This window comes from Parasteatoda tepidariorum, chromosome 2 (assembly GCF_982258835.1).
Source record: "Parasteatoda tepidariorum strain Cologne lab strain chromosome 2, Ptep-v5.0, whole genome shotgun sequence".
NCBI lineage: Eukaryota > Metazoa > Arthropoda > Arachnida > Araneae > Theridiidae > Parasteatoda > Parasteatoda tepidariorum.
Genome location: NC_141756.1, coordinates 92,609,334 through 92,681,422, shown reverse-complemented (window position 1 = coordinate 92,681,422; position 72,089 = coordinate 92,609,334). Strand labels below are relative to the sequence as shown.

General features: G+C 29.7%; 4 protein-coding genes across 5 annotated transcripts in view; all 4 read left to right on the top strand.

The window, feature by feature from the left end:
* The window catches only part of LOC107440198 (uncharacterized), a 5,146-nt gene extending 4,727 nt beyond the window's left edge, over window positions 1-419 (top strand). The window contains exon 4 of one of the 2 annotated variants that reach the window (XM_016053055.4): window positions 263-419. In XM_016053055.4, coding sequence (XP_015908541.2) covers window positions 263-319 — 57 coding nt within the window. In that variant the 3' untranslated portion in view covers window positions 320-419. The remainder of the gene's footprint in view (window positions 1-262) is intronic. The other variant, XM_016053057.4, reaches the window with a different exon arrangement.
* An 8,685-nt stretch (window positions 420-9,104) lies between these two features.
* LOC107440419 (uncharacterized) lies at window positions 9,105-16,201 on the top strand. Its single transcript, XM_043053667.3, has 4 exons — window positions 9,105-9,256; window positions 11,396-11,509; window positions 14,590-14,706; window positions 16,070-16,201. Exons 1-4 carry the CDS (start codon window positions 9,212-9,214, stop codon window positions 16,118-16,120), a joined length of 327 nt encoding a protein of 108 aa, XP_042909601.2. The 5' UTR covers window positions 9,105-9,211; the 3' UTR covers window positions 16,121-16,201.
* A 13,589-nt stretch (window positions 16,202-29,790) lies between these two features.
* Window positions 29,791-37,104, top strand: LOC107440197 (uncharacterized). The gene is made up of 4 exons (XM_016053054.4): window positions 29,791-29,922; window positions 31,799-31,912; window positions 34,916-35,032; window positions 36,946-37,104. Exons 1-4 carry the CDS (start codon window positions 29,878-29,880, stop codon window positions 36,994-36,996), a joined length of 327 nt encoding a protein of 108 aa, XP_015908540.3. The 5' UTR covers window positions 29,791-29,877; the 3' UTR covers window positions 36,997-37,104.
* A 5,195-nt stretch (window positions 37,105-42,299) lies between these two features.
* LOC107440199 (uncharacterized) lies at window positions 42,300-49,886 on the top strand. The gene is made up of 4 exons (XM_016053058.4): window positions 42,300-42,454; window positions 43,825-43,938; window positions 46,046-46,162; window positions 49,654-49,886. The coding sequence occupies exons 1-4, from the start codon at window positions 42,407-42,409 to the stop codon at window positions 49,693-49,695; spliced, it is 321 nt and encodes a 106-aa protein (XP_015908544.1). The 5' UTR covers window positions 42,300-42,406; the 3' UTR covers window positions 49,696-49,886.
* The last annotated feature ends 22,203 nt before the right edge of the window (window positions 49,887-72,089 follow it).

Sequence of the window (72,089 nt, the reverse complement as noted above, 5' to 3'; positions counted from 1 at the left end):
GGTATGTTGTATGATATGTTCCTTCAAAGGTAAAGTTGCATGATGTGTATTATGATTGGTAACTGGAAAAACAGTAATATAACAAGTTTCATAATTTATTTACGTTGACTTGAATTAATTTAAATGAGTAATTTCACGATGTTCATTTAAAAATTAGAAGAACGATATTTGGTTCATACAAAAGTTCTCACATTTAAATTAAGTATATGCAATGTGTAAGTAAGCTCTGAAAGCTAATTTTCTCTTATTCTTTCTCTTTCAGAATTGCTACAATGGCAAATGTATGCCTTTTTGGAGACAATTGGCTGAGATCCTTTGAAATAATTTTCAATGAATATACAACATACAGATTGATTTGTTTTTGAGAAATATTTTGCGTTTTTTCGTTTTATATACAATTTTATTAAACAAATATATTTTTAACCACGTATTCAAGAAAGTCCAATAAAAATATTAAATAATGATGTTGAAAAAAATTTAATATCAATAAATAACATAAAAAATTCAAAATAAAAAATTATATTTTTAAAAACCACGTTCTTGTAGTGGAGAATAATAATTTAAAAAAAATTTGAAAAACGAAATGCGTGGGGTGCATGAAATACATAACAGTAATGTTATATTAGTGTGTGTATGTGTGCTCTTGAGAATATGTGCATGTATATCTGTAATTGTATCTGAATGTGGATGTGGAATATGTTTGAGTATATGCATATGTATGTGGATGTATATGTGGCTGTGCATGCGTATGAGTAAGAAAATGTGTAGATATATGTGTATATGTACTGTTATGTATTTCATGCACCCCACGTTTTTCTTTTTCAATTTTTTTTTATTATTATTCTCCACTACAAGAACGTGGTTTTTAAAAATATTATTTTTTATTTTGAATTTTTTTATTTTGAATTATAATTTTTTTTAATTTTTAATTTTTATTTAATATTTTTTAAAAATTATTACTTTTCCATTATTATTCTTCACTACAAAAAACGTGGTTTTTAAAAATATATATTTTTATTTAGATTATTGTTCTTAGTCAAGAGTAGTCAAGACTACTACAAGACCACTACTAAAATAATAGAACTTTCATTTTAAATTAGGGATACAAAAATCTTTATAGAAAAACAATACCTTTATGACTTACATTAGTTTTATGCTGATGACAACCAAAACAATCTGGAAATGAATGAGGAAAAACTGGATCCTACCACGTGATTTTCAGCCAATAAAAATACTCCGACAATAAAAATCTTTTCACCTGACATGTAATACTAATTCGAAATAATGGAATCGACAACAAAAGACAATCTCGAAAATATTTTTTTTTTTAAATTTCAATTTTATTTTACTTTGTATGTATTTTTTCTCTTCATTTTCATGCATTGTCATCCAATTCTGAACTATGTGCCAAATTTGAACTTTGTAGCTAGTCGGGAAGTTAGTTTAAAATCGATTACAAAATTCCACCCGGACAGACATACACGAAGGCAAGTTTATATAAACGTGGTAATAATAATAATAAAATAGATGAAGTCGCATTGTAATTGAAAAACAGCTTTTTGAGATATTTAAACCAGAAATTCACATTACTAACAAAAAATAAATAGTGGCAAAATATAAAATAGCATTAAGACTATATACTGAGAAAAAAATATTCTGGGTAAATTACTATACTGCATAGCAATAACTTTTCTAATGAGAAAAGGATCACGATTCTGGTAATAAGACAAAAATATAGGGTATTTATAAGCCATTCATTGGGTAATTTATTCGTTCATATGGTAAATATGTATCGCAAATCTGGGTTTCAAAATAATAGTTCTTAATACCACACATTCATTAAAAATAAAAAAATAATAAGTAAATGACCTTATAAATGGTTTTTACGTCTTGCGGTTTTAATCTTGATGCCTTATATCCCCTAAAAGTTTGTCACAACATTTACGCTACCCCCCGTTAAAAATAATTTTAAACTTTTACATTTCAGCAAAAAATAGACTTAAAACGACATTTAAAAAATTTGCAACTTTAGGAGCAAAACTAATTCAAGATTCAAAATTCCCGTACCCAAATTAGGCAAGATTAAGCATTTGTATGAGTACAACAGGAAATTTGTTCCCTAGTGTAACTCATCATATGGATAATTTCACATAAATAAATATGCAGATCAATTATTTTAATGAATTGCGCGATTGCACAGTGGGTTTATAATGCAGGCAATATAACACCAGTATTCAACAATGCGTAACAACAGCATTCCAGACAAGAAAGAAAATCATTTTATCGTATAGATATTACATAACCAAAACATTATTTTAATGAGTATCTATCATTTACAAAATCAATCATTTGTGTTATTTGAATAAGCCCATCATTCTAACATTAAGCAGAGAATTAATTCAGAAGGAAAGATTAAGAGTTTGAATAGTTATTCATATTCATATTTTCAAAATAATTGTAAAAGAAAGTGTTTATCACACAAGAAAATTATAGAAATCTTTTTTTAAAAAAAGATAATTTCACTATTGTGAGCAATTATTAATGATGCAGTGATTTTTTTGTTGAGTAAAATATATGAACATTAATGAATGTTACTCTAAAAACCATTATGTCATAGCTAATGATAGGATATAATTACACACGGAGAACATATTTTCTGATTGTCTGGTTTTTCTCTTAGATGAATATCTAAGTATTGAAAAATGAGAACGTTTTCGTAATATTATAATGAATATGTATCGAAAATTGTGTAAGGCAACAGGCTGAAACCAATTAAATGTAACGGGAGGCTTTCGAAATTGTTTCATGTTTTTCATAATCCAGTAATTTTGCAATAATTAAAAAATGTGCTTTTAAGTTAAACATTTTATCCATAGTAAAAATTTCAAAACTTAAAGATACTGTATTTTTTTGCAAATTAATAATTATATTCTTCGGATTTGAACAGAAAATTAAGAAATCTAAGTATGAATGTGGTTTACACATACACTTACCGGATGTCTGAAAGAGATTAATGATTCGAAAAATTCATGGAAAAAAAACCGAAAGGAAATATAAAATACCGGTTTTCTACGTTCTGCTTAGGAAGCAAATTTCTCATGCAATTACAAAATTATTTACGACGTTAAACAGATAAATTTGATGACTAAACTGTAAACATTATATTCTGCTGAACGAATTCCATCCCAGATGAAATATTAGTATAGGTTTTTGTTAAACTTGTCTTCAAATTATTGTTGCATTAAATACTTATTTTGGCTTCATGTTTATATCAATGGTTTCAAAATTTGTTTTTATTTGTTAGCAGAGCCATCTGTTGACAAAATTTGTCATTAATTTAGAACCTTATAGAAAAAATATCTGGTTTTCAGTAAACTTGTCATTTCTAGCTACTTTCGCTGTTTTGCAATTTAATTTTAACTCACTTTAATTTTTGTTAGCCATTTTTAGAAGAACTGATAAGTACCATAGAAAAATGTTATGGAACATTAAGATATAGAGTAATAGTTGGGTGATTAGGGTCTCCAAGGGCAAAAATAGGCAAATTTTAAAATCAGTATTGAAATAACTTCGTCGGCACGGTTTATATTTATGGCACTGCTTCAAAATGTGTTTCACAATTGTTAGATCATTGCATGTGGCACATAATGGCCCTTTTTCATTAAATAAAAGGCGTATTTAACGAAACTGGTATAAACAATATAAAAATGTCAAAATGTGTTTTACAATTCTTGGATCATTGCATGTGGAACATAATGACACTTGTTCTTAAACAAAAAGCGCATTTAGTGAGACGAGTATTAGTAATTTGAGCCCATTAATTATAACTTCATATAAATAAATTACAACGGTAATTATATTAAAACCATAAAAAAACATTTAATGCGTTTAGGAACTTTTTAATTTTCAGAACTGAATCAGTCATATTATGTATGTTTCAAATCCCAGAATAAACTTTATTGTTGTGAACCAAAAAATACTAAGTTTTATATAGTTATTCATAAAACCATGATAATGTTTTACATTTGGAGACTGAAAGTAGGGAAGTTTTTCTGAAAAAAAACATATGACCGAACACGGCGATATGGTATGTTGAGGTATAATATCACTGGTAACATGCTTTATTTTTAACTTTAAATTCTTTTTAGCTTATAAGATATTTCATGTCAGATGGAATACTATTTTATCAGGACTTTTTTTTCCCAAGAAGAGGGTATTTCTAAGAGCAGCGTAGTAAGTGTCACTTTGACTTTAATCAAAAATAACCAGCTACTATTAGTTTTACCTAATTTCGTTCACGTGACATAATTCGCTTACGATTTTCGCTTACCATGTGGGGCTACACACATGAGAATTAAGAACGACAACTTCAACAGACTATTAATAAAGTTTTGAAATATGCAAATATTAATGGGTTTACATTTTCAGAAGCAAAAACACCATGTGAACACTTTTGTAGAATGCGAAATCTTCACCCTGAACCTGGCATGTATCTTAATAATTTTCATATTCCCGTTAAAACAGAAATGAAGTTTCTTGGAAATATTCCAAGTTAAACTTTTTACCACACATTAAATATTGAAGAAAAAGTTGCAGCAAAAAATTAAACTTACTGAAAGTTCTACCCCACACATCCTGGGGAGAAGATGCCGATTCAATGTTTAAAATTTACCGTCCTATAATTCGCTCGAAACTAGATTACGGATCAATAATTTATATGCATGCTCGCAAATCTGTACTGCGTTATCCAGATTTTATTCATAATGAGGATCTGGAGATTCCAACAGCAGTCTTCCGAAAATCCCCATTAAAAGTCTAAACACCCTACCCCATGTGCCATCCCTACGAGTGAAACGAAATAAATTAGCACTTAATTATTATTTTCGTAGTTATTATTTTAATGTAAAAAGTCTTCCTTAACACGCATTATGCAAAGATTTTATCATCGGTCTATGAAACGCTTTTTATCCATGGACCAGCCTCAACTCCAACTTTTGGATTGAGTGTGAAGCAGATTTTATAGAATTTAAAAATTCTAATAGTTTATCATCATCGACTTCACTCCGCCATAGCTGACTATACCCTTTCATATGATTGATATTTTCGGAGATTTAACAAAGGAATTCCCTTCGCTTGTTATATATCAGAAGAAGTATTATATGAGGATTTTAAATTGTTATTTACCGATGGCTCTAAGGTGGCTAATCACGTGGCTTCTGAAGGCATCTCACATAATGTAGTTTTCACTAGGACGCTGCATTATGCAAGTACCATTTTCACCTCTGAATGCCATCCTATTTACTTAGCTTCAAACTACATCCTACTCAAAATCATCGCAATTGGATGATTTATTCCGATTCTAAAAGTTGTTTGGAAGCCTTTGGCAACCATATTCTCGACCTGCATTCAATCGCAATTCATATTTTGAAACTTTCAATTGATCATAATGACAAGGGTTTCAAACTTTTATTCTCCTTGATTCTTGAGCATGTTGGAATACCTGGTAACAAACAGCTGATCTTGCAGCAAAATCTACTCAAAATCTTTCCAATCGACTTGTTCCTCCCTCTGATGTTATTGTAGACAATAAAGAAAACATCTCACCAATTGGCAGACTGAATGGGGTAGAGAAATTGTTGCATGGAATTAAATCACCCCTTTTAAAAGAATTAATAATTGCAGGAAAATTGTATAACTAATAAACAGATTACAAATTGACCACACACGATTAACTCATAAACACTTTCTACTAAATGAGCCAGCGCCTGTTTGCTCAGCTCGCAAAGAACCCTAACCATTAAACATATCTTAATCCAGTGTACTAAATTAAAAATAGAGCGACATACGTATTCTAATTGAGCCTTTCCTAATTTATTTACCTTACTTGGTGAAATTCCACATCGAAATCTTACTTTTTAAAAGACACTGAATTGTTCTCTGTAGCATAAATCATGGTTTTATATTAACCAAGTGCTCAGCGCACTCAGAAATCTTACTTACTCTTCAAAAGTCACTGAATTGTTATCTGTAACATAAATCATGGTTTTATATTAACCAAATGCTCAGCGCGGCATAGCCGTTTTTGGTTTTTTTCCTAGGAAACAATAACCACTTATGGTGAAAGTTGAATTAGGGTTTTTTAAGTAACTGTATTTCTCATTTATACCAGCAAATATTGACACTCACTAATGGTGTATTTTAAATATATAGGATATTTTTAAAATTTAATTTTTTAGCAACTATTCGACCGATTTCGTTCAAATTTTGTATTTTGTTTTATAAAATGGTGTAAAAATTTGCATCACTTACAATTTAATTTTTTTTTAAAATTTGTATTATCAAATCTGTATAAATAAAGCCAAACATTTGTGTATGTGTGCTTACATTATACAAGTCCGTAATTCTAAAGCAATCTGGACCAAATTTTGTGTAAATACGTTAGAAGAAACGGTGAATAAAATGTCTACTTTAATATTCCTTCTTACCACTGGTTTAAAAGCTACATTTCATAGAAAGAGTTTTCCTTTGAATTCGATAAATATTTTATGATATGAGTAATTTCCTAGCTGTCAACTCTAATCAATTGAAAAATAGTTTTATTGCTCGTTTTTTTATGAATTATTTATCTTATCTCTCTTACGTCTGGTTATTACATGTAAAATCAACGTTAATAATTTCGTAACGTATGGTGACTACGTCTCAGAATTCGTATTTTAAAAGGTGTACGGAATCACGTGTTTCTTATACTTATGCTTTTAAAAAGTGTCTCTAAAAATTTTAATAATGGAAACTCAACAAGAACTAATAAAATAAAATGGAAGTTATTCAATAGGCAATGGCAAAATGGTTGAAAATTCTGAATATTACCGATTTAAATGTACCATATGTATAGTTAGTTTTTCTTTTGGCGAATTAAACGATACCATATGCATAGTTAGTTTTTCTTTTATTGAGTTAAACTTGAACTCATATTATGGAAATTCTAATAGTATGAAATCACACCGAAATTTACACCCACATCCGGCTCACACCGACCACAGTGCTGACATAAAATATCCCTTGTGGTATATGCATCATGGGTTAGAATTCCCTTGCGGTCTGTCTAACCGTAGTAGGTCTTAGTGATTTTCCTCTCCATGTAACGCAAATGCTGGTTAGTTCCGTCAAAAAGTCCTCCACAAAGGCAAATTTCTTTCAATACTTAATCCAGCAGTTGCCTTGTCTTCTGTAGTATTTCGCTTCAAACTTCTACAGAGTCGTGCATTGGTAGTCGTATACTCAAAAGATGTGGTTGGCAGTTCAACCACTTTTACAAAATAAAATTACAAATTTTTGGGAGAAATTTGCTTTACTGGAGGACTGCTGATCCAAGAGTTAACTTGTCTTCTGGATCAGGTTCAAAATTACAAGGTTGCAGAGATGAACTCAAAATTGGGTTGGCTGTTCAACGACGGTTGTAAAAAAAAATAGAAGTATTTTATAAAGATATATATGCAGTATGTAGCGTTCTCTACTTTTTTCAACCTGTGCCATTAAACATTTTAATCAATCAGTATGCTACCTTATTTAAATTATAGGCCAGTTTCATTTATGTTAAGGTTAAGGATATGGAGACTGAGTGTATGGAGTCTTCCATGACACGGAGGGAGCTTCTGATATCCGTTCCAATTTTTTTTTTACATTTTGAGAATATTTTTTGACAGTTAAAGGTTGTAAATCGTTCAACGATTGATTCTATTCATAATTTTACGCGAATCCATAGTTTAAAGATTTCTTTCAGAAAATTAAACTACCATAAAAAAGTTAAAATCTTAAAAAACAATAAAATACAATTCTCGAATTTCACAAACTTGGGAACATTCTTACTGATTTTGATATGATCGTCTTACTTTAAATGCACCAATCAAATTTGCAAAATCTAAATGTATACCTAATATACATTTTTATTTTCATGAAAAAGTGACAAAAATACTATTGGCGTTGCGTTGGAAAATATTTTCTATTAAAAAGAAAAGTTAGTTTTCAAAACACAAGAGTTCCACCCAAAATCTTAACGATTTATTTTAAACAAAGAGAGACGGAAAAAATGTCTCCTCTCTTCTCTTAAAGTGAAAATAAAATTAAAGTTTTCAGTTAGTTTTCGAACGGCATCGTCAAAACGGTTTGGAACGGGCACCAAAAGCTCCGTGTTGGGGAACCCATTTTTATACCTGTCTTCTGTGATTTGTGGTTCACTCTGATTCATGGGCAGCAATAATGAGCTGTACGCGCCCTATTCTTTTGATAATTTTGGACCATGTTGAACCATACTGTTACGGTTTGTTGCAGCCTTAATATTTGGCCAAGCTGAACCATAATATCACGCAGTTTGAACTAATTTTAAACTTGGTCGATGCAATAGTTCTACCTGAACGAAAATTAAGTTTCTTGCAATAATGATGACTTATTGAAATAACAGCAAGTTTGGAATGCAATGTTAAGCTGATTTTTCTGAATGTGTAGTTTAAAAACAAGACGAAAATGGGCTGTTGGGGATGATTGAGGCTGTTTTTCTAGTATTCAAATAAGATTTTCATTTATAGCTGTGGGTTGGTGCGTGATTGGTTTCACATATTCGTCTGCTCTTCTGATTAAACTATTTAGACCATATTATTTAAAATGTTACAACACCTTCCTCTGATTTTGAGTTTCCTAAATCCTAGTTTGTCTAAAAAAATAATATGTGTTAATTCAGAGAAGTGACGTTTTTGTTTTCGATTTCTTAATTTGTATTTTTCTTCAAAAGTACTTACTGATGAAGACCTGCTGCCAAGTACGCCAGCTGACGTCTTTAATCATAGAACAATAGTTGTCATTTTCGGAAAACATTTAATGGTATTGTTTTTGTAAAGCACATTGTCCTTTTAAATTATAAAATGTCTTCTTTTTACAACTGTTGCTAAAAGTATTATATAAGAATTTGGTCTAGAATCATTTGATAAAAAAACATGAAAAAAAGTGGTTTTTTAATGAAAGAAAGCGTCCTTACAAACATCAACTTCTGTAATTTTTATAAAACGGATGATAAAAACAGATGTTCTTATATTATGTATGTTAGTTTCTTTTAATTAGAGAACAATGGGTGTTTTTCTCTTGCCGATTTTCATGGTATATAAATAAGAGACCTCACTCTAAGCTAAACAAAAAATACTACAGTAAGAAAAATACAGCTATGCATTCAGCACTTCAAATTGCTTTTCTTCTTTCTGTGTTGTGTGTAAGTAAAATATTTACTATAGATTATTGGTTTATTTTTAAATAAATCCATTATGTTCATATTTAGAAAAAAATTGCAAAAATTAGTTAACATTTCTAATTACTTAAGTTTGTAAAATATAACTTTTAGAATATTCAGCTTAGTTGAATGACTATGGATGTATGTATGTTATAGTAAATTTTCAAAATAAAAAAGTACTTAAAAATAAAAATTTTATCTTTGTATTGAAAATGGTCCGGCCTGTGTAGGGGGCAGGGAACTGTCCTTGCATCAGAAAGGTTCTGGGTTCGAATCATGGGCAAGGCATGGATGTTCTTTCCTTCTCTGTACTATGTGTCCTCACTGTGGGAGCGACGTTGGCCCACCTAATATGGCGCCCTTGAAAGAGAGGCCAACAAAATCACCCAGTATATGCCTGAATTGACGTATGATAACACAGGTGGGCATTAGAAGAAGAAAAATTTGCATTGAAATGTATATCCTTAGTTCGAGAACTAGTATTATTAAATTTTAATTTTAGCGTTAAAATAAAATATTCATTTCAATATTGCAACATTAAAAAGTTGTTTAGTTAAAAAATTGAATCCCTAGTTTTTTTAAACGCGCATGTTTGATAATACTTATTACAATTACTTTTATGCAACGCCCTTACTAATTACTTTAGTATTTCGCTTACTGTGGTACCCTGCTAGTTGCCCATCTAAAGTGAAATCTCTTTCTATATTAAAAAATTGCAAGCGCCATTACTGTTGTTTTAGGTGTTCAACTTTACGTTACATATTATTTTGATGAGGAAAACCTAAAATACTTAGGAACTTGAAATTACGAAGTTTTGCAGAAAAATGTACAAGGAGTGCGAAGGCGTTTTGATAATTGAGATTCGATAATTATCTCGAGATTTACTAACTGTTAAACTTACTGCAAGAAGTTGCTGGATCACTCCGCACTCCATGGAAATGATCACAGAGTTGACATTGACCAACTTAAAAGTTCATTTTCCTGTATGAACTTATCGTGAGGTTTCTTCTTTTTCTTTTTAAAATTCTAATTTTTTTAAAGAAATTGCAATTTTAAAAGCAATTTTAGACTTTTTACGTTGTTTTTTCTTGAAATACTGACAATTTGTTGTTGTAAGAAAACTTATCTCTCACGAGATCTTCATTTTATAAGCTCGTAATTTGATAACAAAAGTAACAAAAAAGTAATATAAATTAAGAATAAGAAAATGTGAGATCCCGTGTTGCCAGATATAAAACTCAACATATGAATCGAAATTTTTAAAACATAAAAGGATCAAAGAAATTGTTTCCAATTTAAACTGTTATCTGATACTAGGCTATCATTATATATTGTTGACAAGTAAATTTAATTCTCACTTATTATCTCTCTTGTGACGAAAATTCTGGTTTGCAAGTTTAAATATTTTTCCTTCAATTATAGTTGATTATATTTCAAATCTAGGTAACCGTTCATTTTATTCCGATTAACATGCACATAAAATGGCAATAATTATAAGTTTAATAAGCAAAAGGATTTTTTTGTCATCAAGCTTAAGGAAAAAAACCAATGATGAATGAGAAGCAATTACGGATTTCTATGAGTAGAGCCTCCTAGTTATATAAATTATATATAAATATGTATGTAAATTTATACATTATATAAATAGGTCACTTATATTTCGTGATCTCAACGCACGAATACGCCATCTGGGGAAAAGAACGGTTCCATGGCGTCGCCCTCTTTCCTTCGCTTCTCAATTGTATGGGAATGTTCTACGATATTGTCCTCCTTCTTAATATTTTCGTATTTATTTCTCACAAATATTTTTCAAAATTTATATGACGCTTTCTTTTGCAATTATGTTCAATGTAGTTTTCAGTTCCATGTAGTTTCCTAACTTTAAAGTATTTAATCCATGTTAAAATTAAGACAGAAACTTTCCTACTTCCTTCTCCTATGACTCTCCATACGCTAATGGTGAAAGCAGGTGAAGTTTTGTCATAGGTAGAGAGTTCTTCTCTACGCCACCTCCAGCCCATTTCGATCACCTATAAGTAGTAGCAAAATTAATCTTCATATTTTAGATTATTACATTTATAGTATGCCATACAGAATGTTATTTAATTGCTTTTCTTTTAGGCAGTTTCATCTGCTCAAGATATCGGTCAGTATCAGCCTTTAACCCCTTCTGCTGCAGAGATTGAAATATGCAAAAACAATGCAAACGGAAAGGACATCAGATTGATTTTTAAGGTAAACTACACAAGTTAATTGCAAATAATATAAAACTGCTAACACAAACTTCTGAGGATAGTTTTATTTTAAAATGAAGTGTTCACAGGGTAACTAAAATTATCGAATTAAAGGCTAATATTTCTCGCATCACTCTAATGTAAAACGTACTGATATTCAAATTAGAGTTTACTGTCTTTGATATGTGGCGTATAACCACCACTACAAATATTAAATACCAATTCCCTAGCATATAAAACATGTAACAAACTTAATTCCTTCTAGAGTTACCTATTGATAGCTGAAGGTTGACATAGTCGATAATTAAATAACCTAATTGGTGACCTACGTTCGTTATACGAACACGCCAATGGTGGATGGTCCACATTGAATAGTTGATCTGCTTACAAAATATCGCTCAAAAATCCAGTGAAGCAAATAAATTCTCCAGACCAATAAATAAATAAAAGAATAAAAAATAATGAACGAAAAAAATAAAATAATAAATAAAAAAAGCCAGCATTAATCAACTACTGGTATTCGTTCACATGGAATTCTGTCACAGATAAAATTCTGGTATTGTGGTAAAGTGACGTAACTACCACTATAAATATTAAACACCGAGTCCTTAATAATTAAGATATATTAACTTGATTCCAACTTGAGGTAAGTTTTGATAGATGCAGGTTGACATAATCTATAATTATATTCCCTTACATTTACAGAAGTAGTAGGCTTTGTCCTTGCTGCCTTTGCTTTCTAATCCATGTTGTTTATTCACGGTTATCTTTGTTTCTCCATATGAAAAAGAAATTTTCAGTGAAGTTATGTTTAAATGTACGAATTTTAGTTAATTGTCACTCATAATACTATAGCGTTCATCTTTTCATTATCTTGCAACTGAAAATCTTACTCGCTTTAAGTCGGCAATAAGGCAGCTTCTTCTATAGATATAGAAGTCATGGATGAAAACATCTGCGGACAACATTCTGCAATTTCACTAAATTCGGAATCTGTAAATTTGCTATTTGCAAACAAATTGATAAATTTGTAATTTCGTTTGCGAAAAATCTTTACATTCACGTAATTTGCAAGAAAACGTCAGTAAACTCTAATGACCGTTGCTTCCTGTAAACCAGTGTTTCCCAAACTTATGACTTTTGCGTACCCTTTCTAAAATTTTTGGAACGCTGTGTACCACTAATAAAAAAATAAATGTATTTCTTACTATGAAAAAATTGCACAAAAGTTAAAAATCACAACTGGCTGTTGACACCACTAATTATTAACTGTTAACTCTGCAAAAAGTAGCCAATAGAAAAATACGTAATCGTAAATTTTCATGGCTAGCTTTGTTTTGAAATGAAATTTTCTGAAATTTTCGCTCGTTGCAAGATATTTCGCATAAGAACGCGTACCCCCGCTAAACTGTTCCCGTACCCCTGGGGGTACGCGTACCACACTTTGGGAAACACTGCTGTAAACTGTTAAGAAGGCGCCCAAAAACTATATTTCTTTTTAGATCCCTGTTTTATCGCAGTTAATATTAGGATTATTTTATTTAAACGTTGTCTCCAGTGAATGCAATTAAATAAATGTAATTTAATATTAACTTCTTGCGTGCTACCGAAATGCATGTTACGTGACACCTAGTGGCACGCATGTTGTATGTTTGCTATCTCTGATCTAATTCTTCAATTGTAAATTCAACTCGGGGAATAATCTTTTCTGGGGCGATGAGCTAAAACAATTACCCACTTATTTGCAAAAATATTGTTCAACATTAGAATCTATATTATATAAAACGCTAATACGTACGTATGTATGTATCAATAAAACCGATGATATTTCTTTTCTCGCGCTGGCAACAGTTTTCATTTTTAATTTATTGGATTCGGCGCGCAAGAGCACGTAGTGAGCATCCAGATAACAATAACCAGAGTGAGAGTTCAATTCAGATTCATGCACTAAAAACATGACAATATTTAATTTAAACTCAATTAGGAAATAATTAATTAATTGAAGTGAGAAAGCTTTAAAAGGCTGCTGTTGAATGGATATTTTTCTACTGGGAGCTACCTAAACGTCTAAAAAACGTTTAAGTGTTTGTATTGAATGCATTGAATTTTTTTTATATTTCGTGTTTATTTATGCATTGAATTTTCACTCTCTAAAATGCAGAATATTAGTGAAGCAATATTTGATAATTTATTTTGCTAATATGTTTCTTATTTAGCTAATGTTTTGATTTTTTCACCATGTACAATCTAAATAGCTAATATACTTTTTAAAAGCCAATATGAACATTGGTAGAATTCTTCTACATAAGTACAATACTATGTCTTTGATGATAAAATACTATGTCTTTGATGATAAAATACTATGTCTTTGATGATAATATATTATGACTTTGTGCTAGAACATTGCGTTCATTGGCGAGCGAGCGCAGCGAGCCATGGTTCACAGCGTGAACCACATAGGATTGCGTAGCAATTCTCGGGGGTTGGCGAGCGTTAGCGAGCAGGGTCGGAGCCTCCTAGTTAAATTAAATTTTATCTTTAAAAACTGGTTGACTTTCGCCCATTTACTTTAAATTTTGATAAATTAAATTCATCTTCATTTTGGACGGGCAAGAATTACCAAACGAGCTTATTGCTCTTCTTGACTGAAAGTTTGATTCTAATTTTTCTTTCCTGAAATAGATTAAGACCTACTAGTCTCCAAAAGTGAATGTTTGAATGAAAATATCTAGGATGATCATTACATTGAGAGCAACACTACAAAAATTACCCAGTAGTTATATGACTACCAGGCACGTAAAACACTTATTCGTAGTGTTATGTATGAAGACTACTTTAGGCTTTTTTTTTCTTAAAGTAAATGTATGTTTCACAACACCTAGGTAATTCACTGATCATTTCTAGATCGTCGTTTACGTCTAGCTCTGTAAATTTGATTCCGGCTCTAGCACAATTTTTACTAAGTTTCCAATTTAAGTTTAACTGTTTTCAAGAAATTTAATTCGAAATCACAAAGTCATGTATTTTTTTTACATTAAAGTGCAAAATATTCAGCTTTATAAAAGGTTTCTGAAATTGCAGAAAATATGGAATACTTGTTACATCCAGTGCTGGTATGAAGGGGAGAGTAAGGCTCAAACCTTTCTGACACCCAAAGGAACTCCTTGCTGTGACATTGGTGGTGGCCTTCCAACAGGGGTAAGCTTTTACAGTTATAGCCTAGTTATTCTGATTTTAAAAATTTTTTAAATTTAATATATCTAAAATATAGTTAAACCAAAACTCACACCTTTCAACAAAGGTAAATGAGTTTTTATGAAAAGTTTTTAATTCAACAATAATTATATAATATTTATCTAGGTATAAGTGCGATATAGCCAACAAATCCAACCTAACTAGCTATTTTTTTAATTCAAAAATTTATGAACCTCTTTTTGGAAACTTTTACTACGATAAACCCATTCAAATTCTAATAGTGTCAAACGTTTCGAAAGTTGAATATACTTTTAATTATTAGGAGATCATTGTACAGCAGTTTTAATTCAAAATTTCCTCTTCAATCAATAAATTTTATAGAAATAAATATAGAGGTGAATTTTTTGCTCTGAATTTAATATTAAAATTAAACTCCGTAATTTACCGTTTTCCTACATTTACCTTAGACATTAACAACTCCACATTCCACATTATATTACCATATAAACAATGGTTGAAAATCAAAATGAAAATATTGATTTATGTTAACAATCAATTAATTGCTTTCTAAAAATCGAGTACACAATCATGTATTTGCCAAAATTTATAAATAATAAATGTCGGGATTATAATTCATGCATGAATCATCAAAAGTTAATTTGTCTTAAATTCTGGGTAGTAGAATTTAGACAGAGTCTCAGATTTTTATTATCAACGTAGTGTTAGGCTAAGTATGTCTTTTTTTTCTTGCCTTAGAGTCAAAAATATGCAAATTGATTTTTGCCGATTTACTTCTCACATAAAAAAAAATGTCCTTCAAAAAGTTTTGACTCAGTATATAGCACTTTCTTGGCATAGTAGAAACTACAAATCAGATTACATATTACCACCATAATTTGCATTTAAAAATTATGTAAAATTGACCATCGTGCACCATATTTATTTCGTGTATTTTCTTAAAATAATTAATATCGGGTTTACAATCTGAATATACCGGTAAAGAGTTAATGTTTAGTCTCAGGCTGTAAAATCTTACCAAACTCACAATTTCACTCTTGCATGACTACATTAATGCATACCTTGCATTGGCAATAAATAAATAAATATTCCAAGGTTTCTAGTTTTAAAAAAATTAAAATTTTTTAAAGACGATTTAGTCCCAAACAAGAATTTAGTTCCTGATTTTAACACGTTAAACTGGCTTTCACATTTTATTTTACTTTATGTATTGATTTTTTTAATTATTATTGCTATTTTTATTTTTGAAATTTTCCTCAAATTTTATATCTAGTAGAAAATAATCAATAAATCGCATTTGCTTACATCGTATTATTTAAATATTATTTTTCATTTTCTTATTTCTTAGACATGTGACAATGGGAGATGTGTTCTCTTCTGGCAACAACTGATGCTTTAATTGATTGTTGATTGAGATTTCTGACAATTGAATGTATATCGCATTTTTGAAACAAAATAAATAAATAAATAAAATTCTAAAGATGTTTGTTCCTTTTAGAACTGTTGTTGGTTTCAAAATTCAATTCATTTGTGGCTTAAACAGGAGAGATAAGACACATTATAAGGAATGAAAATTGCTTTAGCAACCCGTCTATGAAAATGTCTCTATTATTTACACATTTGTGCGACTTTGAACTGGCCCTTTTTTAATCTTAATTAGTTTAATTAGTTTTTTTAAATCTTTATCTCTTAGATAGTTTTTTGTTTTTTAAAATTTTTTCTCCGATATTGTTTCTAAATAAGTTCAGTTAGGGCTATTTTATCCTAATTTCTGTGGTTTGGCGACAAACACGACAAGTTTGCTAAGATCGCCAAATTATCAAATTATTATAAAGTTCTATTTGAATATAGTTTTTGATAATAGTTGTTAGAAAACGCAAAATTAGACAAAGCATTAAATTGTTTTTATAAATAAATGCTCAAGATCTACCAGTTCATTAAGGGGAGGTGCCACTAGCGGGGTAAGATGACGTTTCCGAACATGGGTGTCTCTGCAATTTTTTATCCTTGTCGTCACCTCCCATCCAAGTTTGAACCATCGGCATAGCAAATGTTACGACTGTATGATTAAAAATCACGAACTGTCGATATTTCTTTCGTGATTTTCCACATTTATTTACTCTGATTTGAAATTTTTCTAGTTCACATCTTATTATTCATTTCATACCCCCTTTTATTAAAGACCAACCAATTTTAATCCTTTACCAAAGCATCGGTATTATTATTAAACATGTTTTAATTGACAGCAGACTATTCAAACATTTAGAAATGGTAGCATTTACATTGCATGCAAAAAAAACTAGCCAATCAGTTCCTCGTTCCCATTTGGGTTTTTTTTTCGCATGCAGATTGAATGTTCCCTTTCGCAGCTTTTATGCTGATCTTGAATCCTTGCTCAGTGACTCTATACATAACACTTTCATGAAATTAATATAAACAATAGAAATATATTCTCAACTTTAAGAAAGTGCGTAACTTCTGAACTTAGTGACTATTGCAATGCGGCCATTTTCGATTCTTGTGGCATTACATTCCATCAACCAACCAATTCATCAGATTTTAATACAATTTACTTCGAACTTTAAACTTGTTCATTTGATTTTAAACCATTTACTTTACTTTCAGACTATTTGCTTTGATTTTACTCAATTTAATTTATGCCAGCGGCAATGCTAGCATTAAAACATTATCAAAGGTGCGACAGCCTGTTTATAGCATTTTATAATGGGTTAAATAATATTTTTTATCGCTAATCCTGGCGCTATTTTAAAACTAAAAATAATTCCTGTTTATACTTGGAATATAGCACCTTTATGAAATAATCAAGTATAAATCACTATATGCTACTTACATTTTTTATGATTCACTGCAAGCTGCACTCTTTATAGATTGTTTAGATAAGGGAAGAGTTTATAATAGTAGCTTGAATTACTATACGTATATTAATTAACCATTAATAATGCGACGGTATGATTCAGTATTTCTTTGTTTTGAAAAGAACTAATACTTATATGGGATGTTGGTAGGGCGTTGAGCTCATTTCCAAGAGGTCATGAGTGCGATCTCCGCCTACCGAAGACTTGTGTTGTAAATGGTGACTTATGGGCACTTTAAATCTCTCTTATCACAGAGTCCTCCATGGTCTCAAAGTAAATCCTACTTCTGGGGGTATTGAAATGGAGATTAATCGTTTTCTGGTTCAGGTTAAAGTTACGATCTGTGGCTGAATTAATGGATGTATGAATGTGCACGCCTTATAAGCGGGTTGAGACGTGTGTGTGGATGAAGTCGCAATCTTGGCCATAGATGGTGCCACTGAAAAACAAGAAACACACCCTCTGCCTTAAATATGTTTGGCTTCACCAAGTGGGCTTACTCAATTGGAAAACGACATTAGTAACGACAAAAACTTATATGGACAAAAATAGCTCGTGATAAATTTTTAAACCATAAGAAAGCAAATTTTCTTTAAAAAAGTTTACTCAAACATGTCATACACAATGCAAACTACTGAAAACTATTGTTCGTTTATGTGCTGCGTCTCGGATCATGGGATCCTGGGGTACCTGTCTGCTTCCTCATATGAGTGTGGCGCCCAAGGGGGCATTTTCTTCTCGGAGTTGGTAGGCTGCGTGCTCTTTGGCCCATGCTTCACTGTAGACGAGTGGAAGGAGGTCAGTAGAGTGCCCCTGAACTCTGATAGTTTTGGCGGATCCACGCTTTCTTGGTGTAGTGCTATACCTGGAACTACCCTGGGGCTGAAGATTTCAGAGCCAGTGTGTTTGTTCCCCTTTTTGGGCTCGATGGTGGGCATGGGAGTGTCCAGTTGAACGTTTCCGTGTACTATGGATACAACCAATAACACACACAGCTTCGAAAAGACGACATATAAATTTGATTTATCAAAATGCTCAAACTATGAAACAGCAAAAGCCAGATTCCTCATTCTCAATTCTAAAGACAAAAAACTTAGTACAATATCACCCTTTATTGTGCAAAAATTCTTAGAATCCCACATTGGAAATCCTAAAAATGTCCGTCAGTTGCCTTTCGGTGACTTACTAGTGGAAACCAGTTCTAATAAGCAAACCATGTCACTTCTAAAAACGCATAAAATTGATAACTTATCCATAACCGTTACTCCTCACAATTCTCTCAATATATCAAAAGGTGTTATTACAGTCAAATCTCTACAAAACCTCTTAGTCAGCGAAATCGTTGAAGGTCTTTCTGATCAAGGAGTCGTTGACGCAAGACACATAACCATTAAGAAAGGCCAAGAAATATTTACCACACAGCATTTAATACTAACATTTAGCTCCCCCACTCTACCAACTGATATTAAAGAGGGGACTTAAACTGCAAAGTACGCCCCTATGTTCCAAATCCTCTCAGGTGCTTTAAATGCCAAAAGTTTGGACATTCAACTAACAACTGCAGTGGTAAAAAAACTTGCTCCCGCTGCAGTGAAACCGGACATATATTAAAAACCTGTACCCTACCCGAAAAATGTATAAATTGTTCTGATTCTCACTCTGAAAATTTTCGCCACTGCCCAAAGTGGAAACAGGAAAAACAAATAATCAACATTAAAGTGACTCAAAATCTATCATACACTGAAGCTAAAGCCAAATTTCTAAGTTCCCAACCAAACCCTAATCTCTCATATGCTGCAGTCGTAACCAATAATAAACCGAAGAAATCAATAGGCATACAATGTGATGTAAATGAAATTGAACCAAATAATAATCTCAAAGCGCTAACTAGACAGGAATCCAACACATTAAAAGTTCCATACCAACCACCTGCACACACGCAGAAATCTGAAATATCCATAATCCCTTCGACATCTTCGCAAATCACTTCTGAAAACCAAAAATACTTGAAATTAACTCCACAATTGATAACTAAGTTACAACAAAAACTTACTCAATCTCCACTCGTAAGCAAACAGAAATATGTGCCAGAAAGTAGGCAGAATAAATTTCACAAAATTAGGGTAAAACAGTAAAAAAAATAAAGAACAGCAATCGCAATCTGATGCAATGAGCACAGATGACGATAACGCAATAGAAATTCAGAATCTACAAATGCAAACTGAGGATGGGATGGAGGCTCCTCCAAAACTTTATCCAAAAAATACGAAACATAAAATTCGAAACAAATAAATGGACAAAATAATATCTTGGAATTGTAGAAGTTATAACACAACAAAACCAGACATTATAGATATCATAAATATATTTTCCCCATGTTGTATTTGCCTCCAAGAAACCTCATTAAGACCTTCTTAAACAACCAAATTTCGCGGTTAGGAAAGATAACGAAAGTAATAACAAAGCCTGTGGCGGAGTCATGATTATGACTTCTAACATGTGTCCCTCCAACAAAATTATTTTAAATACTCCTTTACAGGCAGTTGCTGTTCAATTAAGTATTCATTGTTTATTGACAGTTTGCTGCATCTATCTTCCACCTCGTGATATTGTACTTCAAGCTGACCTTGACGATTTAATCACACAGCTTCCTCAACCTTTTATTACATTAGGAGATTTTAATGGCCCTAATCCCATCTGGGGAAGTTCCGACTTAAATAATAGAGGACAATTGATTGAAAAACTAATAGATGATCATTTACTCAGTCTTATCAATACAGGTGAGAATACTTATTTTCACGCTCCATCACAGTCATTCCATGTCATCGATCTAGCAATTTGCAGCCCATCTCAATATCCATATTGGTCATTTAATGTTCATGATAACCTATTTAATAGCGATCACTTTCCCTTAATCCTAACTCATACAGGCAACAGTAATATCCAAATCTCCAGAACGCCACGACTTAAAATGAATACAACTAACTGGGACAAATTTACATTAGCCATAAAACTAACAGATGACTTGTTAAATATAACTGATATAAATAATGCTGTAGAACATTTCACATCCGAAATACTTGAAGCAGCAACACTGAATACAAAAATGACATCAACTAAAATCCAGAAACATCATAAGCCGTGGTGGAATGAAGACTGCAAAAAGGCCCAAAAAGAGCAAAAACAACGTTGGCAAATTTTTCGCAGACACCCAACGACAGATAACCTCATAGCTTTCCTTTCAAAAAAGCTCGGTCTATGGCTCGTAGAATCCGGAGAAATGCCCAAAAAGCTTCCTGGCAGAACTATATATCCTCAATAAAATATAACACACCAACAATCGACATCTGAAAAAAAATTAAAATTATATCTGGTAAGTACTCCGGACACAAAATACCTATTCTGAAAACTGATAATTCAACTCTATCACAAATCTCTGATATTGCAAACGCTCTCGCAGCTGCTTTTTCAGAAGTTTCTAGCTCTTCTAATTATAAAGAACCTTTCGCCTCTTTTAATAGAAAAATAGAAAAAATCAAACTAACACCGAAGGAAGACACTGACAATAATTATAACAAACCTTTTGCAATGAACGAGCTCCAATATGTTTTGAAGAATACACATCCCTCAACACCTGGTCCTGATGAAATCCATTATTCAATGCTTCAAAATTTGCCGTATAAAGCTTTAACTTTCCTACTGCAACTATATAACCGAATCTGAACAGAAAGAGTTTTCCCGCGAAATTGGTCAACTGCATACATAATCCCTATCTTAAAACCAGGCAAAAACCCAGAGGAAACTGCGAGCTATAGACCAATTGCTTTAACCAGCTGCCTTTGTAAACTTTTTGAGAAGATGGTTAATAAACGCTTAATATTTTTACTTGAATCTCGAAATCAACTATCTCCATTTCAAAGCGGATTCCGCAGAGGACGCAGCACTAATGATAATCTATTAAAACTGGAAACCGATATTCGTCATGCCTTTCTGAAAAAACAGCACCTAGTCTCAATATTCTTTGATATGGAAAAAGCCTATGACAGGACTTGGCGGTATGGAATACTGCGGGATTTAATCAAATGTGACATTGGAGGCAACTTGTTCTATTTTATTAAAAACTTTTTATCTAACAGAACTTTTAGAGTTAAAATTAATTTCATTTTATCAGATGTTTTCCCTCAGGAGCAAGGTGTTCCTCAGGGAAGTGTTTTAAGCGTGACACTCTTCATCTTGAAAATTAATGGCATGCTGCATCAACTTCCTACAACTGTCTATGGCGAGTTATTTGCAGATGAATTTAGAACATCATGCCGATCTGTCAATATGTCACTAATTGAACGTCAATTGCAAATGTCTGTAAATAAAATTCTAAAATGGGCAAATGAAAACGATTTTACATTTTCTTCACGAAAAACTCATTGTGTTCATTTCTGTCGAAAACGTGGTATGCATCTTCATCCTGAGATAACTCTTAATAATAACGTGATTCCTGTTTTAGCAGAAACCAAGTATCTAGGCATGATTTTCGATGAAAAGCTTACATTCAAACCACACATATTTTATATTAAGAAAAAATGTTCCCACTCCATGAACATACTCAAGATCTTCACTGACTGTTCGTGGGGGGGCCGATATGACTCCACTGCTTAAAATTTACCGTGCTGTTATCTGTTCAAAACTAGACTATGGTATTCCCGTATATTCTTCAGCGCGTCCATCTGTTCTGAAATATATCGACACAATCCATCATCAAGGTCTTAGAATATCGTCGGGCGCATTTCGAACGTCGCCAGTTGAGAGTCTGTATGCGTTATGTTCAGAACCAACTCTTCATTTTCGTCGCTCTCAACTTTCCTTGGATTATTATTTTAAAATCAAATCAAATCCACATCATCCGTTATATTCAAGTGTCATCAATCCGCAATTTACCATCCATTTCTCTTCACGTCCATCCTGCATTCCTTCATTTGGGATAAGAATCATTAATATTTTAGATGATCTTAACATTTTCAATTTCGCAGCTTTTACTAATATAGAGACTATCGCACCTTGGGTCGATGTCTCGATGTGTGTCTTAGATATCTATAATAATTTCAAAAAATGTGACACCTGCTCTAGCGTTTTTATCCAAAAATTTTATGAACATCGTAATTATTATAATGATTTTAAACCAATTTTTACTGATGGTTCAAAACATGATAGCCATGTCGGCTGTGGTGTGGTTATTGAGCATTGTACTATCTCTGAACAATTGCACCAAGACTCATCAATTTTACTGCAGAATGCTATGCTATTTTGCTAGCTCTTAATTTTATCTCTGACCAAGCTCATCGCAAGTGGATAATTTATACTGACTCTCGCAGTTTTATTTCAAGTATTCCTCACATCGAGCGAAACCCCATGATTTCTAAAATTCAAAATTGCTTCAAAAAATTGCGTGATGGAGGGTTCAACATCTACTTTTGTTGGATACCATCACATATTGGCATACGCGGAAACGACCTAGCAGATAAACGGCTAAAACCACCCAAAATGTAAGCAATAACCTTATAAAATCTCTTGATTTTAAACGAATATGTAAAGCTACAGTACACAAGGTTTGGAAAGAACACTGGAATAAACAAATTAATAATTAACTGCACGAAATTTATCCTAATCTTGACAACTTCAAAACAATAGATATTGATCGCAAAACACAGGTTATTATTAATAGACTGCGCATTGGTCATTCCCGTTTTACTCACAAGCATTTACTAAAATCTGAACCTGCACCTAGTTGTTCTCTATGTCGTGTAAACAATACTATTAAACATATTTTAACAGACTGCGAACGATTCAAACATCTGAGAAATAAACTTTTTGGCAGCTTTTATCCTAATCTTCAATTTTTACTTGGTGACCCTATGCATCACAACCTTTTAAAGTTTATTAAAACTATAGGACTATATCCTCAGCTTTAAAATAATACAGTAATTTAACTTAGATACCGACTTTTAGCCTAGTGCCTGGCGCAGCATAGCCACTTCTGGCTCTTGTGCATATAAAACCCAACCAACCAACCAACCAACTATTGTTCGTTCACCCTCTGCTGCGAAACAAAAAAGGAAAAAGAAAGTTCAAATTTTTAAATTTGTTAAAATAATTGTAGAATTTTTATGAGTGAGATAGGAAGCTACGATAAAATTTTCCTTAGCTTACATTGTAAAATTTCTTTAATTTTAGTTTTTGCCAGATATTTCTTTTTCTCCTCCAGCGCGGATTTGTGAAATCTTTTCACAATATAATTTTAAAACATTCTCGCTGTTTTTCTGATTAAATTCTTTATATTTCCTAAAATTCTTACTGAAAGAATTAACCTGAATTTGTTAGTTGCGTCTTCTTTTAACTAGATAAGAAAAATATTTAAAAACTTCTATTCAAAAAATTTTATTAAAAACTTCCTTAGCTCCCCAAAAATTATGAGGATGGTAATTTAAGTTGATATGTTTCCAGGGCTCATAAAAAGGAGCTGATACTCAAAACTTGCCTGTAATAAATGTGGAAAATGAAAATGGTTTTGAAGCATAAAATATGGAGTTGCCAATGAAAAATGGTAAATAAAGGTAAAAACTAAAACTACAAAAATCGTGAGTGCTGAAAAAAAAACTGAAAAATAAATAAAAACTATTAAAAAAATTATAAAAACCGCTGTGGCAGAGAGAGGCATATCAAAGCAATATGCATTTCTTTGCGATATGAAAAGGTAGTAAGGAACTCATGTCGTTTACAAGGAAATCAGCATTCACATGAATGAAAAAAGATTCAAGGGAATAAAGATTAGCTAATGTGACAGGGTCGGAAATAATTTTTGCTTCGAGATTCCGACAATGTACGGCAGTTGATGGTTCAGCGCATATCGGATAACGGACTTATTTATCGTGTTCTCTTTGTTCTAAATTTTAAAGTGTGTCAAGTTGATCCAATGTATCCAAAATCACTTTGGCAAGGCATGTGGTAAATACTCAGTGATCTTAAATACTGGTAAGAGTTTTAAGTGAATTAAATTTAATAGGGACATTAGTAAAAAGAAAAGTAACATCCATTTAGAGCATTGTTTTATTAGAGGGGGGAAGTTGAACTAGTTGGGGAAAAAAAACAGGGGCATTTTTTACTGTATTTACATCTTTAGAAGTTAGAGATGAGGTAGTACGAGATAAGTAGCGAGCAAATTTATAGCTCGAGGCATTAATTTTAGTTGCAATAAGTTTAAAATCAAGTTGCTGTTTGTAAACTTTAGGGATGTCAGAGAAACGAGTATTATTTGAAATAATTGGAATAACATTACATTTAGTATAGTCCGAGAGAATGCAAGAACATTTTATTCTATTTTGAATACCAGTAGAATGAGAAGTGGTAGAGGTATATTTTAAAGCAGTGCAAGGGCCAGAGGCCCACATATTCTCGACGTAATTTTGGTAATCAGATTTAAGAATAATAGCTTAAGATCAAAAACAATAAATCTTGAGAATGGACGCCTATTTTCGAGCGATTGAAACTCTTACTTCCATCTTCATCTTTTCTTCATTCCAAGTAAAACTTTTTCCAATACATTAAATATTTAAGAAAATGTTGTTGCAAAAAATTGAACTTACTAGAAGTTCTATCGAACACTTCCTGGGGAGAAGATACTTATTCGATGTTTGAAATTTATCGTCCCATAATCTGCTCGGAACAGATTAATAATTTATATGCTCGCTTATCATATAATATAATTAATATATAATATAATAATCATATAATATCATAATATAATGTAATATCATATAATTTATATCTAATATATAATATGATAGTAAATAATATGATAGTATAGCATATAATATAATTAAATGCATATATATTATCTATATATATTTGCATTAAATGCATTTATGTATAATATATATATGCATTTAATTTGTATGCTCGCAAATCTGGACTGCGTTATCCAGATTTTATTCCTAATGGGGGTCTAGGGATTCCAACAGGCGTCTTTCGAACATCCCCTATCAAAAGTACACCACGAATCAGCACTTCTAGTGGAATGAATTAAGTTAGCACTATTATTTTCATATAAAAAGTCATCCTTAACACTCATTATTTTCAAAGATTTTATCACTGGACTATGAAACGCTTTTCAATCATCGACCGGCCTCAATTCCGACGTTTGGATTGAGAGTGAAGCAGATTTTATCAAATTTGAAAATTGAAAAATTTAATAGTTTAACATCGACTTTTTTTCCACCATAGCTTACTATACCATACCTGCCAACTTTTACGCATTTGGCGTAAAATTTTATTTTTATATTTAAAGTGGTAGTAAATATATACTATTTTTTTCTTTTAAAAATTAAATTTTTAAATGATTTTCATCACCACTATTCTTAAAAAAATTAAGCATATATATTAATATGTGTTACTATCATGGTAGACAGCTTAAGCTTTTTCGAATACAGCGTATTTTTTTGCTTAAAATTGAAATTTGTATTCCATTTTAATACCACTGGGAAAAATCATAATGGAAGGGATTAAAAGTTGGCAGGTATGCTATACCCTTTCTTATCATTGATATTTTCGGAGATCTAACAAAGGAATTAACTTTGCCTGTCATACCCCACTTCTACTATGGCCCGTACTATACCATTTCATATCATTTATATTTTCGGAGATCTAACAGAGGAATTAACTTTGCCTGTCATATACCATCGACCACACTTCTAACATGGCCCGCACTATACCATTTCATATCATTGATATTTTCGGAGATCTAACAGAGGAATTAACTTTGCCTGTCATATACCATCAACCACACTTCTACTATGGCCCGTACTATACCATTTCATATCATTTATATTTTCGGAGATCTAACAGAGGAATTAACTTTGCCTGTCATATACCATCGACCACACTTCTAACATGGCCCGCACTATACCATTTCATATCATTGATATTTTCGGAGATCTAACAGAGGAATTAACTTTGCCTGTCATATACCATCAACCACACTTCTACTATGGCCCGTACTATACCATTTCATATCATTTATATTTTCGGAGATCTAACAGAGGAATTAACTTTGCCTGTCATATACCATCAACCACACTTCTACTATGGCCCGCACTATACCATTTCATATCATTGATATTTTCGGAGATCTAACAGAGGAATTGACTTTGCCTGTCATATACCATCAACCACACTTCTACTATGGCCCGCACTATACCATTTCATATCATTGATATTTTCGGAGATCTAACAAAGGAATTAACTTTGCTTGTCATATACCATCGACCCCACTTCTACCTTGGCTCGCACTATACCATTTCATATCATTGATATTTTTGGAGATCTATCAAAGGAATTAACTTTGCCTATCATATACCAGAAGAAGTATTATGGTTATCGTTCTTTACATAAGTTTTTTTTTATCAGTATTTCATTCAGTGAGGTGGCTAATCACGTGGCATCTAAAGTCATCTCACATAATGCAGTTTTTCTAAGAAGCTTCATTATTTAAGTACAGTTTTTACCTCTGAATGCCATCGATGAACTGCAAGCTGCATCTTACTCAGAATCATCGCAATTGGATAATTTACACAGACTCTAAAAGTTGTTTGGAAGCCTTTGAAAACCATATTCTCGAACTGCGCTGAATCACAATTTATATTTGAAAAGTTTTAATTGATCTCAATGACAGAGGTTTTAAAATTTTATTCTCCCAGATTCTTGCACATGTTGGAATACCTAGAAACAAACCATTGATTTTTCAGCAAAATCTACTCAAAATCTTTCCAATCGACTCGCTCTGATGTTATTGAAGACAATAAAATAAGATCCTACCAATTGGCAGACAGATTGGGATAGAGAAATTGGTAATAAGTTGCACTGAATTACACCGTCAGTCACCCCTTTTAAAAGAATGAATAATTACAGGAAAATTGAATAACTAATAAACAGACTACGAATTGGCCATAAACGATTAACTCATAAACACTTTCTACTTAACGAGCCAGTACCTTTTTCTTCACTTGCAAAGAAACTTAACCATTAAACATATTTTAACCTAGTGAACTAAATTGAAAATAGAAAGACGTACGGGAGAGGGGGGCACATGTGAACATGGTATGTTTTACCAATATGATTTGAAATAAAAAATCTTGAAAAATTTTCAATTGATGGCAGTACTAGTCCTACTTCTCTGCAAAACTTTCAGAACAATGAGACATTTTGTTGCTCTATTCTGACAATTTCTTTGTATCAGCTGATGTTGTATATATTATAATCACTCGCTTCTTCAAGTGAAAGCACAGTATAAATCAACTAATAAACTGAAATTAACTATTGCAGACCATTATATGAACATTCAGGTAAGTTTATGACAATTATGTTTTTTTTTTACACAAGTAAAAATTCCTTATTTTTCAAGTTAGGTTTAAGAAGGATGATGGGGCATTTGTGAACAGAACATCTGGGGCAGATGTGAAAAGTTCACAAGTGCCCCTACATAGTATTACGATTATTATCCTCATGATGTTATAAGTTTAAAAAACATGTATGCATTTAAAATTATTATTATTTAATTTTCCATAATTAATTTATTGATTTTTTTTTAAAATTTTGTTTATTTTTTATTAAATGGTTGATCGCGCATCACGCATATTAACTGATACACCTGAGAAAAATAGAATTGCTAAAGCTACAAATGAAAAGATAGAAAAAATGGAAAAAAGCATGAAAAAATATTCGAGAAGATAGAAAAAGGCCCATTACAGCAAAAACCCAACAGCGAAAAAATAGAACTGTAGCAGCACTGTTGTACAATTTAAATTCACACAGTAAGCTACAACTCCTTCAGTATAATGCGTATCTATATCTCTTATATTAAGGAATTTTTTCTTTGAAATATGATAATTGCTTTGCGTTTTTAATCTTGTTCATATGCGCCCCAGGCATGTTCACATGTGCCCCCAATTGGGGCACATGCGAACGATTGAAGTCATTTTTCTAAAATATCATAAGGTAAGGAAATATTTTATTGAAAAATCTCAAAAAATTCCATAAGACAAAGAAAAGACTTTTTTAACATATGGACTTCTTTACTGTGAGAAATTGATGATATTTTTTGAAAAATGAAGAAATAAAAAAATTTGTTCACATGTGCCCCCCTCTCCCCTACATATATTAATTGTGCTTTTCTTAATTTATCTACCTTACTTGTTACCTATCTATTCTTCTCTTTCGGTAATTTCGGACAACTTTGAACTACACTAATATGGTTTGTTACAACCTCAATATTTGACCAAGTTGAATCAGAATATCGCGCAATTTGAAATAATTTTAAACTTGGTCGATACAATAGTTCTACTTGAACGAAAAAAAAATTTCTTGCAATAATGATGACTTATTGAAATAACAGCAAGTTTGGAATGCAATGTTGAGCTGATTTTTCTGAATGTGTAGTTTAAAAATAAGACAACTTAAAAACAACTTATATAAGTTGTTTTTAAGTTGTCTTATTTAGTATTAAGTTGTATTAAGTTGTCTACACATATGTGTAGTTTAAAAATATGGCTTGATTGAGGCTTTTTTTCTAATATTCAAATAAGAGTTTCATTTATAGTGGTGGGTTGGTGCGAGATTGGTTTCACATATTCGTCCGCTCTTCTGTCTAAACTATTCAGACTAACTATATCTAAAATATTAAACTCCTACCTCTTAGTTTGAGCGTCCAGAATCCTAGTTCGTCTAAAAAAATAATATTTGTTAATTCAGAGAAGTTACGTTTTTGTTTTCGATTTCATAATCTGCATTTTCATTCAAAAATAACTACCGATGAAGACCTGCTGCCAAGAACGTGAACTGACGTTTTTAATCATTGAACAATACTTGTTATTTTCGGAAAACATTTAATGGTATTGTTTTTGTGAAGCACATTGTGCTTTTAAATTATAAAATGCCATCTATTTACAACTGTTGAAAAAATAACTAAATTATGTTAGAATTTTGCTTTAGAATCATTTGCTAAAGAAACAAAGAAAAAAGATATGTTTTATGAAGGAAAACGTTATTGCAAAGTGAGCATAAACTTCTGTAATTTTTATAGAACTGATGATAAAAACAGATGTTCTTATATTATGTATGTAAGTTACTTTTAATTAGAAAACAATAGGTGTTTTTCTCTTGCCGATTTTCATGGTATATAAATAAGAGACCTCTCTCTAAGCTAAATAATAAACACTACCGTAAGATAAACACAGCTATGCATTCAGCACTTCAAATTACTTTTCTTCTTGCCGTATTATGTGTAAGTAAAATATATACGATAGATTATTGGTTTATTTTTAAATAAATTCGTTGTATTTACGTTTAGATAAAATAGCCAAAATTAGTTAACATTTCTAATTTTGTAAGTTTGTAAAATAGGACTTTTTAGAATATTCAGTTCAGTTGAGTAAATTTTCAAAATTAAACAGTATTTAAAAATAAAATTTTTATGTTTGTATTGAAATGTATATCATTAGTTCGAGAACTAATTTTATTTAATTTTAATTTTAGCGCTTAAAATATTCATTTCAATATTGCATCATTAAAAATTATTTAGCTAAAAAATTGAATCACTAGTATTTTAAACGCATATGTTTGATAATACTTATTAAAACTACTTTATGCAACGCTGTTCTGTCATCTTAACTACTTTAGTATTTCGTTTACTGTGGTACCCTACTAGTTGCCCATCTAAAGTGAAATTTCTTTCCATATTAAAAAAAATGTAAGTGCCATTACTGTTGTTTTTGGTGTTCAACTTCTCGTTACATATTATTTTGATGCGCAATACCTAAAATACTTAGGAACTTGAAATTACGAAGTTTTGCAGAAAAATGTACAAGGAGTACGATGGAGTTTTAATAATTGACATTCGATAATTATCTAGAGATTTACTAACTGCTAAACTTACTGTAAGAAATTACTGAACCACTCCGTACTCCACGGAAATGATTACAGACTTGACATTGGCCAACTAAAGGGTACAGTTTCATGTATGAACTTACCGTAAAGGTTTTTTTTTCTTTTTAAAATTTTTTTTTTCGATTTTTTTATTTTTTTCCTTGCAATCTTAAAAGCAGTTTTAGAGTTTTTACATTGTTTTTTCTTGAAATATTGACAATTTATGGTTGTAAGAAAACTTATCTCTCACGAGATAAGTTTTAAGGCTCGTAATTTGATAACAAAAATAACAAAAAAGTAATATAAATTAAGAATACGAAAATGCGAGATCCCGTGTTACCAGATATAAATCCTAACATATGAACCAACATTTTTAAAAAAAGATTAAAAAAAATTTCCAATTTGAACTGTTATCTGATACTAGGCTATCATTATATATTGATAACAAATAAATTTAACTCTCATTTATTATCTTTCTCTTGTAGAATTTTCTGTGTTTACAAGTTTAAATATTTTCTTTCAATTATAGTTGATTGATTTTAAATCTAAGTAACCGCTCATTTTATTACGATTAACATGCTCATAAAATGACAATAATTATAACTTTAATGAACAAAAGAATTTTTTTTATCAAACTAAGGAAAAAAACCAATGATGAATGATAAACAATCACGGATATCTATGAGAGAGCTTCCTAGTTAAATAAATTATATATAATTATGTATATAAATTTATACATTATATAAATAAGTCACTTATATTTCGCGATATCAAAGCACGAATGCGCCATCTTGAGAAAAGAACAGTTCCATGGCTTGACCCTCCTCCCTTCCCTCTCCTCCTCTTCTCAATTGTGTAAGAATGTTCTACGATATTTTCATCCTTCTGAATATTTTTCATGTTTATTTCTCACAAATATTTTTTTAAAATTTATATGACGTTTTCTTTTGGAATTTTGTTCAATGTAGTTTTCAGTTCCATATAGTTTCCTAAGTTTAAAGTATTTAATCTATTTTAAAATTAAGACAGAAACTAACGTATTTCCTTCTCCTATGACTCTCCATACGCTAATGGTGAAAGCAGGTGAAGTTTTGTCATAGGTAGATAGTTCTTCTCTACGCCACCTGCAGCCCATTTCGATCACCAATAAGTAGTAGCAAAATTAATCTTCATATTTTTGATTGTTGCAAATATATTATGCCATACAGAATGTTATTTAATTGCTTTTCTTTTAGGCAGTTTCATCTGCTCTAGATGTCGGCCAGTATCAGCCTTTAACCCCTTCTGCTGCAGAGATTGAAATATGCAAAAACAATGCAAACGGAAAGGACATCAGATTGATTTTTAAGGTAAACTACACAAGTTAATTGCAAATAATATAAAACTGCTAACAAAAACTTCTGAGGATAGTTTTATTTTAAAATGAAGTGTTTAGAGCGCAACTAAAATTATCGAATTAATAGCTAATATTTCTCGCATCACTCTAATGTAAAATGTACTGACATTCAAATTAGAGTTTACTGCCTTTCATTTGTGGCGTATAACTACCACTACAAATTTTAAATACCAATTCCCTAGTATATAAAACATGTAACAAACTTAATTTCTTCAAGAGTTACCTTTTGATAGTTGAAGGTTGACATAGTCCAGGGGTGGCGAACCTTTATACACCAACGTGCCATTTTTTTCTAAAATTTTTTTTTAATGAGGTCATAGACGTGCCGTCAAATAATTTTGACCTTGTGATTATTAGGAAAATAATAATACTAAATACTATCAACTCAAAACTCTTTGTTTACATTGAGAAAAAAAAAACATTTTGCAATGTCTCAGTTATACGCGTTATTCAACTTAAAGTAACATCAGTGTGACTTCTGTTGCTGCAGATTTGATGACAAATGACTTAGATTAGGTTGTAAGACGTAAGTTTAAGCAGGACTGTTAATTTTTTTTGCAAGTTATTTATTGTTAGCTTGTTTTTTATGGTTATTAATTGTTTTTTTAGCATTAATAGTTAATTTTTTTATTAATAATTGTTTATTATTTTGTGTGTTTTTTGTGAATTTTATACATATGCTTCATAGTGTAATAACAAATGTGATCCGTGGCGTGCCCAAAATAATGTGCCGGTTGCCATAAATGGCACGCGTGCCATTGGTTCGCCATCCCTGACATAGTCGATGATTAAGTACCCCCCATTGGAGACTTACGTTCGTTATACGAACTCACCAACGGAGGATGGTCCGCATTAAATAATTGATCTGCGTACAGAAATCCGGTGAAGCAAATAAATTATTCCAGACCAGTAAAAGAATAAAAATTAAAGAGCGAAAAAAATAAAACAATAAATAAAAAAACAGCATTAATCAACTAGTGGTATTCGTTCACATCGAATTCTATCACAAATAAAATTCTGGTTGGGTGGTAAAATGGCGTAACTACCACTACAAATATTAAATACCAAGTCCTTAGCACATAAGATATGTAAACTTGATTCCATCTTCTTTTTGCTAGATGCAGGTTGACGTAATGTATAATTATATCTCCTTAATTTACAGAAGTAGGAGGTCCTTGTCCTTGCTGCTTTTGCTTTCTAATCCGTGTTGTTTATTCACAGTTATCTTTGTTTCCCTAAATATTCAGAGAAGTTTCATTTAAATGTACAAATTTTAGTTAATTATCACTCATTATACTATAACGCTCATCTTTTCATTATCTTGTTACTGAAAATCTTACTAGAAGATTCTATGAGCATTTTTAAAGACGCTGCTTACAAAACAAATGGTAGTATTACTGCCAATGCAAGAGAATGCTGAAACTATAAAATTGCGTTATATAATGACACGCAGGTAAAAAAAAATATTGATCTCGATAAAGCTGTCCATACTTTGTTTTTAAATACGAAGTTCACATTCTTTTATTTATTTTCGTATTAGAATGTCAATTTAAACATTAATGTCCTGTGTGCCACTAGTTTTGTTTCTTTAAAAAGTAAACTGTAAGAGACTTTGCTTTCTATACATTTTATCTGATTTTATTCACTTATTTAATACCATTTTATCAAATTGGATTTCATGATAATTTAAGTGAAACATGCATTTTATTTATGATCTATTTTATCATATTGTTTGGCGTAGTATGTTCTTCTTTGGGCTTTGTGTTATTAAATCCTATATTCAATTCAGTAAGACCTGGCTTTGATTTCAAATTACAGAATTACATTACGTAAACATATTTGCTGTTTAGTTAATAACTCTCTTTAAGTCTGAAATAAGACGGTTTCTTGTATAGATATAGAATTCATGGATGAAAAAATCTGCTGACAACATTCTGCAATTTCACTAAATTCTTAATCAGTAAATTTGCTATTTGCAAACAAATTGATAAATTTGTAACTTCGTTTGCTAAAAATCTTTTCATTACATTACAATTACGCTTTTCTCAAGAAAAATACAGTAGACTCCAGTCACCGTTGCGTCCTGTAAAATGTTATAATGGCTACCAAAACTATATTTCTTTTTAAATCTCCGCTTTATAGCCGTCAGTATTAGGATTATTTCATTTAAACGTTGTCTCCAGTGAATGCAATTAAATAAATGTAATTTAATATGGACATCTTGCGTGCTACCAAAATGCATGTTACGTGACACCTAGTTGCACGCATGTCGTATGTTTGCTGTCTCTGCTCTAATTCTTCAATTGTAAATCAAACTCGGGGGATAATCTTTTCTGGGGCAATGAGCTAAAACAATATCCCACTTATTTGGAAAAATATTGTGAAACATTAGAATTAAAATAAATTTTATCATTAAAAACTAGGCGACTTTCACCCATTTACTTCAAATTTTGATAAATTAAATTCAGCTTCATTTTGGACGGGCATAAATTACTAAACGAGCTTATAGCTCATCTTGACCGAAAGTTTGATTCTAATGTTTCTTTGCTGAAAGGGATTAAGACCGACTAATCTCCAGGAACTTTTTGAACGAAAATAACTAGGATGTTCATTACATTGAGAGTAACACTACAAAAATTACCCAGTGGTTACAAGATTACCAGACACGGAAAACACTTATTCGTAGTGTTATGTCTGAAGACTACTATAGGCTTTTTTTTTCTTAAATTAAATGTATGTTTCACAACACCTAGGTAATTCGCTGATCATTCCTAGATCGTCGTTTACGTTTAGCTCTGTAAACTTTATTCCGCCTCTTGCACAATTTTTACTAACTTTCCAATTTATGTTTAACTGTTTTCAAGAAACTGAATTCGAAATCACAATTAAAGTCACGTATTTTTTTTACATTAAAGTGCAAAATATTCAGCTTTATAAAAGGTTTCTGAAATTGCAGAAAATATGGAATACTTGTTACATCCAGTGCTGGTATGAAGGGGAGAGTAAGGCTCAAGCCTTTCTGACACCCAAGGGAACTCCTTGCTGTGACATTGGTGGTGGCCTTCCAACAGGGGTAAGCTTTTACAGTTATAGCCAAGTTATTAGTTACAAGTTACTGCTATAGCCATGTCATTTAAAAATTCTTTTAAATGTAATATGTCTAAGACATAGTTCTACCAAAACTCACACACTTCAACAGAGTTAAATGAGTATTTATGTTCAGTTTTTAATTCAATAATAATTATATAATATTTATCTAGGCATAAGTGCGATATAGTCAACAACTACAACCTAACTAGCTATATTTTTTTAAATTCAAAAATTTTTGAAACTTATTTTTGGAACCTCAAACCATGATGCACAAATTCAAATTCTTATAGTTTCGAAAGTTGAGGATACTTTTAATTGTTAGAAGATCATTGTACAGCAGTTTCAATTCAAAATTTCCTCTTCAATTAGAAAATTTTATGGAAATAAATATCGAGGTGAATTTTTTGCGGTGAATTTATATTAAAGTTAAAATGCATAATTTACCGTTTTCTTACATTTACCTTACACAATCCACATTACATTACCATATAAACAACGGTTGAAAATCAAAATGAAACTATTGATTATGTTAACGATCAATTAATTGTTTTCTAAAAATCGAGTAGATTAATGTATTTGCCAAAATTTATGAATAATAAATATTGGGATTATAATTTATGCATGAATCACCTAAAGTTAATTTGTCTTAAGTTCTAGGTAGTAAAATTTTGCCAGACCCTCATATTTTTTAATATCAGCCTAGTGTTGTTAGGCTATGTGTGTCTTTTTTTTCTGGCTTTAGCTCAAAAAATATGTAAATTGATTTTTGCCGATTTACTTCTCACATGAAAATATTTCCTTTAAAAAATTTTGACTCAGTATTTAGCAGTTTCTTGGCATAGTACAAAATGCAAATCAGATTACAGATTACCATCATATCATAGCATTTAAAAAATAAGGAAAATTGACCGTAGCGCACCATATTTATTTCGTGTATTTTCTTATAATAAATATCAGGTTCATTATCTGAATCTAGCGGTAAAGAGTTGAATTTTAGTCTAAATTATTTAAATAGATTTTTGCCGATTTACTTCTCACATAAATAAAAAGTTTTGACTCAGTATATAGCACTTTTCTGGCATAGTGCGAAATACAAATCAGATTACAGATTACCACCATAATTTAGGATTTAAAAATTATGTAAAATTGACCGTAGTGCACCATATTTATTTCGTGTATTTTCTTAAAATAATGAGTAACAGGCTTATAATCTGAATATATCGGTAAAGAGTTAATTTTTTGACTTAAGCAGTAAAATCTTACCAAACTCACAATTTTACCCTTGTACGGCAAATATTTGCTTAAAATGTCGTTCCATCAAATTCCATTTTTTGGAATGTGATGCAAAAATACAAACTAACATTAAAGACGTGAAACATATTACTACCAGAAATTGGCATTTCCGAACGTTGGATTCATATAGATAAGGTTTTTATAAATACAGCAATCATAAATACAACATGATTATAGAAATTCAATTTTTCTTCATTTATTTTTAATTTTAATTATATTTCCGTACGTTAATTTTATCTTTTCCTCCTAAATGAAAACTTTAAAAACTAACAGGCAATGCTAATAAATTCAGCACGGCTATTCTTCGATGCGTACAGCTGCAATTACTTTTCAATAGATAAATAAATATCTAAGGTTACAAATTTTAAAAAAAAAGTAAAAAATTAAAATAGATTAAAAATGATTTATTCCAGAACAAGAATTTAGCTCTTGACTTTAACTCGCTAAACTGGTTGTCACATTTTATTTTACTTTATTTATTGATTTTTTTATCATTATTGTTATTTTTATTTTTCAAATTTTAGTCAATTTTTGTATTCAATAGAAAATAATCAATAAATCGTATTTGCTTTTAACATATTATTTTTTTTTCTTATTTCTTAGACATGTGACAATGGGAGATGTGTTCTCTTCTGGCAACAACTGATGGTTTAATTGATGTTTTATTGAGATTTCTGACAATTAAATGTATGTCGAATTATTAAAATTAAAAAAAATAAATAAAAAAAATTCGTAAGATGTTTGTTACTTCTATAACTGTAGTTGGTTTCAAAATTTAATTAATTTGTGGCTTAAACAGGGGAGATAAGACATATTACAAGCAATGGAAATTGCATTATCAACCCATGTATGGAAATGTCTCTATTATTTACCCATTCGTGCGACTTTGAACTGGCACTTTTTAATCTTAATTAGTTTAATTAATTTTTTTAATCTTAATCTCTTAGTTAGTTTTTTGTTTTTAAAATATTTTCCGACATTGTTTCGAAATAAGTTCAGTTAGGACTGTTTTATCCTAATTTCTGTGATTTGGCGACAAACAGGACAAGTTTGCAAAGATCACCAAATTATCAAATTATTATAAAGCTCTATTTGAATGCAGTTTTTGATAATAATTGTTGGAGAACGCAAAATTAGACTAAGCAATAAGTAAATTTTTATAAATAAATGAGCAAGAGCTACCAGTTCATAAAGGGGAGGTACCACTAACGGGGTAAGATTACGCCTCCGAACGTGGGTTTCTCCGCAATTTTTAATCCTTATGGTAATCTCCCATCCAAGTTTGAGCCATCGGCATTTAAAAAAATGTTACTACTGTATAATTTAAAATCATGAAATGTCGATATTCGTCGACATGAAATGTCGATGTTTCGTGATTTTCCACATTTATTTACTCTGATTAGAAATTCTTCTCGTTCACATCGTATTATTTATTTTATATCCCCTCTTATTAAAGACCAACCAATTTTAATCCTTTACCAAAGCATCGGTATTATTATTAAGAATGCTTTAATTGGCAGCATACTGTTCAGACATTTAGAAATAAACTTTGTTCTAATCAGTTCCTCTTTCGTCAATCTGCGCAATTCCGAATTCGCATTTGCTTTTTTTTCACCTGCTGAATGAATGCTCCTTTTCGCAGCTTTTATGCTGATCTTAAATCCTTGTTCAATGACTTTATGCATCACACTTTTATAAAGTTTGTCTAAACAATAGAACTATATTCTTAACTTTAAAAAAAATGTGTAACGTTTGAATTATTGCAATGCAGTCATTTTAAATTCTTGTGGCATTAAATTCCATCAAATAACCGATTCATCAAATTTTAATTTAATTTAGTTCGAATTTCAGACTTGCTTATTTGACTTCAAACCATTTATTTTACTTTCAGACTATTTGCTTTAATTATACTGAATTTAATTTATACCAGCGGCAATGCTACCATTCAAGCATTATCAAAGCTGCGACAGCCTGTTTATAGTATTTTCTAATGGGTTAAATAATGCTTTTTATCGCTAAACTTTGCTAATTTTTAATACTAAAATTAATTCATGTTTATGCTTATAATATAGCACCTATACCAAATAATAGTAATAATACCAAAAAATAGTAATAACTTTCGCTAGATATTTCTTTTTCTCCTCCAGCGTGGATTCGTGAAATATTTTTTCACAATATAATTTTAAAACATTCTCGCAGTTTTTCTGATTAAATTCTTTATATTTCCTGCAATTCTTATTGAAATAACTAATCTGAATTTGTTTGTTGCATCCTCTTTTAACAAGATAAGAAAAATGTTTAAAAGCTTCAATTCAAAGAAATTTATTAAAAATTTAATTGGCTGCCAAAAATTATGAGGATGGTAATTAAAGTTGATATGTTTCCAGGGCTAATAAAAAGGGGCCGATTTTCAAGACTTGCGTGTAATAAATGTGCAAAATGAAAATGTTTTGAAACATAAAATATTTAGTTGCCAACGAAAAATGGTAAATAAAGGTGAAAACTAAAACTAGAAAAATCGTGAGTGCTGAGACTGGAAAGTTGAACTAGTTGGGAAACAAAAACAGGGGAATTTTTAACTGTATTTACATCTTTAGAAGTTAGAAATGCGATAGTATGAGCTAAGTAGCGAGCAAGTTCTTAGCACGGGTTATCAATTTAAGATACAATAAGTTTAAAATCAAGTTGAGATTTGTGATCTTTAAAGGTGTCAGAAAAACGAGTTTGATTTGAAATAATTTGAATAACATTACATTTAGTGTAGTCCCGAGAGAATGCAAGAACCTTTCATTTTATTTCAAACAGCAATAGAATGCGAAGGAGTAAAGATATATTTTAAAGCAGTGCAAGGGCCAGAGGCCAACATATTCTCAACAGGATTATGGTAATCAGATTTAAGAATAACATTCAAAGTACAATAACTATAAGTCGTAAGAATGAGTGCCTATCTTTTTTTTACCGCTTGAAACATATCTACACTTACTTCCATCTTCATACTTTTTGGAAGTCATTGAAGCTTTTTAAAAAAAGAATATATATTTCTGCTTCAATTTCTTGGGATTACTAAATTAATTAATTAGCAATAGTTACTACGCATTACCTGTCGAAGTTGAGCAATTTTTAAAAGTATTCAATTACGGTTTTAATTATTTATATCACTCAGTAAAACTAAATTTCTGTAGTTTCCACTACAGATGACAGCAGAACTCATTGAAACTAATTTAAATATTTGGCTTATGATTATATTATTCTCAGCTTTTTATATTAATTGTCAACCCTTACTATCGCCTTTCAAATTTTCGGATTTCTGAGGCTGATCGAAATCAGTAAATTAGCAGCACTTTGTTGGCTGACAATTTTAGTATCATATAAAATAATGTTGCTACTGTTAAGCGGTCAATGCCCTCGATCTAAATAATGATCGAAGCTGTCTCTTACGCTCAGTCAGTATTTCTGGTTATTTCTGTATAACATCAATTTATTAAATGTGATATTTAGTTTCAAATACAAATTTGATTTATCATATTTGAAAATTATTAGTGTCTTTCAATTTAGATTTAAAAAATTTCGGGAAAATTTGAAAACAAAGTTATGAATGTTCACATAATTTGAGATGTTCTATGTAATCATTTATGCATCTTTACGTCTCTCTTATGATAATAAAATCAATAAAAGCATTTAAAGTAATAAAGAGAGTTTTAAAACAAATATTGTTCGATTTAAAAAATCGATTTTGAATTGCATAGTTTGAATGGCACAATATCAAATTCGAAATAGTAATTCCGAGACTACTAATTATGCTTAATACCTACTTAATAAGGTCTAGTACCGTTATACCTTAGTCTTATACCTAATAGTCTGGTACCTTATAAGGATCTAGTTTGTTCGAAGCAAATTAAAGATCTCTTTTCTCACAGAAAGACATTACAAACGTATTGACAAATTAACTCTCTTTAAAACACGAAAGCATCAAGTTAAATCCCTTACAATTTCTCTATTATTATTACAAAATAGTTTATTACAAAGTTTTTATTATTATTACTCCCGTTATTATTACAAAAGGCAAATAGGACACATAGTGTTGATTGATTAGCTGAAGTTTATTGACACTTGAGCCAGAATTGGTTATACTGCACCAATTACTTGGTATTAAGAGTTATAAATTCTTTTAAAAGTAATCTTAATGTCAAAATTTTATATATTATGTGACGTAAACGGTTGTTTTTTTGCGTTGGTATGGCAACTGGATATTTGAGATATTATAAATTTAAGTAGTGAGCAAACTTGTATACAGACGATCACAATCAAGTTTAGCTTTGATAATTTTTAAGGATAAACAGATTTAATAAAAAAAAACAAAATTAATAGGTATTCAATTAAAAAATATGTTTTTCTTTATATAATGACACAGAAGTGGTTCTATAGATTACTTCCCCCGTTCTATCACTATAAAATTTAAACCTTATAATTTTGCTCGATTATTATATAAGTTTGCTTTTTTTTCTTTCTTCGTATTTATTTTGGGTTACTAAATTATTTATAGTTATTTTCCAAAAAGATAATTTAGCAATATCATGAAAAGTCAGATCCTAGTATTTATTTGCAACTTGTAATATATATTTTGTAATAACTGAATTGATTTCTTATGTCATTGTCTTATACAATCTTTGATATTCCCAACGCATTGTTCCTCCAATACCCAATGCTCTATTATTGTGTAAACTTCTCATTTGTTCTTTTCCAAATTTTCAATGTACTTTATATTTTATAAGCCATTTTTACTTGTTGCTGATGTAATTTTTGTGCTTTATGCATGCTTAATGTATGTTTTATTGTATATGTATGTTCTACTAGATATTGTAGAATGTATGTTCTACTCTCGTGTGCCCTTGAATAGGGCGAGTCGAGATACAAATAAACAATATATTTTGTAATAATTATTTTAATTGCATATGTTGGCCGTACAGAATTTTACATAAGATGCACTATAAAAATAAATGTAATTTATTTACTATTTAAATGGTGTTTCAATATGATTATTATAAAATGTTGCATAATAAGGTCAGATAAGAGGGTTACTTTATAATATTATAAAGTTTTTATCATTACAATTTAGAATTTGGGAGTTAATTTCTCGATGAAGGTTGTTATGAATGTTGCTTTCCACATTTATAAGAATTAAACAAGAATAGATAAAATAGCAAAATAAGTTTCTTTTAACATACATAAAATATGAATGATATAATAGTTAAAAAATAGGTAATCGTAACTCTAACAGGTATTTTTGGTTAGTCGGTTGCAAGCTAATAGTCACCAAAAAATGTAGACTTTCGCTAACCTTTTTCTTTAAATTTTGTATATATTTTTTATTTTATTTATTTTTAAACATTGAACAAAATAAAAGTTAACAAAAAATAAATAAAATTAAAAAATATAGTTAAATTTCCTTGTGCCCGGCTACTCGAAAAATATCCTCTAACAGGCATTAAATATCGCTGCAATCAAAATAATACAAAAGTGCTGTAAAAAATTGATAAATAAATAATTTCGAGTTAAAATATTAAACTTTTCTTAATTTTATGTTGATGAAAGCCGAAAACTTTCCGAAACTTGTTTTTTTGCTTTTGATAAATTTTATCGCTTGTTTTTTTTGTCAAACAATGAAAAACTTATATTAATTTATTACATTTTAGACCATTATCTTTTGAGTTTGCATACAATTTTGATAACAAATGCAACAACAAAGCAGTAACAAGCCTGAACAATCTACTTAGAAAAACTTTATTTTCACAGACAATGTTTTAAATTTTAACAACCTCTTTACTTGTATAATTATAGCCATTATATGTCAATTTAAAATTCTATTATTTATATTTGCGTGTTAAAAGTGTATCTGTTTGGTGTTTCAATCATCAATATCATCAATTCTCTTAAATTAACATGCGTAAAGGTCATTAGTATAAGGTCAGCTCATTTCCTGCTTGAAAGTTGGTGTAAATGCTATCATTAAATATTTTAAGCTCAGCCATATTTGTCTAAACAAAGTATCAACCACACCCAAAATATGTCGCACCAGGTCTCCCAATCAGCAATACTTATTCTAGTCTTATGTGTAAGTATTATCTGAATAAAAATAAATTATCTTAGTCTGTTTAAATTTTTTTTTTATCAATTATCGAATTCTTTTGAGTCTTTGTGTCAGTTTTGAATTTAAATATAACATATAAGATCTACGTATAAGATCACATATAAGAGATTATACAAATAAGATAAAACCTATTATTCTTTTTCCTTGTATACGGCAAAATTAACAACCGTCACTCAAAGGACGACAAAATATAATAAATAGCGATTAAAATATTTGTCTGCTAATTGCCACTTTCTTCGTCGAAATTGCATCCCATATTGAATTTATTTTCTTTTAATAAATTTAAATTTATTTAAAAAATAACTTCATTTCACCCTTGTTTCTTTAAATATTTCTGAATTTAAAAAAATGAATTTAGTAAAGTTTATAATTTGTAGAGAAATACTTCAAAATAAACGCTTTATAATATTAAGAGTTCTTTTAATCGCTTAAAATTTTGATTTTTTGAAAAAGTGACAGCTGTTAGAAATGTCAGAGCTTGAAACTTGATCGTAGAAAATTTTTCTAATTTTGCCCTTTATTCCTTTCACATTTTTCAGCTGCGAATCTTTGAATAACATAAAAGTATGCTAAAATTCTTGTGAAGCTTAGCAAACTTTATTTTGCTTAAGTATTGCTTGAGTTCTTACAAATAGCGATTTTATATTATTAATTGTAGATCATGACTAAATAACAATATGGTTTGTTGGCCCCTTTTATTTTGAGGACTTGTATTGTGAGAAAAGGGGGCAAGTGGAGACAATTTTTGTAAACTTTCCAAAAAAAAAAACATACTTGCTTATCAAAATTTTAAACACATCAAAATTTTAAACACTTTTTTCATTAAAATTTGTTCGTGCATCTTCATTTTAAATGATATTTTAACTAATTTGCATACATAAATTTTTTAATAATCTAATTAAACAATTATAAATTAGTATAATTCAATGGCGGTTCGCTTAAGAGCATAGACTGTTATACAAAACTAAAAAGAATACAGTATTTTTATATTTATACTGCTTAGATACAGACAGAGTTTGAAACGTTACTATGCATTTTTCAATCGAAATATTTTGTGCAAATTCTATTCAAATGAAAAATCCTAAAGCCAAAAACTTAAAACTCAAACAGAAAAATCCTTAACAAAGAAGTCTTAGAAATTTTTCTCCTCCATTCACTAACATTGAGGAATATATTTATTCCATGCGAATGTGAAAAAAAAGTTCCGAAAAAATTACTTTTTATAAAATTGTGGACAGATTGCAAAGATATAACTTGTTAAAAAAATTAAATTTACGTTTCACTTTGATGTTGATGTACGCTTTACTTTCATGTTATTTTATATTTTGCTTTAGGTTATGGCAGAAGCGTTTGATTTCGGAAAATATCAACCATTAATCCCTTCAAACGAAGAAAAGGAACTGTGCAAAAAACATGCAAACGGACGAAATTTAGAAAAAACGTATAAGGTAAAATAAAAGTTATATATTTTCGAATTTTTTTTAAGACAGGCATAACTTACTGCTATCTCTTTTAAACTTTAACGATTTATTAAAAGATATTAGATTTCTATAAAATAATTCCCCGAGTCATCACTTCATCACTAATTTTCTCAGAATTGATTATGTTACGTTTCGTTCAGCTCGAAAACATAACCTTTCATACTTCAATTTCGTATACAAATCTTAATTTTATCCTTTAAAGATTGTGCTTGATATTTTGATATTAGATTTCAATTTTTATTGATACTTTTTAAACTCAACAAAAACAATCTTCCATTAAAATTACACATAGTTGGCTGTAACAAACTCTTTAACTGTTACAAAATTTCTGTGGCAGCAACAAAAGGTTTTTCCCATTAATGGAAAGATAATGCTTCTTCTTTCCTTTCTAGGTTAAATAAGTTATATTTTAAAGAATTCTGAGCAGCATCAGTTGCACTCGGGCCACTTAAAGCATGAAGCATATTTTTTTTTATCTATCAAAGTCCTTAGCAATAGATTTTGCTTTTTACTAAAAAGATTTTTCTAACATTTGTAACTCAACACCTAAAATCATGCGCTGAAAAATATGCCGAGGCACTCTCTTGTTCTTTTTCCATCTAGAGCTCTTGAAAACGCAACAGATGCTACTTTTTCCTTGAACAGTCTAAGACTAAGCTAGCTCTAACTTCTTTTTAAGATATCTGGAACTTCTATCTAAAACTACTATTCTTTTAATTATAGCTCTTTTTTGACAAGATCTTCATTTGATATCTAACAAGACCAGAAAATTTTAAAATTGATTTTAAGCATTTGTCCATAAAGTTTTCGAGTTTTTGTTTTTCTTACGTTTGTCTATTTCCATGTTTCTGCGACATATTTATAAATAACGCAAGCATTATTTATAAATGAGGCAATAATACTTGTGAAAGACCAAATAATTATTTGTTATTGAAACTAAGTAATAACTAATTTCAGATGAACTCTTATTTAATTTTAAACAATTCTGTTCACTATCAAACGTAAAATTTGTAAGTTATTCAGATAGTTACTAAAATCATTTGGAATTCTGTAAAAATATGTTTTCTCATTTTTCTCGCAACAAATAAATATTAGAAAAAAAATCTTTTATCTTTCTTCAATGCAAAAATGAGATACTATATCTATTTGTGTCACGATCTAATTGCATTAACAAAATGCTTTTTATAAAGTAAGTTGTATGTGCGGTATGGTATCGCCACAAATGGTTCTTACTCTAAATTTGGAAGTTATTGAGACGTTTACTAAAATCGCTTAGAATTTTGTAAAAGTATGTTATTTTAATAAATATATATTAGATAAAGAAAGAGGTTTATTTCCCTTCAATACAAAAGTAAGATACCATACCTATTTGCTTTAACGAAATACTTTTTATAAAATAAGCTGTATGTGTGGGTTGGTATCACCACAAATGGCTCTTACTCCAAATTTGGAAGTTATTCATATGTTTACTAAAATCGTTTAGAATTTTGTAAAAGTATGTTCTTTTAATAAATATATATCTGATAAAGAAAGAGGTTTATTTCCCTTGAATACAAAAATAAGATGCCATATCTATTTGCTTTAACGAAATACTTTTTATAAAACAAGTTGTATGTGTGGGTTGGTATCACCACAAATGGCTCTTACTCCGAATTTGGAAGTTATTTATATGTTTACTAAAATCGTTTAGAATTTTATAAAAGTATGTTATTTTAATAAATATATATTAGATAAAGAAAGAGGTTTATTTCCTTTGAATACAAAAATAAGATACCATATCTATTTGCTGCAACAAAATACTTTTTATAAAACAAGTTGTATGTGTGGGTTGGTATCACCACAAATGGCTTTTACTCCAAACTTGGAAGTTATTCATATGTTTACTAAAATCGTTTAGAATTTTGTAAACATATGAGAAATTTGTATGTTATTTTAATAAATATATATTAGATAAAGAAAGAGGTTTATTTCCCTTGAATACAAAAATAAGATACCATTGTGGTGATCATATTAATCCTATCTATTTGTTACAACATATTAATCTGTATAATTCTAAATGTTTTTTTTACTGCAGAAATTTTGGAAAACTTGCTATGTTTACTGCTTGTATGAGAATGGAATAACTCCAGAAGTGTTACTAACTCCAAAAGGAACGCTTTGCTGCGATTTTGTTGGAATTGGTCCCTCTGGGGTAAATTGAATATATATTTTTTGGCACTTACTATAGCAAATAATAAGTAATATAGGGTACTTTTTATCTAAAGTTCTTCTGCTTTTATTCACTTAGTAAATCCTGGTTTACGGATGTCGATGGGAATTGATAAATCCGTTATTCGGACCATTAGGAAAAATACAAGTAATAAAAGTTACAAAAAAAAACCCACGCTAAATTGATGAAAATGATGATATTTTAATGTTTTAAGTTTCGATGTGATCATTTTAAAATTTTGATGAGTGCCAGCTCAACAAGTTTCATGAAATATTAATATTAATCAATATTTTTCTACTTTTGTAAAACGTCAAAAACTGTTTTTTTTTTTTGCTTTTTCTTCTAATATGCGTTATTATTAATTTCATTTCCTTTTATTTTTTCAAAATGAGCAGATACCCAACAAAACTTTAATTTTTCATTTTATCTGTTTCATTTAACACACTGAATATTTTTTTGCTTAATTTTAATAAAACTTTTTATTCTACTTAAAGTAATATAAAAATTGAAAAAGAATAGGAATTTTAATTGAATTTTTCTTCATAATTCCTCATAAATTCCTCATAAGTAAGCACAGAATTTTTCTCATATAAGTTTTCTTGATTATTTATTCTTTCTATTCAAATATTTATAAATAAATCATTACTTGACTTAAGCATATTACTTATATCATATAGTGTAAAATTATATAATTATTTTTATTCTTGCTTTTGGGTATATTTTAAAGCATTTTTTTCTGAGGACATGGATGAAATAAATCGATATATTATTATTTGATATTCAAAGTAGAATTGTTTTTTTGTGCGTGTTTATGCTATGATTAAAATATTGTTGTATTTTTCGGATTATATGGATAGAAAAATTATTTTAGAAAACTTCAACTAAAACAATATTTCCGAAGAAACATATTTAAATATGTGTGTAAAAGAATATTCTACGCTAAAATATAAAAGATGCAATTTTTGAGTCGTGGTTTAATTTTTAAAATTTAATGATTGCTTTCTAAACCACTGTGCTAAATGTTTTTCCTTTAAAAATATACAACCATCTTAAATAATATGAGTTCGAAAAATGTGTAGAGAGAACTAAAAATTGTAAAATGAAATTGTTTTTAACGAGGCGCATTGTTATTGTGCTTCATCAGAAAGTTTTTCCAAACTTTGTAAATAAATATTCGCTTTGTTCGAATTTATTTGAATTACAAAAACAATATTGACTCAGAATATTGTTTTAGTTTATTTCTCCATATTTAATAGTGATACGGGAAGAAGCAATAGAACAAGATATTAAGGATGAAATATTTTTCATTTTCATAATTGATTTTCTGTTCCAAAACATTCTCTTAGGGATATTGATTTTTAAATTTTAAAAGATGGAAATGTTGACTAAAAGTTTTTCAAATTAAAAAAATGTTTTTAAATATGATTCAAGCAAACTTCAGCATAATTTTAATGAACTAAAATATAAAAATTAGTAAATATGTTTGATTAGTTTCTGCCAGATAATTTAGTTTCACTCTGCAAAAAAAAATTAGTGTACCTCAATGGCTGTTATTGTCGTAGGCCAATAAGGCTTTGGGGGTGCGATTGTTCTCGTTTTCCAGTGGCTCCATCTCTGGCCATGAATTCGACTTCTGAAACATACATACGTCACACCCATTTATAGATAGGACTCATCCATATATCCATTAATTCATCCAAAGATCGTTATTTTGTCCTGAATCAGAAAACGATCAATTTCGAATTCAGTACCCTAAGAGGTATAATTTGATATGGGAACATAGAGAACTTTGTGACCCGACAGATTTAACGTGCACAAGTCACCATTTATTACACAGGGAGTCTTCGGCCTGCTGGATTCGAGCCCCTGTTCTCATGAATGTGAGTTCAGCACCATACCAACAAGGCCTCCAAAAACGGTGACAACTGAGCCACAGCTATTATTGTTACATTAACTGTAAAATTTATAATTACAGTGCGAGGGCCGGGATAGCCTGGTCGGTAGGGCGCTGGGCCCATATCCAAGAGGTCGTGGGTTCGATCCTCGCCGGCCGAAGACTCCCCGTGTAGTAAATGGTGACTGATGCACGTCTGTCGAGTCTCAAAGTCCTCCATGTTCCCACAACACATCAATACCTTTGGGGGTACTTATCCAGGAGTTTCCTTGTCTTCTGGATTGGTTCAAAATTACAAGGCTACTGAGTTGAACGTTAGTAGTCGTAAACCCATGAAATTGGGTCGGCTGTTCAACGACGGTTATAAAATAAAATAAAATTACAGTGCGATATTGGATCAGCTGTTCAACGACGGTTATAAAATAAAATAAAATTACAGTGTGATACGATACATATGAGAGTAGGTAAAAATATTTTTACTATAGAATTTGAAATGAGAGTCATTAGTTTAGCATATATATACACTAATTCTTTAAAAAAAATTAATTTGTAAATATGCTTAGTGTAGAGAGAATCTCAGGACGAATTTATAAGATGTTTAGCAGAGCTGAAGAGTAGAGAAATAATGTCTAAAAAAACAGTTAATACAGTTCTAAGAGATTTAAAAAGATATATATATATATATACATATATTTATCTTTATTATACAACTAAAAATATGCATACATTTTGAAATGGCAAAATTTTGTTTCCGTTGATGAATAACAGAAACACACTATGATAAAACAGCAACACACTATGAATCCAGGTTGTAAATAAGATACTGGAATATTCTACTTGGCATTCTTTGAATTTCAATGCGCCAAAAATGATGTTTTCGGAACTTGTAATAAATCTCGTGTGGCGTGAAAGCGCGAGAGTTTGATGTTGGATTATTCAATTTTAAGTGTTTAGATTTAAATTACACATCTTCAATAGTGTCAGCTGACAAAAATTGCTTAAGGTAGATATATTCAATTTGTGTGATCCTGACGTGCAGCAAGGCTTGAGAGAACGAAAGACTTCGCCATTGTGGTTACCGATGCCAGTAGTTTTCATATTTGAACAATATTTTTAACTGCATGTCTGCAGGAACAGTAATTTTTTAATGAATAAACGATATTTTAAAATCCCACTGTTTACCAAATAATCCCACTAGTGTTAGTAACGGTATTTCTTCATAATTATGCTTGGATTCAAACCTTGCATCATGGGGATTATTTGTACATTGCTGTAGATGATATAACACAAATCACCAATGCTCCCGATAATTTTTATTTCCAAATTCATTGTTTAGCACAGTTTATCATCAATGAAATGATATAAATGTGACTGAAAAAGATTTAGATTTCATTCCAGCTATATTCAACTTTTGAAATCTTGTAAAAATAAACAATAAAAAAAGATTTTTTTTCTTTGAATATTACATGTTGTTCAAAAAGCTAGTTTTCCATTTGTAAATATAGAGGAGAATAATTTTTTTCAAATATATGATCAAGTTTATTTTTATTAATTCATAATTATTTACTTCCTTTTTTAGGTGTGCAACAATGGTGAATGCGTACCCTTTTGGAGAAGTTAGAACTATTAGCTGAAGTGAAAAATATTAATGTTTTGTAGAGATTAATGTGCTTTTAAATACGATCGAATAAAGAAATATTTATCAATTAAGACAACACTATTTTTGAATATAATATGCATATATTTCTGTACACATTTTGAACATGGCTTATAAAAAAATCTTCATTGCTGAAATAAACACGTGTATTAGTCTTCTCGTATATTGATTTATAGAAATAATAATAATTCTGCGCAAAGCGTTGAAGATATACATTTTTAATAACACGAATTGCGGAAAAAATAAATTATTCAATGAAAAGTAATAAAAATACTTTCAATTATTTAATGGATTTCATTACAAAATAACAGCTATTTAGTTTATTTTAAATTAAGGTAATGCCTACAAGCATAAAATTGAATTTATCTTTTCATACGGTTTGTTTTTTACTTTACTAATTTAAATGGCTAACATTAATGTTTTAGAAATGAATAGAGATAAAGTAATAAATTATGATAAATAGTTTTCTTTTTAAGAATTCAATATGCGTGATTGGTTCTCTTGTTATTTTTAAAATAGAAGAGAAAATCTAATCGATGTCTTTTATTTACTAGCACAATAGCTGAACTGTTTCGCTTTAAGTAAAATAAATAATAATTACAAAAGCATTTTTTTTTCAAAAAAAAGTGAGACTATATTTCACTTTAAATCACTTATTAATAACTTAATTATAAATAAATCATCGTCAAAATGAAGAAAAAAGGAAAAGTCATATTAAATAGGAATTTATATTATTAAACAAACAACTGCTGGGGGGGGGGGGAGAATGATAAAAATTTTTTCAAAAATCCGGAAAATAAAAGATATAATCTTTTCATCAGCCCACACGATTATATCCGCAAAAAAGAGTGTTTTCTGATATTGTATCAATATAGCCAAAGCAAAATATATAAATACAATAGTGTGAGGAGCACTAAAAAAATTATTTTGCAAAAATTACAACAAATAAAATAGAACACATTAAGTAAAAATAACAGTTTTTTATTATTATTTTTCTCTCCCCCCCCTTTTTTTCATATGTCTGTAATTTTCCTTTGTTTTATCTTCATTTTGAACTTATCTAATGAGTTTTGTTTGCTTGCAGCTTATCCGCAATAAATGAAACTTATTATATATATATATATATATATATATATATATATATATATATATATATATATATATATATATATATATATATATATATATATATATATAAAGTAATTAATTAGAGCAGAAATTATGGAACAAAATTTTTATTTAAGGAATAGTTTTCTTCAGTTATTATTAGATAAGAAGAGAAGGAGAATGACAAGATGGTGGATTCAAAGAACGATATATTTGTTTTTTAAATGCGCAAATTTTTGGAAGTTCTTGCCAGCCACTTTTAGAAAGTGGAATTTTTATTCAGTCACGTCCCATAAATAATTTAAAATTGTGTCATTTCTATTCTTATAGCACTGCAATAATTCAAACTGAAGCTTCTAGTTCTAGTAATATTATTTATTAAAACGAAATGAAACTTTGGGGTAGTCAAGTGTTTTGTGAATGCAGAAGGAGTTTTAAAGTATAATAAACCATATATAAAATTTTAAAAATTTGCTTTTTTTAATTGTATCTATTTATTGTTATTATTTATTTTTTTAATAACCGTGCAAAATTTTTAAAAGTGAATTTTTTAAAATGCGCAAATTTATTAAAGTAAGAAAAATTTGGAAAATTTTCAGCTTGAAAAAGAAGATTAATAATTTTTAAACAAGATGGATGATTTTTGATAAAACAATTAAAAAAATTAATAGTTTTAAGACATTTTAAGTTTTAAAAAGAGGAAATGACTTAAAATAAAAATTGTCAGTGTAAAAAATTAAATACATATTAGAATAATAAATAGAAGTATTTTAGCAGTTTGACTGCGAAAAAAATTGACAAAACTACTGATATCTAATAAAAATAATTTTGGTTAACATAATTAAAATATCAAGATTCCATTCATTAGTTGATATTTCCGTTCATATGGTAACGGTTACCGGAAATTTTGATTTTTAAAATAATACTTCTTATTACGTCACCTCATATTTAGCAAAAATTGCAAAACAATTTTACCGAATAAATGATTTTTGTAGCATTCTCTATAGCATCATGATAAAATTACTAAATGTCACAACATTTACCAAATTTATCACGTATTATAAAACCATATTTGAGTGTTAATTTAACCAAAGTCATTATTAAAGTGCTTCGGTAAAAATTAATGTAAATTTTACAATGTTCTGGTTTCTATAAGCTTTGACCATAGATTTTTCTAAATGTTGAAACGGATTGTTCTAAAACATATACGTGGACATTTGATTTTATATATATATATATATACAGTCATGGACAAAAAATTAGCTCACCAAGAAGGAGTCGTCAAAATAAAACGAAATTTTACATACGTAATGAATACTTTGATATAAGTGAATGATTAGAAAATCAAAGAAAAACGATAATCTTTGATTTTCTTATCATTTACGTATATCAAAGTAGTTATTACGTATGTAAAATTTAGTTTAATTTTGACAACTCCATCTTGGTGCGCTAATATTTTTGTCCATAAGTATATATATATATATATATATATATATATATATATATATATATATATATATATATATATATATATATATATATATATATATATATATATATATATATATATATATATATATATATATATATATATATATATATATATATATATATAAACAAGGTGTGAAGTTAATTAATTGTACACTGTTAGATGTTATTGAGTGCATTGAAAAATATTATTGAGCAAACTCTCTGAAACTCTAATTATAAGGTTCAATTTGAATCTTATAATCGCGCCAATTAAAACATATCAAACATGATTATATAATACTGTGACTGAATTTACAGAGATAAATGGTCCAATTTAATACTTAATTATAGTTACAGAAAGTTTATACGATATTATGATTAAAAATAATAATTTTATGGTTCACCTTTGAACTAATGTTTTGAGGATATATTTAAATTGTCGCATTGTTTCTCGTTTCATTATTTATTAACAAAATAAATATAAGGTAAATGTTTTTTTAAAAAAAAACTTTGTAATAAAATATATTTTCAAGTACGTGCAGTTGCACCATTGAACCGAGCTTCATATTGGTAAGAGTTTTCAAACGTTTAAGAGGTTTATGAAAGACAAGACGGGGAGCTTAAGTGTATTGACTTTCAGTTATAGAAATCGATAAGCTTCTTAAAGATATTGGAAGTGGAAATGAGGAATTGCACTTTTTATTTCCGCTTTTTCGGAGAAACTTCTCAAGTGCAGCCATTTCTATTCTTATATCAATGGCATCAAACTTGAATACAAGATTTAATAAAACTGGACACTTTGACATGTTGCAAAAAATGAATTTGGTGTGGTAGCATGGTTTATTCCAAAAAAGTAATTGAAGAACAATATCGATCAAAGAGTGTCGTATTTAAATTTTTGAAATCAAAAGGGCTGTGAGATATTATAATAATATTAGATAATATAAATATATAGCATTCTCTAAAAAAAAGCGGGAAGAAATATGGTGTATTATGCATTGAAAAATTTTATTAACTAAAATAGTAATAAATGTTTGTATAATAATCGAATAAGTCTTTTGCTTTTAGCAAAAAAGAAAAAATATAGTTTTAACCTAATAGAGCTGTAAGCTGGCGGGTATTACTGAATTATCTTAACTAAAATCTTAAGCACAGTTTATTCAAAAATAAGGCTTTTATACTAAAATTTGACAGCAGTTACTCACAAATATCAATGATGAGACACATTTTTTAGATGATTCAATTTCATAAAAAAAGAGGATATTAACTATTTTTGGTCAGTGTTATGTCTCGAAATTTTTTAAGAAAATTTTCTGGTTTTCATTTGAAAAAGAAAGGTTAGGGAATTATTGGTTGTATACGTCAATTTGATTGAAATATAAGCACATTCACATGAAATTTTGATATTTTCTTATTTTTAAATGCCGTTCCTTAGTATATACGCATATAGCTTGAGGCATTTCCTAGAATGTACACAAACATTTTTTATTTGTTCTTATTTGAAATCAAATATCAAACATTTAAACTAAGAACAATTAAAGAAAATTGTTTTCTACTTTCTAAATTTTGTTATAATTTTTCTGTCAGAAAATTCTGGAGCTTTGTTTATAATAATTCACGTGGGATGTTTGAGATGTGATGTTTTCCGTATGATTTATTCTTGCACTAGTATAGAATTGAAGAATGATTAAGAATGATCATTAAGAATGATTTGTAGGGACCACCAGCTACATCCTATCAATAAAACAGTATTCAAACGTTAAAAAAACAAGCCTTAAGATTTTTGATATTATATGGATCTGAAATATGGTATAAATATGCAGTCTATAATGATTGCAAATGAACAGAACATGGCATACTTTATCTATATTTGTAAAATTAGCTATAAGTTTTAACGAGGATACTATGTTTAAAAAAAAGTTGATTGAAAAAAGTTTTTATGAAATGAAGTAAGAACTGCCTATTATTTCTAACAATTTGAAACTCCTTGACTATTCACGAGAGCGATAAAAAATATTTCTTATATCTTAATAATTTCAAAAGAGACATGTTCGAATCGTTTAGCAATACTCTATGGAGAAATAATTTTTAAATAATAAATAAGTTCATTGAAAATCATTTAATAATTTGAAAAATAGACATTCAACATCTTAAAAGTACATAACGTGAAATTGTTTTTACTTACTAATACGCCATCTCATTTGTATGCGAAGAAAATTATTTTAAAAATTCTATGATGCATACTTAATTTTTTAAAATTTTTTTATTTATTTTTTTTGCAAAATATGCAAAATTTTAGGTCATTAATTGATGCTTAGACCCACCCCCAGAACGATTTACTGATTTGGTCTATATGTCATATCGTTTTCATATACACTAAAATCAGAATTATGATTGTTCTTAAATTTAAAAGAGATTTTTTTTATGCAAGGAAAACAAGATAAACGCATTAAGTAGTAACTAATAAGTTCAGTACTCGTCTAGATAGCACAGTAAGCCCGAAAAAACGGACCACTCTAAATAACTTTTGATCTAATAATCGGATTTTCACGTTCCAGGACTCAATCTTATTTGTTCCAGGAGATGACGTCAAATATGCTAATTAGTTAGCGCAGACGATATTTTAAGTGACGAAATCAAGCAGAAAAACGTACGTCCTCTGAATAAACATACCTTTCTTTTGACAGATTCAGATTTCTGAGCTCCAAAATATAGGGGGTAGTCGAAATCTGGAATATATGATCCCCATAGCTTAGTCAGGAAAGTGCTCAAAAGTTCGAACCACTTATTGTAAATTTCACTTTTTGCGTATTTCGCTATATCTTGAGAACTTTTTAAGTGAATTAATTGAAAGTCTTTTGCAAACAGTTATAAAATTCGTTTATTCGAACATAATTCCAAGCAAAAAATCACTTTTAGTAAATATTTATTATTTTTTATTATTCTTTTTAATGATGATAGAAAAGTTTTTGGATTGTTAGGTATATGATTTCTTGCATCCTTTTAAAAAATTTTATTTTACATAGTAAAATGCATAATTTGAACAAAATCGGATGACTAGTACCTGAGAATTTGAATTTTAAAAAGCCAGATATTTAAAATTGTATTTTTTTCAGGAACTATTCCATCGATTTTGTTCAAATTTTGTATTTTACCATGTAAAATTACATACTTTAAAATGATGTTAAAAATTGCATATCTTACAATTCAAAAATTTTCGACTATTATTAAGTAAAATAATAAAAAATAATAAATATTTGTTAAAATTGATTTTTTTCATGGAATTATCTTTGAAAAAACGAATTTTATAGCTTGTGCAAATATTGTTCAGTTCTTTTCAAAATTATTTGAGATATAGCGAAATGCGCAGAAAGTAAAGTTAGCATCCAAAATTTGGATTGCTATCCTGACCAAATTAAGGGGACCATATTTCCTAGATAGATATTTATCCTCGATATCGTGGCGGCAACAGATCCAAATCCTTAAAAAATGTATGTTTGTTCAGAGAGACTACGTTTTTGCGTCTGATCTCGTAACTTAAATATCGTCTTTACTAACTAATTAGCATATTTGTAGTCACCCTCTCGAACCATTAAGATTGAGTCCTAGAAGATGAAGATCCTATCATTAGATCTAAAGTTATTCAGTGAGGTCCGTTTTTTTGGGACATTAAACATATAATTAAAGGAAATTTTATCGCAATCATTTTAAACTTTATTTATCTATTGCTCCTTATTGAAAATTGGATATTTGCTTGTGATGAAGATCGGCTACTTAAAATGAAAATTATTTTGCGTTTAATCATTGATAATACTAGTTGAAATGTCTTCAATTAGCTTCACAGCCTTTTGTGACAATACATTCGAAAAGAAGGGTCGTGGTGGCTCAGGAGATAGAGCTCTTGCCTCCCAATCAGGAGTAACCGGGTTTAAATCCCAACGCTGGCTGGTCGATTCGAATTCTACACCCGGCTTGAACCGACCACATTGCTGATGTGAAATATCCTCAGTGGTAGACTCATCATGGGTTAAGGTCCCATGATCCGTCTACCACTGAGAAGAGTTAAAAGAAAAGCTTCTGTGATTAGTAGACCAAATGGAACCTCTGAGTTTGATGAAATTAGTGTTTTAAGAAGCAGACATTGTACCAAACAATTTGTTGTGAAGTGGACTGAGGACTCTTTCAAACGCGTGATGCCGTCAAGCTAGTATAAATAACTTTTTACCCAATAGGTTATTAAACCGAAAACAAGCTCCCGTTTTTGATATTGAGTTTCAACCCGTCTTTAAATATTATCACAAATCTCCCCCTCTTCTGCTAGGGAAAACAAAGTTCGTGTTTGTTTTTCCCCTGTCAAGATAGTAATTATTTGAGATAACAAGTAATTTGCTTTTTCAACGTTTGGCATTCCAGATACCAAAATCACCAAAGTATTTTTTTTTGGTAGCCTGAAGAATCAGTTTACCATTCCAATATAGCGTTGCATGCTTTGGTGCTAAGGATGTAACCTTAATTGCCAGCTGCCCTAATAGAATCTGAAATAAGATCATTGCCGAGTTGATAGATTTACCCTGCCTGCCTGCCACGTGTTTGATTTGATTTTACTTTGAAAAAGATTTCTGTGTAATTTTAAAGCAAATGATATAGTTGGAATTTTTCTTCGAAGTTGTTTTGTTCCGGTTATACCACAGCTAATTGTGGGTAATACAAAATCAGAATCTTCAATTGAAAAAGATTCCGTATCACACTCAGCTTTAGATCATCCATATCACTTTAATCGAGACTACTAATTTAATCATGTTCTAGGCCAGTTGTTTTGTTCCGGTTATATCACTGCTAATTGTGGGTAATACAAAAATCGGAATCTTCAATTAAAAAAGATTCCGTACCATACTCAGCTTCAGATCATCCATATCACTTTAATCGAGACTATTAATTTAATCATGTTCTAGGCTAGTTGTTTTGTTCCGGTTCTACCACTGCTAATTGTGGGTAATACAAAATCAGAATCTTCAATTGAAAAAAGATTCTGTATCACAATCAGCTTCAGATCATCCATATCACTTTAATCGAGACTACTAATTTAATCATGTTCTACGCTAGTTGTTTTGTTCCGGTTCTACCACTGCTAATTGTGGGTAATACAGAATCAGAATCTTCAACTGAAAAAGATTCCGTATCACACCCAGCTTCAGATCATCCATATAACTTTAATCGAGACTACTAATTTAATCATGTTCTAGGCTAGTATGCATACATTCTTTGAAGCCTTTTTCTTATGACGTTTCCCATCCCAATGCGTAAAATTTAATTCCATTTTTCGAATTAACTCCATTAAGTAACTCCATTTTTTGACATGACCATTAATTTTCGAGGAATCCCACGTGTTAATGAATAATAATTCTAGTTTTATACATACCTACCATGCATCTAACTTTATAGCAGAAATTACATAGTCATGTCCCTTGTCAAAGAGCAGAAAAAAAGAGATTTGTGAAAGATATCACTCTGAGCTGAGAAGAGTTTGCTTGTTTTATACTTATAACGATTTTTGTGCTGCATGATTAATTTCGCGAGTTTCGTTTCGGAATGTCTTTTTGGTATCACAGCAATACTCCCAAAAATATGTCCAAAATTCTCCCAAAAATTTTGAGTTTTCAGAATAACAAATTTTATAACATCATCACTTTTATCTTTCTGCACGAGCCCCAGAATGAGATTAGCGAAACATCGAAGCACATATCTGTTTGAGGGCAATTGGCGTCCTTTTTTTTAAATCTAAATTAATCTTTCTAAAATGATCTAATTGGGTTAAATTTTTCAGTGCTGTTCTTCATGAGTCAATCTTCAGATACTTCTTTATAAAATATTTTAGTACCACACGTTTTGGTTCAGATGCAATTTGGTCAACTGATACTTTGTAATGGGATTCTATTTACGTATTTTGACTCATTTCGTACATGGCGAAAATTAAAGCTGACAAGTACTCTGAATTCATTTAGTATTTTTCTTTTATATTTAAAGTAGTAAGGAAACTTAATGTGGGTTGTTTTTAACCTATGCTGGATGAGAATAATCTTATTTTAATCACATTTTTTTGACAAAACGTAAATATTGATGTATATATTTTGCTATTATTAGAAAAAAATCATCCGGCGTTAACGGAAAGGTTAGTAGATACTTTAAAACACTTAAAAGAAAAAATAAATTACTTATTACAATATTTTAAACTTTAATTTATAATAGAAAATTGATTGTGGGTCGGTTAAAACATGGGCTACAGACCTGACAATTTATATGCGACAATGTTTCAGTAATCGTAGCATTTTGAGAGGAGTCCACTAAGGATTTAGAAAAAAAATATTTTACAATGGTCTAATATACTCATTTACAAAATAGGTACTTCACAAAATGCAAATTATTAATGGCGTTACATCTTAATTTTCAGAATTGATTTTAATGTCAGCAGCAAACTTTATCCCAAAGCCCAAAAAGGTTTATGTATGATTAGCAAATAAACCATGTGAGATGGAAACAATGTTTAATTTAACTATTCTAAATTACGTGCAATGAGGTTCATATTAAGCTTACATTAATAACCCTTTTATATCGAGATTGTATCTGGGTTTGCAAAACTAGTTTAGAAAAACCTTCTGAAATTGAGGATAAATCATCATTTGCAAATCAATAGTAGAAATCGTTCTCAAGCTAACAGAGGATACATTCCCCTTTCTCAAGGTTTATTTTAGATTTTATGACCATCACTGAAACACGATTTATTTGCGCAGGCCTTTCTTATACTTTCCATAACACTTTGAAAGTGAAAGTTGGTTGATCATTAAGTTTTCAGCACAAACAAAGTATCGTAGTTAAGAGCCTGGACAGAGTTAGAAAGAAATAGAAGACAGAAACAAGGTTTACAGTAAAAGCTAAAAATGATATTTTCTTGAAAAGATTTTTGCATGCCTTTATTTAATATTTAAGGAAACGAGCTTGGCATACTAATATTTATACTACGTTTGAAAAAGGATTAATTAGTCAACCTTTCTGTGGCAATGAAAAATGAAAATAAAAATTCAAAAATTGCCGTAAGGTTTCCTGCTTTCTGGGTTTAGATTCTAATTTTGAGATTGAAGACGCTGTCCATATTTAACTTAGTCTTCGAGGCTAGTACTCATAAATAAAATAAATAAAATAAATGTTTTTTTCGTTGTTAAAAATATCCATAAGGTAGTCTGTTCCGTGGGTTCAGATTCTAAATTGGAAATTGAAGATTGTGTCAATATTGTACTCATTGTTTGAGGCTAGTACTCATAAACTAAATAAATTAAATAATTCCGCGTTGTTGTTTCTAATGCCACTTGCCACACGGGCAAATTTAAGGCAGAGTGTGCGTTTCTTGATTTTCAGTGGCGCCATCTATGGCCGAGAATTCGACATCTGCCACACCATACGTCGCACCCGTTTATAGGGCGGACCCATTCATGCATCCACAGATCGTAATTTTGACCTGAATCAGAGAATGATCGATCTCCAATCCAGTACCCCCAGAGGTATTGATTTGTTATGGGAACATGGAGGACTTTTGCGACTCGACAGATTTAACGTGCATCAGTCACTTTACTACACGGGCCGGTGGGCCGGTGGGGTTCGAACCCACGAACTCTCGGACATGAGCTCAGTGCCCTACCAACCAGGCTATCCCGGCCTATTTTTGTATTGTAAAATTGCTTATCAAAATGTTTCTATTTTCAAAGATTAAAAAAATCAAAAAAATGGATAAATAAGGACGTTTACACTTTTTTTTTCACTTTTCCTTTATTATTATTTGGGTTTGATGAAAAAAAAAAATACTTTTACAGAAAAGAGTTAATTTTCAATATTTTCTCTAAATTGCAGCCAGAAAGGAACGCATTTTCCACCATCACACGTCTACAAGAGAAAAATAATAAATTATGTTTGCACAAAACAATTTTAAATGTAATTTTTTAATTGGATTAGCACAATTTATTACATATGTTGCTTTAATTTGTCTTAAACAAATAGTAAGCCTTGAGAAGATTTTGAAAGTGACCTTCGTAATCTTTTTTTTTTGCAGACACTGTCAGAAACAAAATTTGAATTTTTTGAATCAAACTGCTTAGACCATACGATTTAAAAAAGAAAACACCTTCAACTTCAAATGAAGTAGTGTTAAACTAAATAATTAAGGAAAATACATAAGGTAATAGGATATAGATAACACTGGCAAAAAAAGGTTTTGACGCACTTATACAATTACTTGATATTACCTAATTTGGGTGTGTGGATTTCAAATCTAAAATTAGTTTCGTTCCGAAAACTACAGATTTTTTTTTCAAAGTTGCACTTTTAGTCTTTTCTTTTTTCTGTCTGACTGTACAAGAATAACATATGCGTTACGTACATATCGAATTGTTTACTGAATAAAAAAAAACACTAACATATAACAAAAAAGACAAAAAAACATATTACCTTAACGTATTACAAACTGGAATGTATTATCCCCTTCTTCCTACCACTCCTTACGTATCAGATAAGTATATATGTACATGATACATATATTATCATTATATGTCTACTTATATGAACTACATATTTAGAGGCACAATGTATTTGTCAATTTAAAATCCCAAATGATTTTTTTTAAGAAAAAAAAAGATTTAAAAAAAATTATGAATTGTGAAAAATATGATTGCATGGTTTTCATTGCTCCTGTTTCTTTTTCTGTCACGCATACATACTAGTATCTTCTAAAAAAATTGCAAATTGCTTCCTAACCCAACTAGTCTATTTATTTTATTACTTGTTATATTTATATATTTTCATATTATAGTTTACACTCGTTATAACGACCTCTGTATAATCCGAACTCAAAAAGACGTTTTAACGTGAAATCACTGTATAATGAGAGGAGACAAATATCGAAACATCGCAACTTCTAAATACAGGACAAATTTTGACAAAACAGTATGCAATAACTGTTTTTTATTTTTCCTAATTCCCATTCCACCAAATTTTTGATCAAAGGTCACGCATACATACTAGTATGGGAACTTGGGGTTCTTGCCTGTCCCTTCATTCAAAAATATTTGATATGTCACGTTCAATGTTCAGTGTGAATGTGTCATTCAGAATGACTTGAAAGTCATTCTGAATGGCTTTTTTTCTTTTTAAGTGGATTTTGAAAAAATAAGAATGAAAAAAATGCATAAAAATTTTGATCATTATATTGGAATGAACTATTTGAATTGGACGTTGTAGTGGATGTTTAAATGGCATTAAATCCATGGAATGTAAAATGGGACCTTGTGCATAGGTCGTTACAATAGAAGAATCACCATAACGAGGGTTTTAAAAAGAGGAAAAGCGTAGATTCTTCTTTTTTAAAATATTAAACTCACAACAATATTTTTTTAAACAATGCATAAGATATTTATAACAATACGCGAGTTAAGTGACTGATGTTGTGAATCATTGCATTAACAATGGTTTGATTCGTTTATTTGTAGCAAAAACTGAAATAGTCAACAATGAATACAGAATGTTTAAAAAGCTAACTTTTTCAATTATTACAATCTAATTGAGTATTACCGTTTGGTGACTAATGTTTTAAGATTTACTTGGCTAAAATGAGTGAATTGTATAAAAATACTTTGATATATTATTGGAAAATGGAGCGAGTAAAGCATCCAAGACCACGTCCTCCAGAATGTAAGCATAAATATAATTTATATATGTATATTTTAAATTTCTATAAATCTAACTGAATGTTATATAAGATTATGGGATGTCAAAATTTTGTAACAATAGTGAAAAATTACATAATATTTTACATAATTATATTTGGTCGATGCTAATAAATAAGTCGAGAGATAAAAAATAAGTAATTATTTTATTTTTAGAAAATCTATTTTTACACAAGGTAAGATGGCAAAGTTATTGAAAATTCCTTATAGGAAATAAAGTCTCATAGTCACTGTCGAATGTTTCAATGTTCAATAAATATTAAAGGCGAACTTAACTTTTATGCAGTTTATGTTTAGCAAAGAAAAATTTTAAAAAATTTTCATTTGAAAAAAAATCTCATTATTGTAAAACAATTGGATTTCAATTTTCTCTTTCATGACTCATGCTTCAATGTTTTTACAAATAAATTTATGCTTTTTTTTAATTTTTAAAAAAGAAATTATAATAAATTGAATAGAAAATTATAAGACCGTTTTTTCTCCTCACTAAAACGTCCTCTTGATTAATTTAAATATATTATAAATAAATTATAAAATTTGTATTAAATAAATTATAAAAAATTTACTGAAAAAAGTATAAAATTTTCACTAAATAAATTTTGAATTTTAATCCCAGAACTTTAACAAAACAGGTAAAATATTGAATTAAAAACAAACATTCGGAAGTGAATCTTTTAATGAACAAAAAAAATTGCGAATAAAGCAGATAAAGGTCATAATGCATTGTGTTCTATGCTGGAAAAGTATCACGATACATGGCAATTGTAACAAAACTTAACTTCTTGTAGAATTATCTGTTCTAAAAAGTTTATGTTTTTATTACAGAGCAGAAAAAACTAACTTCTTCTTGAATCCAAACAGAAAAAAATCAGCAAAGACGAATTTGTTGATAAATTAAATATTCTAGCTAAATTATAGGTGAATTGAGTTCAGCAACTAAGCTATAAAAACTATTCGTTTTTCCACAGACTATTTTTTGTTGTAATTTTCAACAACATACTATATTACGATGTATTGTCATTCTGACTCCAAAATCAGTACGAAAAAGTTCTGTTCTGGAGCAAATGTTTTACATTACACTGAGCCAATAAGGATCTACTTTTTTATGTATGTATTTCGACACAGAAACTGCATTCTTGAATCCGTGCACAGAAATTATCGGATCTTAAGTTTTGAAGAAACGTTGATTGCAAAGTTAGAGTTCCGGCAGCAAACACTGTAAAAAATATCAGAAACTAATTTTGACTCAATAAAAACGCTTCAGAAAATCTCAAGGAACTTCATTTAATAGCATGTTTCCGATCATTGAGTAACATTTATTTTTTTTTCATAAGTACGAAACTGAATTGCATGACAGCTGATTCAGAACCGTTTTTGAAAATTACATGCGTCGTATCTTCCTCATAAATTCAATAAAGTTTTTGAAAATTACATGCACCGTATCTGCCTTATTTATTCAGAAACGTTTCGAAATTTTTATTACAGTGATTTTCAGACAACTCAGGACAATTTCCATAATTTTCATTGGGCCAGACATAGCCGCCGGACATGTGGCTTAAAAATCTTGTCATTACTCTTCCAATTTAAACACTCTAGTTACTTGATGTACGAGACTGAACGCTTTAAACATACGAAAAACTTTGTATCGTTTCTTGTCCAGTTTAGTAGTGATAAAACGTTTCTATTTTTGAATCCAATTAAAATGCTGCATCATTTTTAGCTTCGTATTATTGAGTATAGATTTTAGATGTATAAAAAAAATCTTGCATAATTTTTCACCATGCTATTAAGTTTTTTTTGTTTCTTTTTTGTCGTATGCCTGTTTAGGCAGTGGGGGTGCGATTGTTCCTGTTTTTCAGTGGCGCCATCTATGGCCAGGAATTCGACTTCTGCCACACGCCATTCACACAACCACAGCCCGTTTATAGGGCGGGTCACATTCACACACAAAGGAGAAAGGACGTAGAACACACAGAGAGAGAAAGAAACATCCATACCTTGCCCGGGATTCGAACCCAGGACCTTTCTGATGCCAGGACAGTTCCCTGCCCCCTACACAGGCCTGTCGGCATGTTCAGCATTTAATTGTATTTAACTGTCAAACATAAAACTATGCTTCAGCTGCATTTTGCTTTAGTGCAGTTTCTGTACTAGCAACCTCGAGTTCAGGGATGATCCTACTTGATTAAAAGGTTCAGAATACTCGTCTGAACCTATCTTAAAAATGCCTGTACTGCTTTGCCTTTTTTCTTTACTGTTTTACGATACAAAGAGTATTTTGGTGTTAAGATACACTAAAAGCTTTTGCTGTGTAAGGAAAAATATTATGCTTTAATATTAATTTTTTCTTATTTTCTTTAATTTGTCCATTTTTAATTTATTCTCAAAATTCTTTTTCGATTTGTGCTTAAATTTTAAGATTGAAAGTTGTAAAAAAAAACATTTAAAAAAATTTTTATTTTTCGACTATATGATGATAAAAATGTTGAAACACATCAATATTTGATTTCAAGAAATTTAATTGAGATAAAATTTTTCTTTTACATAGTAACATTATCGATACATAAATTAATCTTTACACCAATTTTTTTTATTTTTCAAAAATCTATAGTTTTGAAACTATATTCCAATATAATATATTGTAGTATCCCTAGCAACAATTATACCTTGGCCCCACTTGGCCTCAAAATTGGCTCAATATGTGTCCTATATGAACATGCACTGTGGGACCTATATTGGGATGTCTAGATTTTTCAATATTGGTCCTATGCAGTGTCAATATTGGCCTATATAGGGCTTATATTAGCTGAATAATGATTACAAAATATTGGAAGAATATGAGAATTCTATATAGAGCCGATATTGCTTGTAAAGTGGCAGTAAGATATCGAGTGAACCGGGCAATTTTACATGGGGCCCACATCGAAGAAATAACGGCCCTTAGAAACCTTATTGAGCCAAGATTCGTGAATATTGGTTTAATTAGGGCCCGAGTTGTTATACATAGTGGATAGCATATATATAGTAGAAAAAAATGTGAATAAATTATATCGTTACTAGTGACTATGCCTGAGACAGCTCTTTTACAAAGTACGCTTTTGAACTAGAACATATGGGATACTTAGGGATCGTGAATCATACTCTTCATTTTTCAGACAAAGGGAGTAAGTGGATTGAAGAAATGAAAAGAGCTAAAAAGCTGGAGGAGAAAAGAACTAGAGTAGGCCACCTGGATATAGATGGTTCAGTTCTTACAGGTAGCCACCTGAACTGCCATGAAGAGGAAAATATCCTTAAAGAGGAAAGCTCAATTTCTGAGGGCAATGAGAAAGTGCCAAAAAGAAAGTTTTGGTTCAGTTTTCGATTGCTCTGTGCATCGAGAAAAAGTGAAAAAAGAGCGCAACAAACGGGGAAAGCATCGGTCAAAGATGACCATGCTGATGGCAAAAATCCAAAAAGCAAGTTCCAATTTCCAAAGCTCTTTAAACAGAAAAAAAGAACCGAAGGAGAGGAAAACCAAACTAAACTCTTTGGTACTTTTCGAAAGTGGATAAATAGGAAGAGATTTCGAAATGGTAAGTATTTATAGCAAAGTACCTTTTATACATTTTTAGAATATAAGCGTAATATTTGTTTTAAAAAATAAATGAAAAGTATGAGATCTGTAAATTTGATTAGAAAATGTTTGGAGATTTTATATGATAATTATTGTTTTATTCAAATGCAAATCATAATTTAGTCTCTGTTAAAATACTAGTTCAATATTTGAGTAACTTTCCAAATTTATTTAAAATAAACTTTAGAAAGATATCTCCCATAATCTTCGTTTTTTTTCTAACATAAAACTTTAATAAAGTTATAAAAAGCTGTCAAAATAAAATAAATTATGTTTTTTTAAATTTACGTAAATTCTCTTTTACACGTGCCATATTTTCTATCTATATTTTATGACCTCAGTTAATTTTCCGTGAACCTAGATTTATACCGAACTTTTTTTTCCAGCATTGGATAATCTTTCACATTTTAAATAAATACTCCATTAAATATTCATTGATTGAATATTTTATTTGATATACTCTTCTAAATATTTTACAATGTGACAACTAAAGTGAAAAATTAGTTATTCTGCTGATTATCTAAGTGTACAAATTAACTATGATGATACGTTAAAGTTTCCAAAATTGTTTCATTTCTCACAGTACCTAGGTCTCCTATAATTTTAACTAACTAGATCTCCCATAATTAACTAGGTCTCTCATAAAAAAAGGTCAACTAGGTTAAATAAAAAAGGTTAACTAGGTCTCCCATAAAAAATAGTCTAGATCTCCCATTTTGATATATTATTGGAAAATGGAGCGAAAGACCACGTCCTCCAGAATGTAAGTATAAGTACAATTTTTGCAATGTATATTTTAAGTTTCTATTGATCTAACTGAATGTTATATAAAAGACTATGGTATGCCAAAATTTTGTAACAATAGTAAAAAATTACATTATATTTCACATAATTCTATTTGGTCGATGTTAAATAATAAGTCGAGAGATAAAAAATAAGTAACTATTTTATTTTTAGAAAATCCACATTTACACAAGCTAAGATGGCTAGGTTAGTGAAAATTCTTCATAGAAAATAAAGTCTTATAGGCATTGTTGAATGCTTCAATGTTCAATTAATAGTTAAAGTGAACTTAACTTTTATACAGTTTATGTTTAGCAAAGAAAAATTTTAAAAAAATCTCATTTGAAAAAAAAAATTCACTATTGCAAAAAATCAGATTTCATTTTCCTTGTTTATGACTTATGCTTCAATGTTTTTGCAAATAAGTTTATGCTTTGTTTCAATTTTTCAAAAAAAATATCTAATGAATTAAATAGGAAATTATAAGAGTTTTGTTCTCACTAGAACATCCTCTTGAATAATTTAAATATATTATAAATAAATTATAAAATTTGTACAAAATTATGAATTCTAATCAATAAAATTTAACTAAACAGGCACAATAGTGAATAAAAAAACATTCGGAAGTGAATCTTTAATGAACAAAATAAAGAATTTGCGAATGAAGCAGATGAAGGTCATAATGCATTATGTTCTTTTCTGGAAAAGTATCATGATACATGGTAATTGTAACATAACTTAACTTCTAGTAGAATTATATGTTCTAAAAAGTCGAATATTTTTATTAAACAGCAGAACAAACTAACTTCTTTATGAAACAAAACAGAAAAAAATTCAGAGAAAATGAATTTGTTGAAAAATGAAATCTATTTGCTAAATTATAAGTGAATTTAATTCAGCAACTAAGCAAAAAACTATTCACTTTTTTTTCCACAGACTACTTTTTATGGACTACTTTTTTCTCAACAACATACTATATTACGATCCATTGTCTTTCTGACACCAAAATCTATACGAAAAAGCTCTGCTCTAGAGTAAATGTTTTTTACTATACTGAGAAATAAAGATCTACTTTTTCATGTATGTATTTTGACACAAAAACTGAATAGTTGAATCTGTACACAGAAATTATCAGGTCTTAAGTTTTGAAGAAACGTTGCTTGCAAAGTTAGAGTGCCGGCAGCACAAACACTGTAAAGAATTTCAGCAATCCATCATTGAAATTTGAATATTTATTGTTAAAATAAGATGTTTGCTGGAATAGCAGCAACGTTTCCATACACTTAAAAATTATCTAATGTTTATTATTTTTTCAATACCTAAAGAATCAAGTTAATACTACAAAAAAATAACAAATTAGTTTTTTTTTGTCGTATGCCTGTTTAGGCAGTGGGGGTGTGATTGTTCCTGTTTTTCAGTGGCGCCATCTATGGCCAGGAATTCGACTTCTGCCACGCCATTCACACAAGTTTTAAGGAATCCATTAATACGCACGTTGCCTTATTAAAATGGATAAAACACTTGATTATAAACTTTAATGTAGTAGATCAGTTAAAATATAAATCAGTAAAGTAACGTTCCCATTAACGGTTTTCTGTAGTAGAAACATTTTCACACTTATTATTATCTTTACCACAACCAAATGCAGTCTATTATTCATATTTCTTCCGCAACAAAAAATAATATTAGAGTTTACTTTCCTAATATGAGTTATAGTAACCATTTAATAGTAATTTCTAGATAATTTGAAGATTTGATTTAGAACTGCTTTTAGTTAAAGTCCATGTTTTAGATATATATAACACCATTGTCTAATTATTCTGTTATGATTAAGCATTTTGAATTTAATGTTCACATTTTGACAATTGACGTTTACATTTTTTGACAATTTTGTGACAATCTCACAATTGTTAACATTTTGATAATTTTTGCAGAGCATACAACGTTTGTTTCCAGTTGCTAACCTAGCTTTAATTTCTAGATATTTCTTAAATTTGTAAGTTATAAAATCACGAGAGGGTTTTTAAAATATTTTAAATTGCCTAAAGGATAACTATACAATGTAAAATCGGGATCTAACAATGGTACTTGTATATAAAAAAAATAAAAAAAATAATTGTTTTATTTATCTTATTTTGCAGAGGAAAATAATTCTAAGAAGATCAATGAGGTTGATATTGCCGAGTCTAACTCAGCCAAAAATGACGACATTTCATTGATGGAGAAAAGTAGTGTGTTGTTAGAGAAAAAACCACATCTCTCTGCCCATGAACCAAATGCTCAAAACGAGGAAGGAGAATTTAAGGTTTTTGACGACGACGAGTATTTGAAATATACCGAATGGGTAGAAGATGAATATGAGAGAATTTTAGCTCTTTTTAATTAGCAGGATGAGACAGAAGATGAAAACTTGAATATTGACAACCCTAATTTTGACAACAACAGAAAAAAATGTTAAAACATCATAACTATGAGTGAAAAAAATGGATTATTCAGTTCATTAGATGATTTCGAGGATGAACTAAGGTAAAGTGATAATTTCATTTTCATTTTGAATAGTACTTAAATTTATTCGCAATTATAATTTAAATATGAACAATATGTACTTTCTGAAACGTGAATAATTGGGAAAATTATATCATTTCATTTACATTAACTATTAATTTTTTAAAAACAAAGTATTGTGAAATTGTAGTATCTAATACGTTTCATCAAATTAAACGCCGTATATAAAAAATTTTTATCAAATCTTTTTGCTCGGCTTTTACTATTTAGAGAGATGTTCAAAAATCATTTGGCATGTTCTTTTTTTTTCAAATAACTTCTCTAATTTTGGAAAAATAACTTATTAGTTCAATTATAGGTAATACTGCAGTCATGTCCTTACTATAATTTTTTATGGCTGAAGCATTAATCTAAGAATTTTAATGTACATATGATTTTGGATTCATTTTCGACAAGATTTCTAAAAATATATATAATAAGGACTGTTGTTACGAAACACCTCGCATAATTAACCATGAAAATTGTTGAAACTGGTTTAGAAATTTTTCATAAGCTATTTTGGAATCGGTTTAATTTAATTAAACGGAAATTATAGTTTCGAGATATTCACAGTGCAGTCAAACTTTTATGAAGGGTTTTTATCTCTGTGACAAAGTTTTTTTCAAACAAAGGAATAATGCCCTTTATTTGAACTTTCACAGCGTAAAAATCGATGACAGATGGGAACATTATTTTGTATCGATAAAATTTGGTTAAATAAATTATTTGCTTTTATAACTCAAAAACAAATTTTTTTTAATTTTTTCTCACAATTAAATGAAATATTTTTAAAAATTATGCCTAAAATGCCTTTTTTTTAGCATTGCAACACTTTTAAAAGATTTAAATTCTATTATTTGAAATTTGACTGCATGAAAAAGATCGAAATAAAAAAATAAACACTTTGTTTACAATTGAAAAATCAAAATTCAATGAAATAACTCTAAATGCGTGCACCTTAGCCAATTATAACTTTAATTTTTTTCTTCTGGTAGCACAGGTAATTTATTTAAAAAAAATTACAAAATATTTCATCAAAATTATTTTGTCAAGAAACAAAAATAAAATGGCAATGGCCATGCATCATGCTTGTGTAGCTGCATATCAAAATGATTTTATTCTGATATTCTTGCGTATACGACTTAAATAAAAATATTTTTTAAAAACATTGTAATTATTATTTTATATCGGTAATAATATATTTTTGAATGTATTATTCATATTCTCGAGGAAAAAAAACTCTCTCGCCTTTATTTTAAGCATATTAAGATGCTCTTAACCATTTAAACTAAAATTTAAAGTAGCTTTCTGTTCATAAAAATGTTGGCATTAATTAAAATAATAATAATTAATTACTTTAATTTTAGTGACATTCTGAAGAAATTCATTGATGACTTGTTAAACTAATGATAGATGTTTTTTTTGTAGAATTGATGCTGAGCATTTTTGTTTGACGATGATGAACGTTTATATTAAAATGAAAATGGACGTTAATGGTTAACATGGACATTTTTGTTAAACTGATGACGGACGTTTTTCTAATATTTATGATAGAAGTTATCGTTTAACATGGACATTTTTGTTAAACTGATGACAGACATTTTTCTTAAACCGATGATGAACGCTTTTGTTTAACATGGACATTTTTGTTAAACTAAAGACGGACATTTTTGTTATGCTGATGATGGACGTTTATGTTTAACATGGACATTTTTGTTAAACTGATGTCAAAAGTGTTTTTTTAATCTGATGACGGATCCAAGTTTTCGTTTAACATGGACATTTTTGTTAAACTGATGATGAAGATTAATTAAACATGGACTTTTTTGTCAAACTGATAATGGACATAGACGATTTCTCAAGTTGATGTAAAAATTGATGGATAGTGAGAAATTGTTGGATTTGCATAATAAATAAAATTTGCAGTCCCTGGTGCTTTGAGCTGTTAATTTTATATTATTATTTGTCACACTTGAAAACATTCCCTTATGAAACGATAAAAAAAAAAACTTACTAATATAAAGGAGATAAGTGATTTCTGTTGCCCATCCTTTTATAATATTTTTTCAAGACAACTTTAATAAAATTATCAAATAAAAAAAATTAAGATATAAAATAAAAATAATAATTTAAGATATAATATAAAAATAAAATTGCTCAAATCCCGCTTTGCTATCTCATTGTGGCAGAAAGATGGGATGAAGTACGTCAAGAATTTTACTCCTAGTCCATAATAGCCAAAGGAGTGCAATATGTTCGGCTAAAGCCTTGCAGGCACTTTGAGGAAAAGTCAGATATCAGCCCTTGTATTTTCGCACCCAACTGCAGCTAGATATTGGTAAGTACCAGATTTTTCGATATCAGTCACAAACTGATACTGCTAATTTCTAGTTGCAAATACTACTTTTTGTGTCAGAAGCTATCTCAGATTAAGATTTAAGTTAGTAAAAGGCATGAAAAACTAAGTAGTACAGTTAAAGTCCGTTATAGCGCAGCGACAGTTCATAATAGTAGATGAAATCATCATCACAACGAACTTGTCGTTATAAACATATGTACTTATACTAAAATAACAATAAAATTCAGTCGAGTGCTATATTGAGCATTAACTTTCCATGTCATTTATAAGGCTGAAATTGACTTGAATACCAAACTGTCAGAATATATGGTTTATGATTAACTTGAAAAGCATCCTTTTATAATATGCGGTAGGATTCATTAAAAGTATCAGAAGAACATTTCTTTTGTAACAACTAATGTAACTTAGACAATGACAGAAGGCACAAGTTTGCATTTTAAGAATAAGTGCAATTTTTACGATATATATAAGGAAATAAAGAAATAAGATTTCTGTTTTTCGCTTTCCTATATTGATAGCAGAAATATGAAACATTGTTCTAACTCTTGCATTATTACAAAAAAGAAGAAAAAAACCCCATTTAAACCAATACATTTAAACAAAAATACATTTAAACCAAAATTGTCACAGTAACGGAAGGCTAGTTATTTTAAACACGTTTATTCGATATAAACATTTAATTTTTGTATCGTCAATATTACGGTTGAAATAT

Excerpts from the sequence above, each read along its gene's own strand:
- LOC107440419 (XM_043053667.3), top strand. The coding sequence starts at position 9,212 with ATGCATTCAGCACTTCAAATTGCTTTTCTTCTTTCTGTGTTGTGT. Across the intron at positions 9,257-11,395 it reads TTCTTCTTTCTGTGTTGTGT|GCAGTTTCATCTGCTCAAGA; the intron begins GTAAGTAAAATA and ends CTTTTCTTTTAG. Across the intron at positions 11,510-14,589 it reads ACATCAGATTGATTTTTAAG|AAAATATGGAATACTTGTTA; the intron begins GTAAACTACACA and ends CTGAAATTGCAG.
- LOC107440199 (XM_016053058.4), top strand. The coding sequence starts at position 42,407 with ATGTCGCACCAGGTCTCCCAATCAGCAATACTTATTCTAGTCTTATGT. Across the intron at positions 43,939-46,045 it reads ATTTAGAAAAAACGTATAAG|AAATTTTGGAAAACTTGCTA; the intron begins GTAAAATAAAAG and ends TTTTTACTGCAG. Across the intron at positions 46,163-49,653 it reads TTGGAATTGGTCCCTCTGGG|GTGTGCAACAATGGTGAATG; the intron begins GTAAATTGAATA and ends TTCCTTTTTTAG.
- LOC107440197 (XM_016053054.4), top strand. The coding sequence starts at position 29,878 with ATGCATTCAGCACTTCAAATTACTTTTCTTCTTGCCGTATTATGT. Across the intron at positions 29,923-31,798 it reads TTCTTCTTGCCGTATTATGT|GCAGTTTCATCTGCTCTAGA; the intron begins GTAAGTAAAATA and ends CTTTTCTTTTAG. Across the intron at positions 31,913-34,915 it reads ACATCAGATTGATTTTTAAG|AAAATATGGAATACTTGTTA; the intron begins GTAAACTACACA and ends CTGAAATTGCAG.